This window comes from Moschus berezovskii, chromosome 13 (genome assembly GCF_049115385.1).
Source record: "Moschus berezovskii isolate FMDL1 chromosome 13, NW_MosBer_1.0, whole genome shotgun sequence".
NCBI lineage: Eukaryota > Metazoa > Chordata > Mammalia > Artiodactyla > Moschidae > Moschus > Moschus berezovskii.
The window spans coordinates 20,948,125-21,020,213 of record NC_142472.1 but is presented as its reverse complement, the minus strand read 5'-3'; positions in this window follow the sequence as shown (position 1 = coordinate 21,020,213).

The following is a 72,089-nucleotide window of genomic DNA, read 5'->3' as shown; positions in this document are numbered from 1 at the left end:
TCCAATTAAAAATAAATAAAATCACCTGTCACTTGCATACCTAATTCATATGCTTAATAAACTGTCCAAATAATAGAAATATTTATCCTCTTCTTAGGTGTTCTGTCAGTGCAAAGACATCCAAGCTGATAAAACCTGACTATAGCAAAGCTGGCCATAGTTTCAGCAAATATAATCTTTCATCTTTTTCTTACCAGTTCATTGAATCATAGTGTCAAAATTCGGTTTGTTTCAAGGATGGTCATTTAGCCATGTTCCTCAAGATACAGAAGGAAAAAAATCTCTTCTCTGTCCTTTTTCTTTATTTTTATGATCTTATTATGTTTTCTTGCTGAATAAGCCCCTTTCTTTTTTATGAGTCTCTCTGGGATGGTGAGAGATGGCTATTCAGAACCTTATTTACACCCTGGTCCCCTCATGTTTCTGTGCTTCTGTAGCCCAGCTCTCCACCTGCCATTTATCATGGGCAGTGACTAAGACTTTGTAAGGGCAAAATAAATATTTGCTGAATAAATCCTCAGAGCTGCTACCAAAAATGGAAAGTACTGGAGACAAAGAAGCAATCTCTGATGTAAAGTAGCTGCAGCTGGAAATACAGAAATTGCATGAAATTCCCGGTCTTCTCCTCATAATTCCCCCAAATGGGAAAAGTTTCTTTTTTGTTTCTCTCTGTACTGAAGCAGAAAAACCATATACTTTTGGCTTTGTCTGATTTCAAAGACATTTTTTCTGACCAATGTTTTTCTTATTTTCCTTCACTTTAGAGAAACCCAGGCACTTCATGCCTTTGGTAAAGATTCATTCTTTTCATTCAACATCTCTGTTAGAATTTGCCAAAGCTTTTGTGCAAATACACCTGATAACCTTTGGCTCACTCCTATCCAGAAAGCCTTCAGTGAAACAAAGTCAGGCAGATTGACCTACAGACCGACCTAACAGAGGGAATCCTGGGAAATGCACCACAGAAACAAGTGGGCTAAGAAGGTAAAAGTTAGAATGAAGCTCTAAGGAGGTGATGCCTCTGCATTCCTCTTGTTGTTAGGAGTGTATTGTAAGACAGAGGCTTTCTGCCATTTCTGACTTAACTCTGAGTATGGTTCATAGACAGTGAGCCACCATTCTTTTAACCTTCAGATTTCCGGTTTATTTCAGAAAATACAAGATCAATTTTCCAAGTAATTCAATCAGCTCATTGGGTTAATGCCCTTCATGGCTTCAAATATCTTCTTGTGCCTAATTCTATTACCCAAGGCTTTGATCTTCAAAACTAAAGTCTGTGTTCCTCTCAGGGCTCTTCTGGGGGTAAACAGATTGACTGAGTCAATGATGAATGAATCTTTATCTTCGGACACCCTAAGTTCTTCACATGACTGAACTAACGGAAATTAGAATAGACAAAGGAATTAGGAAAGACACATTTCAAATACCATGGCCTTTCAGTTGATATTTATTAAAAAACATTAACATTAGTTGTTGTTCAGTTGCTCAGTCGTGTCTAACCCTTTGCGACTCCATGCATGGACTGCAGCATGCCAAACTTTCCTGTCCTTCACTATCTCCCGGAGTTTTCTCAAAATCAGGTCCATTGAGTTGGTGATGCCATCCATCCATCTCCTCCTCTGTCACCTCCTTCTCCTCCTGCCTTCAATCTTTCCCAGCATCAGGGTCTTTTCCAATGAATCGGTTCTTCGCGTTAGGTGGCCAAAGTATTGGAGTTTCAGCTTTAGCATCAGTCCTTCCAATGAATATTTAGGGTTGATATACTTTAGGATTGACTGGTTTGATCTCCTTATAGTCTGAAGAAATCTCAGGAGTCTTCTCCAGCACCACAGTTCAAAAGCATCAATTCTTCGGTGCTCAGCCTTAGTAGATTTTCAAATATATACCAATCAACATTCAGAAAATGAAGATCAACATTCAGAAAACGTCACTTCATGGGAAATAGATGGGGAAACAGTGGAAACAGTGTCAGACTTTACTTTTTGGGGCTCCAAAATCACTGTGGAGGCTGATTGCAGCCATGAAATTAAAAGACGCTTACTCCTTGGAAGGAAAGTTATGACCAGCCTAGATAGCATATTAAAAAGCAGAGACATTACTTTGCCAACCAAGGTCCGTCTAGTCAAGGCTATGGTTTTTCCAGTAGTCATGTATGGATGTGAGAGTTGGATTGTGAAGAAAGCTGATCACCAAAGAATTGATGCTTTTGAACTGTGGTGTTGGAAAAGACTCTTGAGAGTCCCTTGGACCGCAAGGAGGTCCAACCAGTCCATCCTAAAGGAGATCAGTCCTGGATGTTCATTGGAAGGACTGATGCTAAAGCTGAAGCTCCAATACTTTGGCCACCTGATGAGAAGAGTTGACTCATTGGAAAAGACTCTGATGCTGGGAGGGATTGGGGGCAGGAGGAGAAGGGGACGACAGAGAATGAGATGGCTGGATGGCATCACCGACTCGATGGACATGAGTTTGAGTGAACTCCGGGAGTTGGCAACGGACAGGGAGGTCTGGCGTGCTGTGATTCATGGGGTCGCAAAGAGTCGGACACGACTGAGTGACTGAACTGAACTGAACTGAATTTAACCAATCTGAAAAATGTGCTTTTTTGAAATTATTCATAGAAAACTATGCTTATGTTTTCCAGTGTTATCAATTACCTGAAATTTTCTGATGAGCACTTTTAAGACATTTTGAGAGTTTTAAGATCTTTCAGACACTTTGCCTGAAGTTTGTAATTGTATGCTCAATGAAAGCAAGCACAGTGGAAGTGGAAGTTCTCCTGGCTTGGTAATGTAATTTTGGGCAGTGATATAAAAAGCAGTGCAAAAACAGAGCTTTCTAGATGCTGTGCACAGACAGGGTCCCTGGGAGCCCGGGGAAGCCATGCTGGAATTTGCTGCAGTTCCATCTGCTCGTGCCCATCTCTGATAAGATATGGAATCCTTGAGTAATTAAATCAGAGCTATAATCTCCCCACTAGAGAGCCTGTCCTTGGCATTAACAGCGGTGTTGCCTCGTTAAATGCATTACCTGAGCTTCCTTCCCCCTGACAACCACTCAGGTTCCTCCAAGGCCTTTTGCCAGATAATGTGAGTGAGCAAACATGAAGAAGACAGGCTTGCACAATACTTAGTAACATACATATGACAATTATCATGGCTATTTTTTACTCTGGCCGAATGACAGTGGGAATAAAGCGGCATGGAGAAATCTACGGCTTAAGTGTGCTTAGTTTTGGGGTGAAGGTAGGGATAAGGGCTGGTGCAGTTTAAAAATAAATGATGCTGTTGCCATGGTTTCCTTCTTTATAAATTCTTTTCAACATGAATTGCTGTTGTTGTGTTTAATTTTAGATTCATGCAGATTTTCAACAAATAAGAATCCCTATACATCTGAGAAATGGTTTTTCAAAAGCTGCAGGAAGAGATGTTTAAACTGGCACTCTGGTTTAAACACTTCTGAGCAGAATAAACTGCAGGGTTCTGGCTATAGACAACTACCAAAGGAAAGCAAATAAAGAGAATGAGAACTTAGAGAACACATAAGACTACATTTAACCTTATGATTAAAAAGTAATTCATGTTACTGCAAGCTTCAAGGGAAAATGTTGAGTCTTAAAGATGGCCTCTTAATAGTGGGGGCCACAGGGAGACAGATGTCCCTCCTAGGAAGTAAGTCTCTAGACAACCAATCAGTAAATGTCAGTTTAGCTAAATATGCATTTATTTATATCAAAGGGCTTAAGTGTATTTTCAAAATCTGTTATATTACCTAAAATACAGTTGAATTCTTGAATAGGTTGTCAGAATTATTTATTCCTGCTCAAAAAATACCTCTGCTTTATTCTTCATTCTTTTTTTTAATTTAGTAATGGCTATTTCAAACTTGGATATTCTATGACAAACCCAGACAGCATATTATAAAGAAGAGACATCACCTTACTGACAAAGGTCAGTGTAGTCAAAGCTATGGTTTTTCCAGTAGGCACGTACGGATGTGAGAGTTGGACCACAAAGAAGGCTGAGCACCAAACAATTGATGCTTTTGAACTGTGGCACTGGAGAGGACTCTTGAGGAAAGCAAGGAGATCAAACCAGTCAATCCTAAAGGAAATCAACACTGAATATTCATTGAAAGGACTGATGCTGAAGCTCCAATACTTTGGCCACATGACATCACAAGCCAACTCATTGGAAAAGACCCTCATGCTGGGAAAGGTTGAGGGAAAGAGGAGAAGGGGACTATTAAGGATGAGATGCTTTGATGGTCCGGAGAAGGCAATGGCAAGCCACTCCAGTACTCTTGCCTAGAAAATCCCATGGACGGAGGAGCCTGGTAGGCTGCAGTCCATGCGGTCGCTACGAGTCAGACATGACTGAGCGACTTCACTTTCACTTTTCACTTTCACACATTGGAGAAGGAAATGGCAACCCACTCCAGTGTTCTTGCCTGGAGAACCCCAGGGACGGGGGAGCCTGGTGGGCTGCCGTCTGTGGGGTCACACAGAGTCGGACACGACTGAGGTGACTTAGCAGCAGCAGCAGCAGCTTTGATGGTATCACTGACTCAATGGACATGAGTTTGAGCTAACTCCATGAGATAGTGAAGGACAGGGAAGACTGGTGTGCTGCAGTCCCTGGGGTGGCAAAGAGTCAGATGACCTATTGACTGAATGATTCCAAACTTGGAAAAGCATAAACAGAAAGGAAGAGCTGACTTTACCAAAGAAGTTCTTCTTCCTCACGCATTTATCACAGGATTTTTACAATAGTAAAATCCTCTACCACCATTAAAATAAGCCTTAATTTTAAAAAGAAGGAAAGGATAAAATTACTTCGGCAGAAATGTATTATAATATACTTATTATGTAAGCAGTAGACACTGAAATGTTGGTAAATGCCTGTTTCAAGAGTAAATTTAATGGTTTATTTAAAATTTTGTTTTTGCTATTCATTTTCTTTTTCTAAGGATTTTGAGGTTAATCTCAATAATCCAACAAATGAAAAATCCAGAAGTTAGAATACATTAAGATAGTAAGGGTAGGAATTCATTACATCTGAAAGGAAATGAGTGAACCACATTTGTCTTTATAAACTTATTTTCTAATTTGGTTACTCTGATTTATTACAGTAATTAATCAACTGTTTTGTTAATTGTACATTTCCTGTTTAGTCATTCAATTTCTGTTTTCATTTTTTCTTTTAAAGAAACTGAAAACTCAGAAAATAAAAAGTAATTCTTGAAATATTTTAGTCCAGTTAAAGTTGAAACAGAAGTTTGTGGTATTTCTCTTTTTTAAAATTGAAATATAGTTGATTTACAATATTATACTTGTTTCAGGTGTACTCCATAATGTGTTTGTGGATTATATTCCATTATAAGTTATTACAAGATAATGGCCATAATTCCCTGTGCTATACGGTATAGCCTTGTTGCTTACTATTTTATCCGTAGTAGTTTGTATCTGTTAACCTCATATCCCTAATTTGTCCCTCCCTCTTTCCCCTCTCCCCTTTGGTAACTGCAAGTTTGTTTTCCGTATCTGTGAATCTGTTTCTGTTTTGCATATACATTCATTTCTATGATTTTTTTTGATTCCACATATAAGTGATATCATACAGCATTTGTCTTTCTCTGTCATTTCACTAAGCATAATATTCTCAGGGTCCATCTACATGGCAGGATTTCACTCTTTTTATGGCGGAGGAATATTTCATAATGCTGCTTTGATCATTGGGGTGCATGTATCTTTTCAAATTAGTATTTGTGGTATTCCTCTTCATGTATCCTATATTAAAATTTACACATAAAAATTTTAGAAAGTTTTGGAGGGGGTGTGGGTGTGTGTGTGTGTATTTGGAAAAGAGACAGGGGATTTGATGATTAAGATATTTCAACCAATAGCACAGACATAGCCCAAGTTAATGAAATGATTTTATCAGTCTCCACTTTCTGTAAGTGAGAGCATTGCCTCATGTTTTATAATATTTCTACAGTATACAATCAGACAAAATCTATTGTGAAAAGTCATACGTGTTTTGAAATTTTCATACATAGATCAGAGCTGCTCCTCAGAGCAGACTTTATCAAATATCTACTTTTTCTAAAGGGGTTGGGATTGCTGAGGACCTGCTTCTTTGATTTTTCTCTGAGTTTTAGAGTGCCCAGTGTCACAAACTATAAGAAATAAATCACTGTCACATAAGTCACCCAGTGTGTAGTATTTTGTTACAGCAACCTGAATAGACTAAGACTAAGAAAATTGAAATCTATTCAAAAAAGAAATGAAACAAGCTCTCTAGAACAGAAAATTATGATCAAGTGAAACCAAGGATACACTAGATAAGCATAATAAAAGGTTAGACACAACTGAAGAAAAGAAAATGATCTGAAAAATGGATCCAAGGACAAAATATCCAGTTTGACGTATAGAGAGGAAACAAAGCTAGAAAAGAGACTAAGTGAATATTGGACAAGATGTCAAAATCTAACATGCTTCCCAGGTAGCTTAGTGGTAAAGAATCTTCCTGCCAATGCAGGAGACTCAGGAGAAGCGGGTTCGATCCCTGGGTCAGGAAGATCCCCTGGGGCAGGAAATGGCAACCCACTCCAGTATTTCTTGCCTGGAAAATCTCATGGACAGAGGAGCCTGGAAGGCGACAGTCCATGGGGTCACAAACAGTCAGACACAATTGTGTGACTGAGCGGGCACGCATGTGAAGTCTAATATATGTAGATTATAGTCCCAAAGTGGAAGATAAGAGCAGAAGAGAGAGAATTAATATTTGAAGATATAATAGCCTAGAATTCTATTAAATAAATTAAAAAACATCGTCACAAATTTAAAAAGCAACATGAACTTCGAGCATGAGAAAAACAAAGAAAAACACACCTAGGCAAATTACAAAAACGTGTCGAAAAGAAGTGACTTACCTGGTGGCTCGGTGGTAAAGAAGCCACCTGCCAATGCAAGAGACACAAGTTCAGTCCCTGATCTGGGAAGATTCCACATGCCACAGAGCAACTAAGCCTAGGAGCCACAACTGCTGAGCCTGCGCTCTAGAGCCCAGGAGCTGCAAATACTGAGCCCACGTGCCACTACTGAAGCCCACACGCCCTAGAGCCTGTGGTCTGCAACAAGAGAAGCCACCATGAAGAGAAGGCCACGCACCTCACCCCTACTCCCCACAACTAGAGTAAAGCCCACATCCACAACACAGCCAAAAATAATAAATAAAAAAAATTTTTTAAGGGAAAAGAGATAACTTTCAAAGCATCTTGAGAAAAATCACAAGCTTTTACTTTCAAGGAGCAAAATAATCCCTATAACAAATAATAAAGATAAGTGAAGCCAGAAAACATCTTCTAATTTTAAAAAAAACCCAAAAAACTGCCAACTTAGAAATCTATGACAAGTAAAAATATTCTTCTAAAATGAAGACAAATGAAGACATTTTTATACAAACTAAAATTATAACAATTGTTGCCAACAGATTCGCATATAAGAATATTATATATATTTTTTCAAGCAAAAGGAAACTTGTAATAGATGGAAGCACAGAAATGCAGGAAAGACAAACAATGAAATCTTTAAAAGGTGTGTAAGTTTAAATAAATAAATATTAACTGAAAGCAATCATAATATTTTCACACTGTGTGGTAAAAAGTATTTATATAATTAAAATGCATGACAGCAATTCGAAAGGCAAGAGGTGGCAATAAATGCTATTAAAATAAAGTGTTCAAGATCCTCATATGGCCTTCCCAGTTGGTGTAGTAGTAACCCACTTGCCAATGCAGGAGACATAAGAGATTCAGGTCTGATCCCTGGGTCAGGAAGATCACCTGGAGAAGGAAATGGCAACCCACTCCAGTATTCTTGCTTGGGAAATCGCATGGACAGAGAAGCCTGGTGGGCTACAGTTCGTAGGGTCACAAACAGTCGGACATGACTGAAGCAACTTAGCAAGATTTTCATAGAGTCCAAGATTCCATTATATTAAATTCATAGGTCAAGGAATCATATCATGATTTCTAATAGATTTGATTAATGTGTAAGTAAAAACCTAAAGGAAAAAAAAATGGAACAAGAAGAGCAAATGAAAACAGAATGAGATAATAGACTTCACGTCAAATGTATCACTGATTACATCACAGTATTTAATGGTCTAGTAGATCTAAGGCACTTCAATGGCTTTGAAAAACTCTTTGACAGTTTCTTACAAAACTAAATATACATCTATCCTATGACCCCAAAATTTCAACCTGCTTTATTTCTCCCAAGAAAAATGGAAACGTATGCACATACGCATGCTTTTAATAACTTTATACATAATATGCAAGAACTGGAAACAATTCTATGTCAACAGAAAAACAATCATACAGTGTTATACTACTCAGCCATAAGAAATAATATGTGACCAGAAAAAGTCAGTTTTCATTCCAATTCCAAAGAAAGGCAAAGACAATGCCAAAGAATGTTCAAACTACCACACAATTGCACTCATATCACACGCTAGCAAAGTAACTCTCAAAATTCTCCAAGCTAGGCTTCAACAGTATGTGAACACAGAACTTCCAGATGGTCAAGCTGGATTTAGAAAAGGCAGAGCAATCAGAAATCAAATTGCCAACATCCCTTGGATCATAGAAAAAGAAAGAGAATTCCAGAAAAACATCTACTTCTGCTTCATTGACTATACCAAAGGCTTTGACTGTGTGGATCACAACAAACTGTGGAAAATTATTCAAGAGATGGGAATACCAGACCAAGTTACCTGCCTCTTGAGACATCCGTATGCAGGTCAAGAGGTAACAGTCAGAACCCGACAATGAAACAACGTACTTGTTTCAAACTGGGGAAGAAAGTATGTCAAAGTTGTATATTGTCACCCTGCTTATTTAACTTCTATGCAGAGTACATCATGCAAAATGTCGGGCTGGATGAAGCACAAGCTGGAATCAAGATAGCCGGGAGAAATACCAATAACCTCAGACATGCAGATGAACCACCCTTATGGCAGAAAGTGAAGAGGAACTAAAGAGCCTCTTGATGAAAGTGAAAGAGGAGAGTGAAAAAGTTGGCTTAAAACTCAACATTTAAAAAACAACAAAGATCCATGCATAAAAATAGGTGGACTATATACTCTTAAAAAAAAAAAAGCTACCAGACTGGAGTTTTTTAAAATCCAAGATAAATGTTACTTAAAATACACATTAACAAAACACATAAAAAGACAAAGATTGAAAGCAAAAGCATGAAAGGCATTTTATGCAAATATCAATTTGAAGAAAGCTAGCATGTGTAAATTAAAATCAAAGTAAATTTTAAGGAAAAAATCCTGCTAGACATAAAAAGTGAGAGTCCCTCATGTTCCTCCACAAAGAAAATAAAACAACTCTAAATTCGTATGCATCTAATAATATGTACCCACAAAATGTTTACTGTAAAAAATTGCCAGAGTATAAAGAAAAATAGAAAGGTCATTGTGAGATTTTAAACACCTACCTCAGTAATGGAAAGAGAAATCAGACAAAAGAAAATCATTAAAGTTCTAAAAGATTTGAACAATTATTCTAATCCTTTTGACCTGATTGACTTAATATATAACAAAACACCAAGAACAGATGAATGTACATTCTCTTTCAAATAATCATTGAGCAGTTATCAAAACTGTCTATATGCATTTCTAGAAAGAAAGCTGCAACAAATTTCAAAGGAACTTAATCAGACAGAGTATCTTCTCCACTATAAGAAAAGCCAGAAATCACTAACAGTCAAATCACTGTAAACCTACCTTATGTTTGAAAATTAAGTAATTTGGAAAGGAAGGAAAGAAGGAGAAGAAAGAAAGGAGAGAAGGAGGGAAGAAGGAAGAAACTAGAATTCTTACATCCTAATGAGAAGAGTCCAAATGGGTATTATCACTTTTGAGAACAGGTAGTAACAAGTGAAGGGCTTCCAAGGTAGCACTAGTAGTAAAGAACCTGCCTGACAATGCAGGTTAGATGGAAGATATTGACTATGCCAAAGACTTTGACTGTGTGGATCACAAGAAAATGTGGAAAATTCTTAAAGAGATGGCAATACCAGACCACCTGACCTGCCTCTTGAGAAACCTGTATGCAGGTCAGGAAGCAACAGTCAGAACTGTACATGGAACAACCGACTGGTTCCAAATAGGAAAAGGAGTACGTCAAGGCTGTATACTGTCACCTTGCTTATTTAACTTATATGCAGAGTACATCATGAGGAACGCTGGGCTGGAAGAAGCACAAGCTGGAATCAAGATTGCTGGGAGAAATATCAATAATCTCAGATATGCAGATGACACCACCCTTATGGCAGAAAGTGAAGAGGAACTAAAAAGCCTCTTGATGAAAGTGAAAGAGGAGAGTGAAAAGGTTGGCTTGAAGCTCAATATTCAGAAAATAAAGATCATGGCATCTGGTCCCATCACTTCATGGGAAATAGATGGAAAAACAGTGGAAACAGTGTCAGACTTTATTTTTTGGGGCTCCGAAATCACTGCGGATGCTGATTGCAGCCATGAAATTAAAAGACGCCTACTACTTGGAAGGAAAGTTATGGCCAACCTAGGTAGCATATTAAAAAGCAGAGACATTACTTTGCCAACAAAGGTCCATCTAGTCAAGGCTATGGTTTTTCCCGTGGTCATGTATGGATGTGAGAGTTGGACTGTGAAGAAAGCTGATCGTCGAAGAACTGATGCTTTTGAACTGTGGTGTTGGAGAAGACTCTTGAGAGTCCCTTGGACTGCAAGGAGATCCAACCAGTCCATTGAAAGGGAGATCGATCCTGGGTGTTCATTGGAAGGACTGATGCTAAAGCTGAAACTCCAATACTTTGGCCACCTCATGCATCGAGTTGACTCACTGGAAAAGACTCTGATGCTGGGAAAGGTTGGGGGAGGGAGGAGAAGGGGACAACCGAGAATGAGATGGTTGGATGGCATCACCGACTCTGTGGACATGAGTTTGAGTGAACTCCGGGAGTTGGTGATGGACAGGGAGACCTGGCGTGCTGTGATTCATGGGGTCGCGGAGAGTCGGACACAACTGAGCGACTGAACTGAACTGAACTGATGCAGGTTTGATCCCTGGGTCAGGAAGATCCCCTGGAGGAGGGCATGACAACCCACGCTAGTATTCTTGCCTGGAGAATCCTATGAACAGAGGAGCCTGGCAGGCTGCAGTCCATAAAGGTCACAGAGAGTTGGTCACAGAGAGTTGGACACAACTGAAATGATTTAGCACATCCACATAGTAACAAACAAAACTGAAAAAATGCATGTCCACTAAAGAAGCAATTCCACTACCAAGAAGGTACTCAAGAGAAATGCATACATAAAAACACAAGCACAAAAATGTTTATAGAAACACTATTTCAGATAGTCCCAAATTGGTTTACATTCCCTTCAAATGATCATCAAACCATTACATAGGCTATATTCCTAATATTCATTTGATATATATCATCATGTAAAAATGAATGAACTATAGACATATGCAACAATTTGTATAATTATCAATTTTGAGTAAATAACACAAAAGTGTACATACTCTGTATAAAGTTCATCTATATAAATTATGTTAATGGGTGTCAGGATAGTAGATAACTTTGGGGAAAAAAGAACTGATAAATACTGTAAGAAGGCAGAAAGGGGACTTGGGGGTCCTAGCAATGCTGTTTTCCGACATGGCAATTGGGTAGCAGAGAACTGGCATGTCCATTTTGTGAAAATTCATTAGGATTTATGGAACTTCCTATATGTAAATATTATTTACAGTAAAAAGTTAAATTAAACTGTGAGGGAATTTCTTGTTAATATCTTCAGTAATGGCAAATGTTTACTTTGCTGAGGATGTGAGTACACTTGAAAAAGTCAAAGGTAATTTTGAAGCTGATGAATAAAGTAGTTTATTAAACCAAGGAAAGTTGTTCTAACCAAAATGTAAGTACAGCTGTAATCTAATGAGATTGATTTTGTTATGAAGCACAGAAAATGGTCACAATAATATCATCCAAAAGAGGATTTCTAAGAATTTTAATCAAGGCAATAAACTGGGAGGAATTACTGTACCGTTTGTATGAAATCATGCTATTTGATCACGAAGGCATGCTTTTAACTGTATTTCTGTATAAAGCTTCTTATTTTGACCACTCCAAAAGTCTGGTGAAGTAAGGGTTATAATCACTTTGGGAAGACAGGCGTTAATATTCCATGAGTTTAAATTTTTTTGAAAGAGATGAGGAGGAATTTTAGGAAGGTGGTCAAAAGGAAAAGACTTCCAGATAAGTACTAGGGAGGTAATAGACAGCATGAGAACTGTAGTTAACACTGCTAGATATTGTAAATATGGGCTTTCCAGATGACTCAGTGGTAAAGAATCTGACTGTCAATGCAGGAGACACGGAAGTTGCCAGTTTGATCCCTGGGTTGGGAAGATCCCCTGGAGGAGGAAATGGCAACTGACTCCAGTATTCTTGCCTAGGAAAGAAGCTGACAGGCTTCATGGGACTGCAGAGTTGGACATGACTTAGCAGCTGAACACGCATGCATCTAAAATATATAAGATGATGGATGTTAACCAAACCTACTGTGGTAATCATTTTACAAAATACGTAAATCGAATCATCATACTGTAAACCTTAAAAGTACACAGTGATGCATGTTCAGCTGTTTCTCAATAAAACTGGGAAAAAATATTAGTACTGAAGAGAAAGAGACAGACATACAGACAGAGAGAGAGACACAGGTAAGCTCCCCAGTCAGTGAATCACCCAACATTACACACTTTGGGAAAGTGCTTCAGGCTGAATTTGTCCAGCATCTTCTGATTCCTGACCACTTTCTAGTGCCACGAATTCTTGAGAGTAATAATGATATCTGTATCTCTTTTTATCTTTGAGCTATTTCCTTATCCACACTACTGTTTTGATCAATACATTATGCTAAGCTTCTGATCTTATTAAGCTACATGCATGCATGTTACCACTTCAGTTGTGTCAGATTCTATAGGACCTTATGCACTGTAGCGCCCCACCCCACCTCAAGAATCCTCTCTCTTTCCATAGGATTCTCCAAGCAATAACACTGGAGTGGGTTGCCATGACCTCCTCCAGGGGATTTTCCCACCCCAGGTATCAAACCCAAGTCTCCTGCTTTGCAGGTGGATTCTTTAACCACTGAGCCTCCTGGGAAGCCCAGCTTATAAAGCTCACATACCATTTATAGCATTTGTAAGGCAGTAATTTTAATGTAAGATCTAGCAGTTTTGTATCTAGGTTTGTATCATCCAGGAATGATAAAGTCAGTCAGAAAAAATTTTAAATCAATATTTTTTCTTGTACCATTGCCACCAATACCCTAATTAATCAAGCTTTTCTTTTGGGGTGAATTGATTGATTCAGTTATTTTCTCATGCAGAACTGGGTCACTATTTAAATCCAAGTACAGAGTTTCTCTTTCAAGTTTACTAACACATTTATTCATGTTTGGATGATAGCTCAAGCTACTTCTGATGAATTACTCTGTCCTCAGAGAATTAACTTGAAGCATAGAAAGATAACTTCCTTCCCTATACAATGCATTTTACATAGTAGATGACCAAAAAAATATTTGCAGAATGAATGGATGGATGATTAATGAGACATAGCACTTTAAATAGAAGAGAAACTCAGAGAATCCCACTATTTCAGGATTGTACCTTGGACATGCTGTGTTTTCTCTGCTTTTTTAACAACTTATGCAGTTGTGCTAGGCAATGCTGGATATGCTCCTGATATCATACACTCACATATAGGTGGGTGATTCTCCTTTTTTTCTGTTGAGTTTTGTAGTTTTTTGGTGTTTTTATTTTTATTTTTCATTGCAGAGAATCTACAAGACCTATGGAAATAATAACTAATAGGCATAACCAGAGCCAAATTAAACTTTTGTTGATGTATTTTAGAAAATGATGTTATTCTGGATTTCTTGTGAAAGAAGGGGAAAGACAATGATTATTCTTTCTTTTTCCTTTTCTTTATTTTATTTTAGGTTCTTCTGAGCTTTATCTTTGTTGCTGCAAGTGGGCTTTCTCTGGTTGGAGCAGGGGTTACTCTTCAACGTGGTGCACAGGCTTCTCACTGCGGCGATTTCTCTTGTTGCAGAGTACAGGATTAGAGTGCACAGGCTTCAGTAGTTGAGGCACATGGGTTCAGTAATTGTGGCTCCAGGCTCTTGAGCATAAGTTCGGAGCTCTGTAGTTGTGACACATGGGTTTAGTAACTGTGTGGCATTTAGGATTTTCCTGGACCCGGGACCGAACCTATGTTGCCTGCATTCTTAATCATGGGAAAGTCAGCCAATGATAATTCTTTGTTCAACTTTCTTATCTTATATTTACAGTTGAGTTTTTTTAAAATGGTAGCATATATATTTATATGAAAAGAGCACATGACTAAAAAACTTTTACAAAATCAGAGACTTTTTATATTTCCAGCACTTTTTTCCTCCAATTTTAGCATATCAACTCAAATGGGAAAAAGATAGCTAACTCAAAAGATTAAAAACAGAGTATTTAGAGAACTATAGGAAAAGTTAAAATGGAGTTGTCCTAAAAATAAAACAAGCACTGAACATACAACTCAGTAATTTTACTTTTGGGCATTTATCTTAGAAAATAAAAACTTATGTTCATAGAAGCCATATTCCTAGAGCACAGAGTAAAGCAGAGAAAGGCAGAGATTTGACCTGGGGGCCAGGAAGCAGGGCACAAATAGAGAAACCCGCATGCCTCTGCTACATTCAAATGCTTCCTTCCAGGATAAAATTCCCCAGAGTGAAATTTTTTCTTTTAAAAGTAATATTTACGTTTCTGAAATTTCACTACATTTTTTTCAGTTGTCTATGCACCCTTCCCGGAGAAGGTAATGGCAAGCCACTCCAGTACTCTTGCCTAGAAAATCCCATGGATGGAGGAGCCTGGTAGGCTACAGTCCGTCGGGTTGCTAAGGGTCGGACACGACTGAGCGACTTCACTTTCACTTTTCACTTTCACACATTGGAGAAGGACATGGCAACCCACTCCAGTGTTCTTGCCTGGAGAATCCCAGGGATGGGGGAGCCTGGTGGGCTTCCGTCTATGGGGTCACACAGAGTCGGACACGACTGAAGTGACTTAGCAGCAGCAGCAGCATGCACCCTTCCACCTGGCTGGCCCTAGGATCCAAACCATTCTATTTGTTGTAAACACTTATTTAAAGTTTTTGTCTAGTAAAATACCTTGTACACCAGATAATTGCATTTCTTAAATTAAGAGTATTTATTAAGCTCTCACAATGAGCAACCTACTGTGATGAGTCTTGCCAGGGGTACAATTCAAAGTGGGAAAATCAAGAAGGGCGTTTTCCTGACCTCAAAGTTGTTCATAACCCTGTGCAGAAGACAGAAATATGTACCAAAAAAACCCCACCAATACATGGAACAAACTGAAAGGGAGAGAAAACTGAGTCTTTCATCAGGTATAAAATTGAAATATTGACATCATTAGGCATGGCACTTTATATTTCCATAGTGAGTCTTGCAAGTGTTTGTAGTGGGGTTGGGGGGGGTGAAGTGACAGCTACAGTGCTTCAGAATCTCATCCCAGAAAAGCTCAGTCCTGAGATGCCTTTGCATTTCTGAGGCAAATTAGGCTTTCTTCCAGTCTTCATCATTTTCCTAGGAAACTCAAGACGGTTTTTGTCGAAATCACCTTGTGCCTCTTCTTGTCTCATGTTGCAACTTTCTGGACTTCATCAATCTTTCAGCCTTAATACCCGGCCAAATCTTCTCCTGTTTTCCAGGCACATCACAACCTTTGAAGAGAAGTAAACTTACAATATGATCACAGTTTTTAACAAGAGAGAAGAGATTATGTAGATCATTATGAATTTTGAAATGTACCACAGAGGACCTCACTGTGACGTGAAGGTATGTTTTCATTTAAATTCCAATTTTTTGAATAGAAGGAAAGACCCAGCTGGGGTTGTCCCAAGTGAAATAAATATCCTATAACCAACTTTGCAGTATTTTCATATGAGGAAATGTAAAAGGATCTGCATCTCCTCTAAAATATTTATTTAGAATTTTTCTTTAAAACGGTGTTTTCTTGCATTTGACTGTCACCAGCAAACATAAAGAGTGATGAGTCTCCCCAAAGGCTAGAAGTAAACAAGGTCTCTCATTGAGTAGCAAATGGTTTTATATGCTCACTTTTCTTATACAATGACTTCTAATTTGTCCCACAGTTACTTTCAATGTAAAAGGAAAAATCTGACTTAAAATCAACACAATTAGCTCAGTTTTACAAAAATCATTTGGCTCAAATAATTTATGCAGTATGAAGATGTCAAAAACACTTCAGATTTTTCTTATCTTCTAAAACAGATTTGCTTTGAAATCCAGTCTAACGAGTACATACATTTTGAGTCTATTAGTCTTTAACAAAAGTGAATATTTTTATCACAGTGTCTCTGCAGGATAATACCACTACTCTGCATTTTAAAAAAGCATCTTTATCTTGAAAAAGTTGGCATATCTTTCATCTCGTATCCTCTTTCAGGGGCAGTAGAATCCATCTTGCAGATGAAGAATTGAGGTGGAGACAAATGATTTGCTGTCTGAAGTGACATTTGCACAAGAGGCTGGCCCTGCATGAACTTAAGACCCTCACATCCAGCGCCGCGTGCTCATAGAAACCAACACTATGGGAGGAACAGGGGTATAAAAGCTCCTATCTCCCTCTACAATCTCAATAGCAGTGGTCACTGCCTTTCTGAAGATGACTGGAGTGGGCACACTTTAAAATTAGAAACTCAGGAAATCACGACACAGGGTTTGGGTTTGTTTTCTGGAGAAGGAGGAAGTCAGGAGAACTCTCAGCAAAATGCTAAACTGATCACTCCTGAAGTCAAACTTTTTATCCCAAAATGACAGCTTTCTAAAGGAAATAAATAACCCCTCCCATCCTGGTGGTTCAGGTGGTAAAGAATCTGCCTGCGATGCAGGAGACCGGGGTTCAATCCTTGGGTCAGGAAGATCTCCTGGAGAAGGGAATGGCTACCTACTCTAGTTTTCTCTCCTGGAGAATTACATGGACAGAGGAGCCTGGTGGGCTATAGTCCATGGGATCCCAAGGAGTCAGAATTGACTGAACAACAATAACATGGACTCATTTAACGTCCTGCATATTGCCAGGGAACTCCTTGGAAAAAGAGGTGGGACCTGAGAAGTTGCCCCAGAGGCTGGATTCTCTGGAGCAAAGGGTGGGAAGGAGAGAAAGGGCTGAGAGAGACAGAAAAGCAGATGGTAGGTGATGAGCAGTCAGGGTTGGGTAAGAAGCATGCAGTTTAAAGAAAATGGGGAACTTACAAGATTTTCCCACCCAGTGCTGCTCCCTGACGATGAAGTCATGTGTGCACGTTTAGTCGCTCAGTTGTGTCCGACTCTTTGAGACCCCATGAACTGAAGGCCATGAGGTTCCTCTGTCCACAGGATTTTCTGGGCAAGAATACTGGAGTGGGTTGCCATTTCCTCCTCCAGGGGATCGTCCTGATCCAGGGATCAAACCCGCGTCTCTTGTATCTCCTTCATTGCAGATGGATTCTTTACCCCTTGAGCCATCAGGGAGGCAATTCAAATCAAAAGAAAGAGGGCTCAGAGAGGGGAGGGCTTAGGCCAAATCTGTGGTTACTAACTCACAAATGACGAAGAACTGAAGATTCAAGTCCACTGTCAAACAGAATTTCTTTAAACACTTCAGCCCAAATGTTTAATCAGTTCTTTGGTCAATGTCCATTGTATTCAATTGTTCCCTTTTTGTGACCAGTCCCAGAGAAGCAACCTCAGTCTGCTATCCTTTGCGAAACTGCTGATTCTGGGTGGCCTCAGAAACAAAGCAGCAGCACAGGCATTTTGAGGAAGGAAAGTAAAAACAGAACATCAAGTCGGGTGTTTGGGGAACTGGACGACTTTGGAGACGACTTGGTTGCCAGCTCCCAGCTCCTTTATCTCTTCCATCTCAAATTAGGAAGAAAAACCTGTTTTCCCTGACTGCATTCCTTTTCAAAAATTTTCCTTTCTCATACCCAGATGGTGCCCTTTGAACTTAAAAGCTAAAGACCTTTGTTCCCCACTGTAAATCGTCCGCATGGCCATGCTGCTTTTCCATTTAGCTGCCAAGCTGGGGAGAATTGGCAGTTATATCGGACAATTAGCACTTTGAAATATTATCCCAGCACATATGTAACAGGTTAGCACAGCGCCTGGACACGAATGGGAGCGCCTTCTTTCCCTCTGGGCACTACCCTAGGCCAGTCTAGTTGCATTTCTACCCCTGAGACAGAGAAAAGCCGGTGTTCAGTGTCCTAAGAGGGGATAGATAGAGAAAAAAAGAAAACTATGAGAGAATGTTGCTGGACTCTCATCTTAAAATTCAGTTTTAGACTGATAAGTCATTAAGCAAAGCCTGGAAACAAAATTACACGGAGTAAAAGACAACAGGAAATGAAAACATTAATATTGAAATCCCTAAAAGCAATCACCTTTATCTCTAGCTGTAAAACAGTCCACATTCTAAAAAGTCAAGTCCAAAGTATTACAGACACTAAACAAAGACCTATCAGTGGACTGTCACTATTAATAATTACGGATGGTTTTAAGTTTTTCCCTAGCACTTTATTTAGTACAATCAAAATGTTATCACCTAGAAAAAATAAGCAATAGCAGGGGCTGTTATTTATATAATCTGTGAAAATAAGCAATAACCCACTCCTCCAGTCCCTGAATAAAACCCAACATATGGTGGGTATTAAAAAGCAAATGTAGTCTATCGCAACTTTGTAAATTTCTGTTTGTTTTGTCACAGAAACTCTCACTTAAAGGGAATATTTCTGCTTCAATCTTCCTTTAAGAGATGAATTCTCTAAAATACTACCACCACTTTCAAGATCCTTAAATCCAGAGAAAAGTGGCTCTTAAAAAGTATTCAGATTACCATGGTAATAACACAGTAATTTAGCCAGCTAAGAATTGAGTGGGTTGGGCTTCCCTGGTGACCAAATGGTTAATCCTCCTGCTAATGCAAGAGACCCAGGTTCAGTCCTTGGTCTGGGAAGATCCCACGTGAGGAGCAACTAAGTCTGTGAGTGCAGCTACTAAGCCAGTGCTCTAGAGCCCACATGCCACACGTACTGAAGCCTGCATGCTTAGAGTCCATGCTCTGCAACAAGAGAAGCCACCTCAAGAAGCAGCTTGTGTACAGCAATGAAGAGGAGCCCCCGCTTGCTGCAACCAGAAAAAGTCCACATGCAGCAACTAAGACCCAGCACAGTCAAAAATAAATAAATACATCTTTAAAAAAAACACAAGACCCCAATCGAGTTTTTCTGGCTATTCCTCATAATGATTTCCTGACCAGAAGAGAATAAAACTTCTAGCTTCACCCTGAGCTAATAAGTCAAGAGAAATTTGAGCCAATGCTTAAAGAGGACAGATTGTTATACAGAAAAAAAAAAAAAATTGCATTGTATTTGGTTGAGCTTTCAGAGTGTGATGAAAAGACTAGATCAGACAGGAATCAGAAGATGTCGGTGCTAGCCTAAGATCTGCAAACTTGAACAATACCTCCCTGGTTCTCATTTTCTTCTTTGCAAAATAGGACAAGAGAATCCATTTGGCCAATCTTTATGTGAGAAAGGATTTCACAACTATAATCAGATACACGTTATCCTCCACAGTTAGATACTATTCATTTAACAAACTTCTTTTGAGGGTTTCACCTTCCAAAAGGATTTTATTCCATTTGAATGTTTATTATCATTGGGGGTAGCCAAAATCTCTGGTGTTTCTGAAAAGGATAGAAGGGTTAAATCTCAGGTATCACAAAGCTCTCTTTATTCCTCTGACCTCTAAGCCCTTAGTTCTGGAAGTCCCGCCTCTCCTCTCCATGCAGACTGCTTGATCTCACTTGGGGTAGGGAAAGAGATGCTTCTAAATTTAGTCTAAGTGGATTTAACATATGGCATCATACCTTCCCGGGTCAAGAGGTCTTTGTGTTTCTGGAAAACTGGAAGACAGATTTGCTGGGTGGGAGAAACTGGAGAAGGAAGATCATTCAACTATTTGGAGAAAAACAGTGACTTGAGGATATGGGATTGCTTTAAACTAAATTTCTAAAAGAAAGCTATGCCCCAATGCTAAAAAGGCATCTTGATTTAGGCCTTGGAGATATTTCCCTGATGGCATCTAAGACATATTAAATTATTTGGCATTTGGTCCATGTGCAAAATGGACTTGGCTCTAAGGGAGTTACTCAGGCTTGGCTTTGGTAAATTACCTTTATTGGATTTGAGGATAAAAAATAGAAACACAAGGAGAGTTAGAAGAGAGGTTTTCTTTTCAAAAGGTAAAGGGCAAAAGTCAACAGAAAAAGGAGTAAGAAAAAACAACAGTAAAATTAAGACTTTTAAATTGGAAACAATTTTTAATAAAACTGTGATTCAAATCTTATACGTTTCTTATTAAAAAAAAGCCCTGCCTTTACCTTCAGGTGTGTACGGGTGGCTTCATGTCAGCAAATTACTGCAATGTGTATTTTTGTGAACTTGAAATACTCATGAGTGGAAAACAAGTATGAAATGCCATATTTCCTTATGGCTTAAGTAAGGTACCACGATTCATGCTTTTATGTCTGTCTGGAAAATCCACAAGTACTAACATTCTTATAAATGTTTTTTGTTTTTTTTCCCCTCATTGCATTAAAGGCATACAAGGAGTCCAAGAAAAGAACAACTTTAGAGACAGAGATGAAATGGTGTAAAATCCAAAATGAAGGTGTATATTTGGTTCTGTGCAATAAAACTGTAATAGAAAGTGCCATTGTAAACTATGTGAACACTGCCATCTAATGCATCGCTAAAAAGCAGCAAGGGCTTTGGAAAGTTATGCTGGGAAGCAAGAGAAACAGAAAATGACCACCTAACTAGGAACGCTGTTATCAGGATTTCACTTTAAATTGAAATTGGTATTTAAATAACTCATTGTTCTTGTGCCTTATTTTTCAGCACCCCAGGAGTATTTAGTTTCTAAATGTGTGCCATCTCTCTTTTCTCATTTTCAAAGGATAGATTTTTTATTTTACAAGTGCTGTGTAGCAAAAAGTATTTGCATTAAGAACTTTTTCTACCTGAGGATTACTTTGTATCTTGGACAAAATAGGTCATCGAAATCTATCAATAGAAAAAAATCCAAAAACCTAGAACAGATCCAACAACCTGTCTTTATTCAATGTGGGAGGTGATTAAAATGTCGGATGCTGTGTTAGAAGCTATCAATCCTGTATCAACTATGGCCATTTTCGTTGCTCCAAGACAACTTAGAAAAACGTTTTTTTGAAAAACTGTTCACCATGGATGAGGTAAACGAAGCATACCATGCACAAACACACACATAACACACATAACACATACAACACACACAACACACACACACACACACACACACATATATAACAAAACTATCATAACTTTCCCTAGTCTTGTAAAGGAATATTTGGGGAAAAAATACTGAAAGATGTATCAATGACTTCTAATATTAGAAATTTGTAAAAAGGCTTTACTAAAACTTCAAATGAGTCTGCTACAATCATTTATATAAACTCTATAAGCAAGTAAGTTGAAATAATCCTGTATTCTTAGGTTTCTTTGCCAGGAAATAGTCGATGGTTATCTTGCTGCAACAATTCCCACCTTGAAGAAACTGAAAATCGCATTTACCAAGAAAGGATGAGTAGCAGGCCAGAGGAGAGAGGGTACAGTAAACTTGATAAGTTTGGGGAAAGCATGCTGCTGTAAACTTCAGCTGACATGGGTCCTTCATGGTAGTGAAAGATATGTGAGAGTCAAGGCAGTTGTTTATACTGACAGAGGTAAAATGTTTAGAAAATGATTGCATTTAAGCTTCATTCATTCAGTTTGTTGAGCTGAGACCAAAGACAGATGGAGAGATCAATGAGATAATGTTGCTGTGTTTTAAAAATTACACGCCAGTGAGAGAAAAATGAATTTTGCCACCAAGGTCTGGTATCCAGGTTCACACTCAGGGTGTGTCCCCATAGCAGCCAAGAATTTTCCAGACAGACCTGGGCTCACTGGATCTCTCCTACAAAGGAAAATGATGGAACAGACGAGGAGAGAGAAGATATCTTCATAAATACATAATATGTGTATATATTAAAAGTATGTATCTTATGTAAACATATGTGACATAATATATTCATACATACATAATATGGGACACAAATACATAGTATATTTGAAAAGAGTTTGATAACTAGTAGAGTAGATACCCAACAATTATATTATTGAATGTGTAGATAATTATTTGGATAAATAAATACATGGATCTATGAATTACTGTCATAAGAGAGGTGATGGGATTTCTTGAAAAGACAAATTGTTTCTGTTATTTTGGTAAGTTGGGATGTGGAGAAAAGATACAGGAGTTTAACACTATAAATAAATATAAATATATAGTTGGGATTTGTGCAGCACACTGCAAGGCTGATAATATAAACCTAGGTAGTGACAATACTAAGTAAGGCACTGAAGGCAGAAGAAATAATAAAGGTTTGGAGACAAGAATTTATTCTGCATGAATTTATTTCTGTTTGCCTGAATGACAGAAAACATAAAATTGAGGGGAAAACTTCTGCCTCACACCATATGCAAAAATTAGCTCAAAATAGATCAATGATGTAAACATGACTTAAACATGAGAAGAAAGCATAGAGGTAAATCTTTATGACAATGGATTCTTAGATATGACAACAAAAACAAAAAGAAATTATAAATAATTTTGGACTTCAGCGGAAATTAAGTTTATGTGAATCAAATGATATTATCAAGAAAGTGAAAGGGCAACCAACAAAATGGAAGAAAAGTACTTGTAATTCATACATCTGACAAGGGTCTGATAATCAGAATATACAAAGAACCCTTGGAACTCAAAAGCAAAATGAAAAACAACAAAATTAAGGGCGAAGGACTTAGTTCTTCCCAGGCAGTGCTAATAATAAAGACTCTACCTACCAATGCAGGAGGCATAAGAGATGCAGTTTCAGTCCCTGATCTGGGAAGACACCCTGGAGAAGAAATGGCACTCCACTCCAATATTCTTGCTGGAAGAATCCCATGGACAGAGAAGCCTGATGGGCTACAGTCCAGGGGGATCACAAAGAGTCAGACATGACTGAGAACACACACACAGCACACGAAGGACTTAAATAGACATATCTCCAAAGCATATGAAGAAGAGCACATTATTAGCCATTAAAGCAATGTAAATTGAAGCTGTAAAGAGGTACTTCACACTCATTAAAATGGCCATAATATAAAAAAAAAATACAAGTCTTGGCAAGTATGTAGAGAAACTGGAATCCTCAATTGTTGCTGGTGGCAATGATAAATGGTTTAGCCACTGTGGCAAATAGTTTGGCAGTTTCTTAAAACATTACACATAAAATTTCCTTATAACCCAGAAATTCCACTCCTGGGTATATATCCAAAAGATATAAAAGCAGGTACTCAAACAACTATATGTATCAGCAAATTCACAGCAGCATTATTCACAGCATCCAAAAACAATCCTAAGGTCCATCCATGGGTGAATAGATAAGCAAATGTGGCATATCCATACCATGGAATATTATCTGGCCATGAAAAAGAATGGAGTTCATACTTGCTATAGGAGTGATGAAACACAAAAACATTATGCTGAGTGAAAGAAGCTGCTAGACATAAAAGGTCACATATTGTGTAATCCCAAATATATGAAGTATCCAGAAGAGCAAATACAAAAAACTCCCATAGCCAAAGCAATCTTGAGGAAGAAGAATGGAACTGGGGGAATCAACCTGCCGGACTTCAGGCTCTACTACAAAGCCACAGTCATCAAGACAGTATGGTACTGGCATAAAGACAGAAATATAGATCAATGGAACAAAATAGAAAGCCCAGAGATAAATCCATGCACCTTTAGACACCTTATCTTTGACAAGGGAGGCAAGAATATTCAACAGAGAAAAGACAATCTCTTTAACAAGTGGTGATGGGAAAACTGGTCAACCACTCATAAAAGAATGAAACTAGAACACTCCCTAACACCATACACAAAAATAAACTCAAAATGGATTAAAGATCTAAATGTAAGACCAGAAACTATAAAACTCCTAGAGGAGAACATAGGAAAAACACTCTCCGACATAAATCACAGCAGGATCCTCCATGACCCACCTCCCAGAATATTGGAAATAAAAGCGAAAATAAACAAATTGGACCTAATTAAAATTAAAAGCTTCTGCACAGCAAAGGAAACTATAAGCAAGGTGAAAAGACAGCCTTCAGAATGGGAGAAAATAATAGCAAATGAAACAACTGATAAAAGATTAATCTCAAAAACATATAAGCAACTCCTGCAGCTCAATTCCAGAAAAATAAACGACCCAATCAAAAAAATGGGCTAAAGAACTAAACAGACATTGTTCCAGAGAAGACATACAGATGGCTAACAAACACATGAAAAGATGCTCAACATCACTCATAATCAGAGAAATGCAAATTAAAACCACAATGAGGTACCATTTCACACCAGTCAGAACGGCTGCTATCCAAAAGTCTACAAGCAATAAATGCTGGAGAGGGTGTGGAGAAAAGGGAACCCTCTTACACTGTTGGTGGGAATGCAAACTAGTACATTCACTATGGAGAACAGTGTGGAGATTCCTTAAAAAACTGGAAATAGAACTGCCATACGACCCAGCAATCCCACTCCCGGGCATACACACCGAGGAAACCAGAATTGAAAGAGACACATGTACCCCAATGTTCACTGCAGCACTGTTTATAATAGCCAGGACATGGAAGCAACCTAGATGTCCATCTGCAAACGAATGGATAAGAAAGCAGTGGTACATATACACAATGGAGTACTACTCAGCGATTAAAAAGAATACATTTGAATTAGTTCTAATGAGGTGGACGAAATTGGAACCTATTATACAAAGTGAAGTAAGCCAGAAACAAAAACACCAATACAGTATATTAACACACATATATGGAATATAGCAAAAGGATAACAATAACCCTGTATACAAGACAACAGCAGAGACTTGGATGTGTGGAGCAGTCTTTCGGACTCTGTGGGAAAGGGTGAGGGTGGGATAATTTGGGAGAATGGATTGAAACATGTATATTATCATTTGTGAAATGAATCTGATGTGGTTGGGGGCTCCCCACCTCAACACCCTGTGGATTTAAGAGGCCGTTCCTTCTGGAAGTGTGTAAATTAGCCTGGGATAGAACCTGCATGCTGAATTTACTAATTAAGAAATGAGAAACCATAACTATAAAGGTGGTATAGAAATACAAGAAACTATTCTTAAGTAATCTTTTAAAACTTTGAACAGAGTTACAGATTTTGCCATTTGTTATAAACTGGTATATGTAATTTAACCAGAACCATGAGAAAGTTGGTATTGTGTGAATTCTGAGGCACTTTCGACATGTTATAGGAGTGATGTGGACTTTCTTGAGTTTTACACATTCATAAGAAAAAAAAAATCCATTTTCCGACAAAAAGCAGATTGATGATTTCCAAAGGCTGGGGGGAGGGGAGAAAATGAGGAGCTACTGCTCAATGAGTTTGGAGTTTCCTTTCGGAGTGAAAAAATGTTTTGGATGTATGGAAAGAGATGGTGGTTGTACAACATTGTGAATGTACCAAATGCCACTGAATTATTCACTATAAAATAGCTAATTTTATTTTTCCCAAATTTCGCCAAATTATTTTTTAAAAATCATTCAGGAAAAATGAGAGCAGGATATAACATAGAAATGTAAGCTAAACAATTGTTATTACAATCAAATGCATGCACAGGGAAGAATCACTCTTTGTTAAGTTCTTGGTTAGAAGGGCAACGTGATCCTCACCACGCTGAGGGACAAATGAAGTAGCTGCAGTGTGAGATAGACATTGGACAGAGTGATAGGGAGCAAAACGACCTGTTCACAATTTTGAAACTAGTCCTGTTGTAGGAAGAACCATACCAGGTCTTAGGCAGGTCCCTGAGATGGTCACCCAGTGTGGGTTCTTGGCTTTGCACAGGAAAGAATTCTAGAATGAGCCATAGTAAAGTGAAAGAAGGTTTATTCAAGGAGATATATATTCCACAGACAAAGTGTGGACCATCTCAGAAGCCTGCTGCTGCTGATGTATGACTCTTTTGCAACCCCACAGACTGTAGCCTGCCAGGTTCCTCTGTCCAAGGGATGCTCCAGGCAAGAATACTGGAGTGGGTTGCCATTCCCTTCTCCAGGGCATCTTCCTGGCCCAGGAATTGAATCCACATTTTCTGCTTGACAGGCAGATTGTTTACCACTGAGTCACCAGGGAAGGCCCTCTCAGAAGGTTAGAGGGCCCAAAAATATGGGGTAGTTGGCTTTTATGGGTTGGGTAATTTCGTTGGCTAATGAATGGAAGGATTACAGTAGTCCAGCTGTTTTGGGCAAGGGCAGGGATTTCCAGGAGTTGGGATACAACCCACTTTTTGACCATTTATGGTCGGCCCAGGAACTGCCATGGCACCTGTGGGTATGTCATTTACATGCTAACGTATTACAATGAGTATATAATGAGGTTTAAGGCCTACTGGAAGCTGAATCTTCTTGGTTCTAAACAGTTTATGCCATATTCTCAATGACTATGTCAGTCTTTTCAAGGTTGGGCCCTGCCTGCTTCGTCTCAGTTCTATAGGAGTCTATGAAAAGTCCAAACTATGCTGGTGGCTGCAACAGGCATGGAAATGCCAGATTAGATGTAAGATATTAAGAAATTAAGATGATATACTCAGGCCATTTCATCTAATGCATCTACTGTGGGGATAAAATTTGCAGAGAATTGTTCCAATTGTCTTCCCCATAATTGAATGATATTGACTAAACTGACCGAAAAATACAAGGGCAGTGGCTCAGATAACAGAGCAGTGCAGACATTACTGCATTCATTCAAATGCACAAGGCATATGAAAAAGCAGTCATGAGTATAATTATAAAGGAATGCGTGCATTCTCTGTTGCTTCAGTCAAGTCAAATTCTTTTCAACCCTATGGACTGTAGCCTGCCAGACTCCTCTGTCCATGGGGATTCTCCAGGTAAGAATACTGGAGTAGGTTGCCATTTCCTCCTCCAGGGGATCTTCCCAACCCAGGGATCGAACCCACATCTCTTATGTCTCCTGCACTGGCAGGCAGATTCTTCACCACTAGTGCCACCAGGGAAGCCCCAAACAGGAGTGCATCTGTCACTTTCAGTCATTCACACTCTGTGGGTTCTCTCGTGGAGATGACCACAGGTTCTCACTCAGCAAATATTTATTGAGTCTATTCAATGTGCCAGGAACAATGCCAGACAGTGAGCTCACAAAGGTGAACAAGTTGAGTTTACAGTCAAGTGATAAAGAAATAAACAGGAAATAATAATGGAGTTAAAAGGTGAGGATGACGATAAGTTCAGTCAACACCAGGCATGGGGAAACGTCACCTGTAACAGGTGGGACGATGGGCAGTGGGGTGATGATGCGGTGAAGATGGGGTTGGACTTCAGGAAGGCTTCCTTGGAGGAAGTCACAGATGAGACCAATAAAGACCTACTCAACTTAGGAGGGCAGGTTATGTCTGGAGGAACCACAAAGGCATCTGTTTAACCTGAGAATTAGTGAGAGGAGTGTTTCTATAACAATGAGCTTACTACCAGTGGGGAAGGAAATGATGCATTTTACATAAAAATTGATGGGCAGGTTTTATCTTGCAGGTGACAGAAGTTATCATCATGTCAACCAGGGTGCTAGTCCTCTACCTTCAGGCTCTATAACTGCCCTTGGACTCTCAACACGGGTACTAGACAGGGTCCTCCCTATAGTGGAATATTACTCAACCATATAAAGAACAGAATCTTGCCATTTGCAACAACCTAGATGGACCTGAAGGGCATTATGCTAAGTGAAATAGCCAGATGGGGAAAGGCATACTGAATGGCCTCACTTACATGTGTAAACTAAAAATGTTGAACTCCTAGGAGGTCAAAGGGTACCAACTTGCAGTCATAAGATGAATAAGCTCTGAGCATCTCAATGTACAGCTGGTGACTATAGCTAATACTACTGTGTTATATGCCATCAGCCTTCTATTATGTTTGGGTTCCTTATCTGCAGATTCAATCAACTGCAGAACAAAAATATTTTGGGAAAAAAAAATCCAGAAAGTTCCAAAAAGCAAAACTTGAATTGCTGTGAGCAGGCAAATATTTACATACCATTTACATTGTATTTAAAACTATTTACATAGCATTTGCATTGTAACAGGTATCATAAATAATCAAGAGCTGATTTAAAGTATACAGGAGGATGTGCATAGGCTATATGCAAATACTAAGCTAGTTTATATAAGGGACTTGAACACCCTCAGATTTTAGTATCCAAGGGCAGTCCTGGAACCACTGTACCTTAGATACCAAGGACCAACTGGGCTTGGAATTTGCTAAGAGAATAAAACAACTGTTCTTATAGCACACCCAAAACAATGGTAACTATGTGAGGTGATGGATGTGTTAATTAACTTGATTGTGGTAATCATTTGACAATAGCTTAGATGGTAAAGAACCTGTCTACAATGTAGGAGACCTGCCCAGCTCCTCTGTTCATGGAATTTCCCAGGCAAGAATACTGGAGTGGAATGCCATTTTTTTCTCCAGAGGATCTTCCCGACTCAGGGACTGAACTCAAATCCTTTAAGTTGGTGATAATTACCATCTCTTACTTATGTTCTGCCTGTGGATTATGGTTGGCTTTTTTGTCATCATTTTTGATATGTATGGTTCTTCAGAGAGAGTACAGGGAGATTCAGATTTAAATAGCCACCATTATTCTCCTGGAACCTACATGTTCTTAAAAATATGATAAAATTCTAACTGAATAAGGAATGCTTCATTTTGAATTGCTTTATAAGCTTCCAATATTCAAATATAAAACATTCAACTAAGTATTTATTTCAAAATAACTGTAAGCTACCTGTTGACTCCCTGTGATGGTAGCAATATACTGTTACTATAGCACAGACTTTCATGATTATTGATCAGCTGCTGCATAATGTAATGGGTTGTTGTTGCTGTTGTTGTTCGGTCACTAAGTTGAGTCTGAGTCTTTGCGACCCCATGAACTGCAGCACACCAGTCTTCCCTGTCCTTCACTGTCTCTCTGAATTTGCTCAAACTCATGTCCATCGAGTCAGTGATGCCATCCAACCATTTCATCCTCTGTCAACCCCTTCTCCTCTTGCCCTCAATCTTTCTGCATCAGGATCTTTTCCAATGAGTCAATTCTTAGCATAAGGTGGCCAAAATATTGGAGCATCAGCTTCAGCATCATCTAATGGGTTCAGTTCAGTTCAGTTGCTCAGTCATGTCCAACTCTTTGCAACCCCATGAATCGCAGCACGCCAGGCGTCCCTGTCTATCACCAACTCCCAGAGTTTACCAAAATCCATGTCCATCGAGTCAGTGATGCCATCCAGCCATCTCATTCTCTGTCATCCCCTTCTCCTCCTGCCCCCAATCCCTCCCAGCATCAGGGTCTTTTCCATTGAGTCAACTCTTCACATGAAGTAGCCAAAGTATTGGAGTTTCAGCTTCAGCATCAGTCCCTCCAATGAATACCCAGGACTGATCTCCTTTAGGATGGACTGGTTGGCTCTCCTTGCAGTCCAAGGGACTCTCAAGAGTCTTCTCCAGCACCACAGTTCAAAAGCATCGATTCTTCGGTGCTCAATTTCTTCAACTCTCACATCCATACATGACCACTGGAAAAACCATAGCCTTGACTAGACAGACCTTTGTTGACAAAGTAATGTCTCTGCTTTTTAATATGCTGTCTAGGTTGGTCATAACTTTCCTTCCAAGGAGTAAGTGTCTTTTAATTTTATGGCTGCAATCACCATCTGCAGTGATTTTGGAGCCCAGAAAAATACAGTCAGCCACTGTTTCCACTGTTTCCCCATCTATTTCCCATGAAGTAATGGGACCAGATGCCATGATCTTAAGTTTTCTGAATGTTGAGCTTTAAGCCAACTTTTTCACTCCTGTTTCACTTTCATCAAGAGGCTTTTTAATTCCTCTTCACTTTCTGCCATAAGGGTGGTGTCATCTGCATATCTGAGGTGATTGATATTTCTCCTGGCAATCTTGATTCCAGCTTGTGCTTCTTCCAGCCCAGAATTTCTGATGATGTACTCTGCATATAAGACACGACTGAAGCGATTTAGCAGCAGCAGCAGCAATCAGGGTGACAATATACAGCCTTGACGTACTCCTTTTCCTATTTGGAACCAGTCTGTTTTATTCTTATCTAATTTAATGGGTCAGATAAGAATAAAGCAATCTTTCTTATTTCTAAGGTAGAAATTTTATTTCTGATACCTCCTAAATGGAAGAATTTATCCCAATCACAATACAAGTTGGAAAAAGTATTTTAAATGCCTCAAAAATTATTTCTTACCAACTTTATTGTTTTCAACACCTTTACCTTCTCTATCATACCTTCTTCATTTTCCTTCTACCCTAAATCTCTATTCTAATTATCTAAGAGACCTTTGCCTCTTCCTAACCATCAAATTTCTCTAGCCCAGATACTAGAAATCCCAGCTGGGGAATTCTTCATTTCTATGGAGTTTAATCACATTTTTTAATTTGGAGAGTTATTTCTCAGTCATAAAGAGATTAACAAGACCTGCTGAATTAAGAAATTAAAAATAGAACTACCCTACAATCCAACAATTTCACTTTGGGGTACATCTGAAGAAATAAACATTCTAATTTGAAAACATACATGCCCCCCATGTTCACTGTAGTAGTATTTACAGTAGCCAAGATATAGAAATAACCTGTGTCCTTCTATGAATGAATGATAAAGATGTGGAGAATATATACAAGGGAATATTATTCAGCCATGAAAAAATGAATCCTCACCATCTACAACAACATGGATGGATCTTGAGGGAATTTCAAGTGAAATAAGTCAGAGAAATACAAATACTGTATGATTTCATTTATATATGGAATCTAAAAACAACAATGAAAAATAAATGAAAACAAAAGCATAGATACAGAGAACAGAATGGTGGTTGCCAAAAGGGAGGAGGTTTGAGAAATGGGCAAGACAGATGAAGGGGATCAAGTGGTGCAAGCTTATAAAATAAAGGTCATAAGTATGTCATATGTGGCATGATGCCATCATGCCTATTGTCAATAGGCACTAATTTTGTACAGAAGACTTACGAGCTGCTGAGAGCAAATCCTAAAGCTTAACTCAGTATAGTGACAGATGGTAACTAGATTTATTATGTTGATTATTAAACAGTATTATTTTATATCAATCAAATAATGTCAGTATTATTTCATAATATTTAGTATAGAAACATCAAATCATTATGTTATGTACCTGAAACCAATACGTCAATTACACCTCGATAAAGAAAATTTTTAAGAATATGTGAGTACAATCATATAAATCACATATTTGAAATTATAAACGTGAATATAAACTAGCAGATGACAAACTCTCCTCCCTTTATTTATAAGGAGATAATTTCCACTACACAAACATTCCTACTAGGAAATTCACGTTCTACAAATGCTTAGTTATATTTTTGTTAGGTATTCAAATATTCTTTTATATTTTCTGCTTTTGACTATTATTCTTGGAGAATAGTATTAAACTAACCTGAACCTGCTCATCTCATTTTAGATGGTGCTAAACAGAGTTAATGCCACTTGGCTACATACTTAGGAGCTATACTTACTGAGGAGTGTAGACGTACCACACTGCAGCATTGCAAAAAACAAGGAAAACAGGAGAAGCTCCAATTCTTTCTGCTTTTAACCATCAATCCAATCTCTTTGCTCCTGCTGTTCTAAGGTCTCTTTTTCTACTTTCCTTTTTGGTCAATTTCTTTCTCCAAAATGTTGGCTATGTATTAACGACTACAACTGGTGTACTTCCAGGTCACCCTTATCCTCCTTCAGGGATCTCTTTCCTCTGGTCTATTTGGGGAAAGAAGAGCTGGCTCATGTCTATTCCTAAGTCACTTTCCCTCTGTGCTATTTCCATATCCCCCTTGAGACTTCTACTCTCTTGGATAGCAATCATCCCCACCCATTCTCACCCCAGAAGGTCATTAAATCAAGGAGACATGTAGCATTCTTTAATGGAGATTTGGAACAAACTCCTTAAAATTAAATATTAGGCATTCCACATTTAGAAAGCCCCCAACTATCTCCATCACTAGAAAAGATTCACCCTTCTAAGGTGGTGACCTTCTAGCATACTGCAAGTCCTGTTCTGTCCCTCTCACTTTTAGGAAGATCCCACCATTCAATTTCTCTTCATTTATTTGCAGCAAATTTACCAATCTTCTATTTTGCTATCTCCTTCCGAATCATTTAAGCATTAGCTCCCAAGGTCAGGCCTTTGAAATTTTTCTTAAATGAAGTCTCCAGAGAAAAATTATGTCACTTCCCTAGGGGCAAAGCAGCTATGTTACTTGTAGTTTTTAACTAGCCTGCTTTCCCCTCCTTGCTACTTGATTTTTCTCAAAAACAGCTCATATGGTCCTTTATGTCAGGGTCATAATAACTAAAGGTAGTCCATGAATACCCTCGAGGCTTAGAAGAGCTGTTACAAGAGAAAGAATTCATAATCCTGTAACTTGCAGTCACAGAAGATACAACAGTGATGAAAGAATTAAAATATTCATTTTCTGTTTCAATACAAATCCGCTCAGAGATTTAAAAAAAAAAAAAAACACTTCTCTTTTTCTGTTTCCAAGTTGAAGCAGTGCAGAAACTTTAGGCTGATGGTGACTAAGTCATTAACTGAACAGTACACTAAATAACTGAAATAAGCAAATGCCTTGTAAAAGTACAAGGCGATCATGGTTATGATTAGGGGACGCCAAGGGGCAGAACACCCAGAGAGAGAGCTGTCGGAAGTATTAAAGACTCCATATGCAGCCCACCTGGCTGAGAAAGAAATCTGGAGAAGCAGTGAAATGAATAAATCAGGAAAGTAGATCAAAGAAAGCTGGAGAGTGAGATAAATGTAAGTGAATTAGAAGAAAGGGAGAAAACTTTTCTATAATATGACCAAGATTTTGAGGAAGCTAAAATGTAAGATAACAATTAAGGGAAATAAAGATCAAGAGTCTGTATATTTCATGTATATGATTCAGTTCAGTTCACTTCAGTCACTCAGTTGTGTCCTAATCTTTGCGACCCCATGAATCGCAGCACACCAGGCCTCCCTGTCCATCACCAACTCCCGGAGTTCACCCAAACTCATATGCATTGAGTCAGTGATGCCATCCAGCCATCTCATCCACTGTCATCCCCTTCTCCTCCTGCCCCCAACTCCTCCCAGCATCAGGGTCTTTTCCAATGAGTCAACTCGTCGCATGAGGTGGCCAAAGTATTGAAGTTTCAGCTTTAGCATCAGTCCTTCCAATGAACACTCAGGACTGATCTCCTTTAGAATGGATTAGTCTGTTTACAAATTGTTCTAACGTGTAGCAGTCAGTATCAGAAAGGGTCCTTAGTGGCAAACAACAGAAATCAATTCAAGTTTAAGCAAAACAATAAATTGGTAAAAGATATATGTCTAGTGTCTCAAAGTCTTGATTTGAGGGAGGTTGGGGGGCAGCTGGAGAATGAGCCTCAGAAGTGGACAGCACCCAAAGGAGAGATAGTGGCCCGATTAGGACGCTCTATTATTAATAGCCCTCCCAGTGGGCACTCAAGCTTCAGCTCCTCTAATGCTTCCATCATTGCTGTGGGAAATTCCTCAATGGCCGCTTTTCCCCTTAAGATTCAAAAGTTCCTGAACTTATTTGTGAAGCAGAAATAGAGACACAGAAGTAGAGGACAAACCTATGGACACCAAGGTGGGAAGCGGTGGGATGGATCAGGAGATTGGGATTGACACATATATACACTGCTATGTATAAAATAGATAACTAATGAGAGTCGACGTATAGCACAGGGAACTCTACTCAACACTCTGCGATGACCTAGATGGGAAGGAAACCCAAGGAAGAGGGGATGGAGGTATACACGGATTGACTTTACTGCACAACAGAGATTAGCGCAACATTGTAAAGCAACTATACTCATGTAAAATAAATAAATATAAAATAAAAAGTGTAACGGAGAGAAAAAGAAAGTAAGCTGGGGGTGGTGGGGGTGTTGGGGGAACAGCATCGTTGAGCAGCTTTAAGGACATGATAAAGATTAAGGTCATCAGAAAAAAGAAAGAAAGAAAGTTCAAAGCCCCAGGCATTAACCTCTCCTTGCTGACTGGGCCTGTGTCATATGATCACTTCTAGGATATGGGAGAGAGAAATTGCTGCATCTCTCACCACACAGACTGTGGGGATTTCCTCAAAAAGAGAAGTTTCTTCTTACCCTCCCACCAAATAAGACACATCGAATGTCCTCTATAAATACTGAATGTCTGACAGTGCTGGCAATTTAACTTAGTTGGATTAATAAATGGAAATAGAATTCAGTTTTCCTGACTGACTTTCCCCTCACAAAAGAAGGAAGGAAGAGGAGGATGGGGTCCCCGAACTGGGGGTGGGGGGCAATCACGTGTGGGGGTGAAGAGCAAAGGTTTTGAAGTCCAGGATTTAAATCTCAGTTATAACATTTACTATCTTTGAACTTGGGTAAATCTGTTACAGCGTCAGATGGGTGATACTTAAAATAGAAATGAAAAGACTATTATCCATCTCTTAGAATTATTCTGAGGATGAAATTAAAAAATGCATCCCACTTGCTTACTGTTTGCCTGGAACAGGAACAAGTGCTCATAAACCGTCAGCCACTCTAACCACTTAAACTGTGTAGCTCCACCCTGCTCTCACAGGGCGGCTGACACATGCATCGACTCAGAACAGATTCCCCATCTTTTGATTTCTCTTCCTCCCAGAGCTAAGGAGAATCCTAATGTAAGCCTTCTGCCCGCAGTGATCTTGACTGCTTTTCTGAGTTTTTCTTACTTAACTCCCTTGATTCTGAACCTCAGTCTCCTGAGACTGCTACCTTAAGAATTAAAGGTATTCTACCTTTGTCTGCATTCTTGAGTTTCGTGTTTGGTTAAAAATCCTAACTATGCCAATGGCCCTTTCTGGTACTACTATCCTGCTCTTCTCTTGCTAGTCACCTGTCCATCAATCTCTAGCTCCTTTGTGACTGGATCCCACTACCATGAACATGATCTTGAAAGTCAATGGTCTTGACTCTCAATCATGTTCTATCATTCATAAGTGGTGTGACCTTAGACAAATTACTTAAACTCTCTGGGTCTTATCTGCATTATTTGTATAAAGAGGACGTTAATGAACCTGGCACACAAAAAATACCATTGATTAATATCTCAATGAGTGTTCTTCATTATGAATAGGGAAAGCTTTTGGTGGGATATGTCCATGCATGCTCAGTCAGTCATGTCCAACTCTTTGTGACCCTATGGACTGAAGCCCACCAGGCTCCTCTGTCCATGGGATTTTCCAGGCAAGAACACTGGAGTGAGTTGCCATTTCCTCCTCTATGGAATCTTTCTAACCTAGGAATTGAACCCACGACTCCTGTGTCTCCTGCACTGCAGGCAGATTCTTTACCGCTGAGCCACCAGGGAAGCCTCTGGTGGGATACTATAACAAAAAAGGCTCTACAACTGATTTTCTCATGAGAGGTTACAGTTAGAAATTCATAGAAGATGTGCTAGCCAGAGTATCTGTAAGAAACTAAGATTAAGATCACTCCACTAGGGAATTTTATAAAATGATCCTAAAACTGATGGAGAGAGAGAGACTTTTTCCATTCACTTCAGCCCTGTGGATCATAATGGAAGATGCAACCACAGGTGCCAAAAACCAGACAGCATTCTAGTATTGGGTCCCATCATAGAATTGGAGACCAGTCCTGCCAAGTTTCTGGGACTCATTCTACGCAAGGAACAGGTGCCAACCTTGTGTGCACCATGGAGTCATTTGTAGAGTTTTTCAAAAGCACCAGTCTTCAGGTCCCACCCTAAAAGTCTAACGTTTAACTGGATGGAACAGAGGAAGAAATAAAATTCAAAATATAAAAATTTTGTTTTAGAAATAAAGGCAGAGAGGGAAGGAGAGAGGAAGGAATTGCTGACCTGGGAAGTTATAGTTTGAGATCATTTAGATCGTGTGCTTCCTGGAAGTGCCCTGAAATCTGTGAGGAAAAGATAAAAGCTCTTGATAAATTCCTGTATCTGATGTTGTTAATGAGCTTGAAACACAGACTTTCACCATCAAGAAACTCTTACCAAACTCTCAACTAAATCCCCCTTCCTGCTGTTAGCTAAGTCCCATTACTCCAGTGCTTAGCTCAGAGGAAATAAGACCTGCTCATGACGTTTACCCTTTTCCATCCTTGAAGTGTCATCTCATTTTACATAAGTGAATTCTTTTTGTGCTTAATGAAATTGATTTGCCATTTCTACTGAACTGCAGTGTGAATCAGCTCTCAAGCAACTCAGGGCAGTACCTTCTTGCTTCCTAAGCCAGATTTTGCTGTAAGGGCCAGCTGTCTGGGCCTGAAGGGCACCAAGGCAGTGGTATGGCAGGACCCAGCATCTGGCATCCACTCAGACCAACCATTAAACTGGCCTGTGTCTACAAGCCCTTGATGGCAGCCTGACTTTATTAAACTTTTCTGCCAATCCTGGGAAATGACAAACAAGTCTTTGGCAATCTTCCGTCTGACTCAAGTGTGCATTTACGCCAAGGTATAAAATACAATAGCCACTGTTCCTGAGCATCTAGAGTATGCCAAAGATGTTGCAAGAATTAAAGGAGAAAACTTATAGACAGAGCACACTGCCAGGAACAGAGTCATCTCAATAAATGGTGACTGGTATTGGCAGTATTACCAATCCTGAAAGTGGCCTTAAAAGGGTGACATGATTATTCTCATTTTACAAGGATGAAATCAATGTTTAGAAAGGTTCCATCACTTGCCCAAGGTTGCACAGGTCGTCAGTGGAAGGGCAGGCATTAAATGCAGGGGAACCTTTTAACAATAGAACCTTGCCCAAGATGGAGTGCACAGTACATTTGTGACCATTTATGGTAGCTTCCCATGGTTGGGAAGAAGGTTTCATAGAGACTGCAATAAAATACTTCTAAGTCTTTTGCACAGCATCACAAATCACCTAAACAATAATCCTCCAGTAGACTACTGCTTCTTTGGTATGTATGTGTGTAAATCACACATGGGTATGCACACATAAACAATGTGATTTATTGGCTTAATGGTAATAGGAGAAAGAGATAGGTGATGAATTGGATTAAATAGTGGCCATGGCACAAATTAGTTACATTTAGATATTAATCAATATTATTCAATTCTCTACTTATTATCAAGGGCATATTATGTGCTTGAAAGTGTGCACTAAATTCCATGGAGGATATAAATGAAAAAAATGGCACTGTCCCGGCACTCAGAACTTGTCATGTGGTTAAAACCCTCTGCAAAATAGGGAATCCAACAATATAAGAAACTGTTCATTAAAGTGTTCAACTAAACATAAAATTAAGTACTAAAATGTATAATAGCTACCTTCCAGATGAATTAGGGAAAGAAAAGAGTTGGACCTTTACAAAGGAAGGCTTCGTGAAGGAAGAGGTGAGAGATGAACACTGAGGATTTAAAGCCAAATAGAAAAGGGTGTGAGTGTCCTTTCTTTTCATCCCAGGCCTGTTAGGAATCAGCCTGAGCAAAGCAGTGAGGTCAGGAATTCATTTAATTATTCATTCATCTACCATGTAAACCTAATATATGTCAGACTTCTATAAAAAGAGAAATCAGCAAGATGCATATGACGGACAATGAAGCAGTTACATGAGAGAACAGAGACTTTGATGGGGGGGGGGGGGTCTCGAGGAAAAGGACACAGAGATTGGGTGGGATGAAATTCTGCACACCCAGAGAGATAGAGATGGGATGACCCATGAGAAACTGCTCTGAACTACTGAGGAGGAGAAAAAAAGATACAATGAAAGTGGTGTAAGAGAAAAACCTATAGAGGAGCAAGGCTCTGGTTACTTGGTGCCAGGCTAAGACACAAACACCTGAACACACTACCCGTGTTCATATGTATATACACAAAGAGAGCCTGAGAATCCTTTTGCCTACTTGATTTGGCCATGCTAAATATTCAAGAAAAATATTGTTGGCAATGGATACTCTTGAAGGCAAAAACAAGTCAGTAAAAGGCAGAGACATTACTTTGCCAACAAAGGTCCGTCTAGTCAAGGCTATGGTTTTTCCCGTGGTCATGTATGGATGTGAAAGTTGGAGCGTGAAGAAAGCTGATCACTGAAGAATTGATGCTTTTGAACTGTGGTGTTGGAGAAGACTCTTGAGAGTCCCTTGGACTGTGGGGAGATCCAACCAGTCCATTCTAAAGGAGATCAATCCTGGGTGTTCATTGGAAGGACTAATGTTGAAGCTGAAACTCCAATACTTTGGCCACCTCATGAGAAGAGTTGACTCACTGGAAAAGACTCTGATGCTGGGAGAGATTGGGGGCAGGAGGAGAAGGGGACAACAGAGGATGAGACAGCTGGATGGCATCACCAACTCAATGGACATGAGTTTGAGTGAACTCCGGGAATTGGTGATGGACAGGGAGGCCTGGCGTGCTGTGATTCATGGGGTCACAAAGAGTCGGACATGACTGAGCGACTGAACTGAACTGAACTGAATCCTCAATTCTGGTTTTCAGTTAGAAATCGAATAGTCATGGTCTAGCTCCTTTAGGAAATGTTCTCTGACACCACCATCCTTAACACAGGTTTGTGCTTCCATTACTGGCAAACAGAAACTATGAGGAAATTTTCTTCTGTACCCAGAAATCTATGTATTTATTTAAAGGGATTTTCCTCTGAAAAGATATAAGGCAATGAGGTGTGAATGCAAAATCTTTTCAATAAAATTAAACAAATTCAAACAGTTTCATGTGCTTCACAGCTACTAAAAAGGCACAAAGATCAAATCTTATTTTCCTATTGTCAGAACTAGGATCTAATTCTTATAAAAATTCCATTACACCCAAGTTAATTAGTATAAATCTGCCTTAAATGGCAATTGGCTTCATTAAATGACAGAAAAACATTTAGAATGACTCTCTTAGCGGGGAAGGATGTGAAAATTGCCAAAGAATGGCTTTCATTTTAGAATCCCAGGAAGAATTTCACACAGCAGCAAACATAATTCCACTAAAACCATATGAAACCATTATATACCTAAATGGCTACAAAGCTTTGCTTGTAAAAATAACAGTAAACGCAGGACTTCTAATGAATAAAAATGAAGTTTAAATCTTATATCAAATATTGGCTTGGCAGCTAACAGCTTTGGTCTAAATCTCCGTTGATGTCCTTCTCTTGGTTTGCTTTTCCCATTACGAGTTTAGTAAATATGAGTGCAACCATCCCAAACACCAGTCAGTCAAGCAAAAGGAGATGTATCCATATTACTCTCAACCTAGCATGTCTATGGGTACTCAGGAGCTTCCACAGAGACAAAAGTGCCCTGAGACTTCACAATATGAATGATGCCACGGAGACCACTCTGCCCTTTCCTACTGTTGTACAGACATCAGCAGACAAGGGAATCAGCCAAGAACAGAAGCAGAAACGGCAGATAGACGAACCTGCTGTAGCCAGTCTCCAACAATTTCACTAGTTTGGTTCAACGGTTTCTGGAGAAATAGAAGCTATTGCTGCAAATGACTCCTGACAATTTTTAGAGTCACTCAAGCTTCCTATACTCTTGCCTCTTCAATTGCTAAAAAAGAAGGGACCAGCAAAGTCAGCGATGGATTGGAAAGAAAGGAGCTGACTTTTGCTTTTTGTTACATTAACAGGAATCATGGGAAGCAAGGATTTTAGATGATCAGACATTAGAGTGATTAGAGCAATGCCGTACCTGCATGCTTTTTTTTAGTATAAATACACTGACTGGCCCTGCATCTTGAAATACACAGCTATTAATATCTCTCTCATTTCAAAGACAGAAAGGAACTTAAGAATATTATTGGAATACATATATATATATAATTGTTGTTCACTTGCTAAATCATGTCTGACTCTTTGTGATCCCATGGATGGCAGCACATCAGGCTCCTCTATCCTTAACTATCTCTCAGAGATTACTCAAATTCATGTACATTGACTCAGTGATGCTATCTAACCAGTTCATCCTTTGCCACCCCTGTCTCCTTTGGCTTTCAATCTTTCCCAGAATCAGGGTCTTTTCCAATCAGTCAGCTCTTTGCATCAGGTGGTCAAACTATTGGAGCTTCAGTATCAGTCCTTCCAATGAATATTCAGGGCTGATTTCCTTTAGGATTGACTAGTTTGATCTCCTTGCTGTCCAAGGGGCTTTCAAGAATCTTCTGCAGCACAATTAGAAAGCATCAGTTCTTCGGGACTCAGCCTTCTTTATGGTCCAACTCTCATATCTGTACATGACTACTGGAAAAAACATAGCTTTGACTATATGGACCTTTATATACACATGCGTATACATATATGGGGCTTCCCCAGTTGCTCAGCAGTAAAGAATCCGGCTACAATGCAGAAGCCTCAGGAAACACGGGTTATATCCCTGTGTCAGGAAGATCCCCAGGAGGAGGGCATGGCAACCCACTCCAGCATTCTTGCCTGGAGAATCCCATGGACAGAGGAGCCTGGCAGGCTACAGTTCATAGGTTTGCAAAGAGTTACACGTGATTGAAGTGACTTAGCACATATATATGTATATATGTAAAGAATTTCCTTTGCTCTGTCTGGCTTAAGATACTATTCAGCTTAAGCATTTTTAATCACTAATAAGCAAATACTTATAAAATGCTCATTTAAGTCAATATTAGTTTTATTCAAAAAAGATAACATTTTACTATGATTTACCTCTTGAATTTAATAGTATCTAACTGTACAAAAAAGATCTTCATAACCAAAATAATCACGATGGTGTGATCACTGACCTAGAGCCAGACATCTTGGAATGTGAAGTCAAGTGGGCCTTAGAAAGCATCACTACAAACAAAGCTAGTGGAGGTGATGGAATTCCAGTTGAGCTATTTCAAATCCTGAAAGATGATGCTGTGAAAGTGCTGCACTCTATATGCCAGCAAATTTGGAAAACTCAGCAGTGGCCATAGGAGTGGAAAAGGTCAATTTTCATTCCAATCCCAAAGAAAGGCAATGCCAAAGAATGCTCAAACTACCACACAATTGCTCTCATCTCACACGATAGTAAAGTCATGCTCAAAATTCTCCAAGCCAGGTTTCATCAATACATGAACCATGAACTTCCAGATGTTCAAGCTGGTTTTAGAAAAGGCAGAGGATCCAGAGATCAAATTGCCAACATCCGCTGGATCGTGGAAAAAGCAAGAGAGTTCCAGAAAAACATCTATTTCTGCTTTATTGATTATGACAAAGCCTTTGACTGTGTGGATGACAATAAACTGTGGAAAATTCTGAAAGAGATGGGAATTCCAGACCACCTGACCTGCCTCTTGAGAAACCTATATGCAGGTCAGGAAGCAACAGTTAGAACTGGATATGGAACAACAGACTGGTTCCAAATAGGAAAAGGAGTGTGTCAAGGCTGTATATTGTCACTCTGATTATTTAACTTTTACACAGAGTACATCATGAGGAACGCTGGGCTGAAAGAAGCACAAGCTGGAATCAAGATTGCTGGGAGAAATATCAATCACCTCAGATATGCAGATGACACCACCCTTATGGCAGAAAGTGAAGAGAAACTAAAAAGCCTCTTGATGAAAGTGAAAGAGGAGAGTGAAAATGTTGGCTTGAAGCTCAACATTCAGAAAACAAAGATCATGGCATCTGGTCCCATCACTTCATGGGAAATAGATGTGGAAACAGTGTCAGACTTTATTTTTTGGGGGCTCCAAAATCACTGCAGATACTGATTGCAGCCATGAAATTAAAAGACACTTACTCCTTGGAAGGAAAGTTATGACCAACCTAGACAGCATATTAAAAAGCAGAGACATTACTTTGCCCACAAAGGTCCATCTAGTCAAGGCTATGGTTTTTCCCGTGGTCATGTATGGATGTGAGAGTTGGACTGTGAAGAAAGCTGATCGCCGAAGAATCGATGCTTTTGAACTGTGGTGCTGGAGAAGACTCTTGAGAGTCCCTTGGACTGCAAGGAGATCCAACCAGTCCATTCTAAAGAAGATCAGTCCTGGGTGTTACTTGGAAGGACTGATGCTAAAGCTGAAACTCCAATACTTTGGCCACCTCATGCGAAGAGTTGACTCGCTGGAAAAGGCTCTGATGCTTGGAGGGACTGGGGGCAGGAGGAGAAGGGGACGACAGAGAATGAGATGGCTGGATGGCATCACCGACTCGATGGACATGAGTTTGAGTGAACTCTGGGAGTTGGTGATGGACAGGGAGGCCTGGTGTGCTGTTATTCATGGGGTCGCAAAGAGTCGGACATGACTGAGTGACTGAACTGAACTGAACTGAAGGAGTTTTAAAATATTAACCTAGTCTAAAAAAACAAAAAAACCCACAAAGGCAGAGAGCATATACCAACCTGTCCATGTGCAATGGGAGATGCCCACATTGACCTAGGATGCCTAATCTGATTTATCTTTTTGTTTTTTTAATGGAGGAAAATTGACTTACAATGTTGCAATGGGTTCTGCCATACAACAACACAAATCAGCCATGATTGTACATGTATCACTTTCCTCTTGAGCCTCCCTCCCACTCCCCAGCTCACCCCTCTAGTTCATCACAGGGCCCCAAGCTGGGCTCCCGGTGTTATATAGAAGCTTCTCATTGGCTATCTATTTTACACATAGTGGTGTATATATGTCTATTAGATTATCGATAAAGGAAAAGGTACACATCAACTGTTCACATTAAGTCACTGTACCTGGTCATACACGGTCCATTTAGTAAGTTTTCTATGCCACTGGTCCTCAATAGAAGCGGTTTCAGTGTTCCAGACGGAGGCATGTTCAGAGCCAAAGGTAAGAATCTCAGTTCCCCACACCCAGAAAGGCAGGTGGACAAGAAGTAAATAATATTAGAGGCCATATAATACTCAGCCTTAAGCTGGGCTTCATAAGGAATAAATTTTTTAATATCCCTTAAGATTTGGGGGCTCTTATAGAAAAAAAACAAAATCGATATACACAAAATACAAATCAAATGCTACAGCAAGATCACCAACTGACTTTCTCAGGTCATGTTGCATTTACAAAATATAATTTGTGTCGTGAGGCAGGATATTTACTCCTTAAAAGCATCATATTCAGCAAAGTCATATATGAAAAATAATCAAAGATTATGCAAAAGAATGAGATTATGGACAGACCACTCACAATCAATTCAGTCCATAACAAGAACATATGCTAACAAAAACAACAATGATCTTAAGAAAATTACTAGTTTCATTTAAAAGACATTGACATTCCCAATAAATAAAGAAACACTAACTGAACACATCGGTGGAAGAAGATGTAAAGAAGAGCTGAGGCTGTTGAGTTGTGGAAAAAAGATCAAAATGGCCAAATGTTGGGGAGAGTTGCAAAATCGGGACTTCTAAGACAAAGCCCATGGCCACACTGACTCAGCAGAGGAAGAGTGTAGTGTAATGAATGCCATGCGTGGACTCTTTTCCTCTATAGCACAAATACATAGTATCACTTGAGGGCATAAAACAGTAATCCGCTGGGGCAAGTCACACATGGACTGACCTATGTGATTGATGCATTACAATGATATCCTTCTATTACCCACCACGAATAGGCTAGTTGTCCACACAGAAATGGGTTTCCAAAAGGCGGTGGTAGTGGTAAAGAATTCACCTGTCAATGCAGCAGACCTAAGAGATAAGGGTTCAATCGCTGGGTGGGGAAGATCCCCTGGACAAGGAAATGGCAATCCACTCCAGGACTGTGGCCTGGAGAATCCCATGGACAGAGGAGCCTGGCGGGCTACAGTCAGCATGCATGCATGCCACACAAAAGCAAAAGTTTTAGCAGAGCAAATCAAATGTCGTGTCAATTTTCTTCTCTTACCCAAGCCCCCATTGAACTCCTATCAGTTTCTCCCATTGTTACAAAAGTGGTACTATTACCTGAATACCCCAAGCTTGAATTACATTTTTTTTTTCACTCCATCTTATTTTTGAATAGCAGGTGGCAAGAGTATTTTATTTACCATCAAAAAATACCACACCAGCTTTCAGGTCCTCTTTCCTGTCAAGGTGTGGTTGAAGAAAGAATCAACAAGCCAGCTGGAGAGAAAAATACAGGAGAGGGGCAGCTCTTGATTTCTCTCACCAATGTGAACCCGAGAATTAGACCTGGAAGTCATGACCAGAGCGGGAAACGAGTGAGTGAAGAGCCACTAGGTTCTCAGCCAGGTATTAATACGGATCGTGTTATACTACCCAAGGGCTAAGTGGGAAATGCTAGACTCCTGTGTCAGAACAATTCAAGGCAAAGAGCCAGGGAAACAAAAAAGCAGAACTGGAAAGGAGGATGCAGTCTGGCCAAGACTCATCCTTCATTTACATGAATCAAGATTCATTTACAGGGACTCCCCTGGTGGTCCAGTGGTTAAGGCTCTGTGGTTCCACTGCAGGGGGTGCAGGTTCAGTCCCTGGTCGGGGAATGAAGATCCTGAACACCATGCATACAACCAAAACTAATAAAAATTAAAAGGAAAAGGTGCATTTATACCCCTTGTGTGTGAAGTGGGATTTATTTTAGGAAGTTCAGATGAGATTAACCACAACAGCCTCATTTCTCCCTAAACGGTGGGTGCAGACTGACCATCAGGATCTAATCTTTCTCTCTCACCCAGTATACAGACAGTTGTCTTGGGCATGTCCCCTCCCAATTAGAACTGAATATTCTAAGTTTACTTACTGTTAGGTGTGGTCACATGACTACACTTTCAGCAAAGGAATATAAACAGAAGTGATGAATGCCTTCTCAGCCTCATAATAAAATAAGGCTATACCTTAAAACCCTGAGCATATCTCTTCCATGAGCTCTCTCTCTTGCTTTCTTGCTGTTAACTCAGACATTGCAGCAACCTAGTTTCTTGATTGCCATGTAGGATGCCGGCACACGAAATTGGCAGAAAACTGGGTACCAAATAACTTTGAGGAGTATAGTTGCCCTATTGACCTGCAAATATTACCCAAGAAAGAAATCATTTCCCATATTCTTTAAGCCTCCATCCCTTGCAGTCTAGCTTATCTTAAATAATATACCTCCTAAGACATTCTACAGTCTATCTAGTCATATTTTTTTCAGTTAGTTAATTATTAAACCAATTTATTAATCAAAAGACAATTTTGAATATTCAGTCTTGCCATTCCTGAGCAGAATAAAGTGAACCTCTTATGGATCTGTTAATAAATGTACCTGAGCAGTGTTCTCCCAGTGACATGGGCTATTTGTTGATGTTGTTCCCTCCATCTGATGACATTCTTGAACATTCTTTAGCTGTTTCAAATTGTCACAATTATAATTTTTGAGCTGAGGAAGTCAATAAAGCAAATTCTTATTTTATTTTTAAGAATACATAAGATAGAATACACAGAAATTTTTTAAAAAACTAAGGAGGCTCTTGTTTTTTGAAATATTGAAGTGTTAGTTGCTCAGTCATGTCTGACTCTTTATGATCCCATGGACTGTAGTCCACCAGGCACCTCTGTCCGTGGAATTCTCCAGGCAAGAATATTGGAGTGGATTGCCATTCCCTATTCCACGGGATCTTCCCAACCCAGGGGTCAAATCCGGGTCTCCTGCACTGCAGGCAAATTCTTTACTGTCTAAGCCACATAAACTACAATAACTTTTATATTTTAAATATATATATATGTACTGGAATATATATAATATTAAGTATAATTATAGAAAAAAGGTAGCATCTCAAATGAAGAAAAAAGACAGTTTATTAACAAAAATTGTGTTGGGTCTAACTCTCCATTTGAAAAACACAGCAAAAATGAATCCCTACCTCATGTCTAGAGCAAAATTATTTTCACACCAATTAGTAATAGAAGCTTAAATGAAAAATAAATATACAAATTTCACAGTGAATATTTATCTTACTTATCCAACAAATGGAAAATAATTTTTGATAATGACAAGCAGAAGCTTCAGAAGGAAAAATTAGTACTAGATTTGATTCTGCAAATAATTAAAATTTTTAATTCAAGGAAACTGACAAAATATGAAAGTGTATACAAAGGAAATCAATGTCTTTAAAACACATAAAACTAAGAGTTACTAGGCAAAACATTTCAATAGAAAATGAATAAAAGATTTTAATCAAGTCTTGGGATAGTAAATTAAAACTGACTTAGAACATGTAAAAATATTCAGTTTCACTAACAATTCAAAACTTCAAATCAAAACAAAAATGAGAGGCTATATTTCAACTATTAGATTGGTAGGGAAGCTCATTCCACTAGCAAGAGAACACACAGATTGGAAAGTAGGTGTGAATTAAGGTTTATGAAATCTCGCCTCCCACTTGGACCACCTATACCTCACCAGGAACATGGCTTTCAGACTGACAGGATCTCTAACCCCCTCTGTGTTCTCATTCTCAGGGGGTTCAACAGTTGTGTCTTTATTTACACCAATAGCTCCTGATCACTTTTTCTGTTCATGTTAAGATTCCAGAAGATCCTTTCTGGTGCTCATACCCTTAAATATGATCATGTCCATAAAAAATGCTTTCATTAAATAATTACTTCCTTTTGCTAAAATTTAAATGACAACCCCCCAAAAGAAGGTTTCTCAGCTAATTAGGGAAAAGAAAGCTGGATAAGTGGGGACGCAGGAAGGATAAAGTTCAGGTCCACATGAGAGCATAACTGTTAATGGGATCACCCTGATAGAATATCCTTCCCTCTGCTTTATCCTCTCTCTGGATCATCTGCCTACAAGACAGACAGTGTTTTCCAGAATATTTCCCCATGTGAGACTACATATGTCCCATTTCTCACTGATTGATAAGCAAATCAATCAAACTGACCCTGTAATGAATGAGGCTCTGGATGTACCCTTTACACCCTTGGGGAAAAGTGTCATTCTAAACAGGTGGGTCCAATGGCTGTATTGCCAGCACTGTGGCCTGAGGTTCAGCCTTAGCAGCAGATGTGAATCATCTAAGAATGATATCAGAGCAGATTTTAAAACATATCAAAACAGCCAGATGTCATGCCAACCTGGCTCTGGGGCTGGGCCATACTTTTCTTGTTGTTTTTGTTCTTTAGTGTCTTAAAGTACCAGAGATGAATTTAATGCTAATATTCAACACGGACTGAGTAAACAGTCCCTACAACAGTGGTTCTCAAAGTGTGGTCCCCAGATCAGCGTCAGATCCCCTGCGAACTTGTCAGAAATGCATATTCTCAGGCTTCTGAGAATCCTGTAGGCCCCCAAACCTACAGAATCTGAAACCCCAAGGGCAGGGTGGAAGACTTTGTTAGCAATACCTCCAGGTGATTCTGACATGCAGGCTCAAATTTGAAAACCACTGCATCAGGACAGTCATTCTGACATTTTGTGAGTCCCTACTCGGTCCGAGCACTCAGTATATAAAGATGAAATAATGGTTTAAAAAAGTAATTTTGGTGTGATAAGTACCATTAGAAAAAGGAAACAACGCAATATAAAAGCCCAGAGGAAGAAACTATTAAAACTCAAGGTAGAAAGGCTTTTTGAGCAGCCCGTTCATCAGTCTCTTAGACCAGGTGACCAATATTTGACGTTGACAGGTCAGGTCTGAGGGGTCATCACAGACCACAGACTGGTGACCAAATATTCTATTTACTTTCCCTCTTCTGAGGAGAGATCTGCTACCCAAGCTACACAGAGTGAGCCTGAGATTGAGAGGAAGAAATGGCAAACTGAATTGCCTTATAGAGACTTCCCTGGTGGCTAAGAGGATAAAGAATCCGCCTGCAATGCAGGAGACCGGGGTTCAATCCCTGGTTTGAGAAGATATCCTGGAGAAGGGAATGGTTACCCACTCGTGTTGCTGCCTGAAGAATTTCCTGACTTATCTGCTGGACGCCACGGCTACTCCAGCCTCATCCTCAGGAGTCAACCGGTCAAGGTTTGCTGAATTTAAAGGTTCTGACCCAGCATGTTCAGCCCTGAGCAAGTGACTAGGGCCCAAGTGAGGCTGGATTCCGACAGAAACGCGCGCGTGCACACACACACACACACACTCACACACACACACACTCTGGTACACACACACACACACACACACTGGTACACACACACACACACACTCTGGTACACACACACACACACTCTGGTACACACACACACACACACACACACACACTCTGGTACACACACACACACACACACACACTCTGGTGTGCTCCGTTACTTCCGGTCCAGGGCCCGCAACAGCCAAGCCCAGCTCCTCCCGCGCAGCCCAGCAGGAAGGAAAGGAGCCAACCAGCAGCAAGAAGAAGTCAAGGGGCTGATCTGCCGCTGCTTTGCAGGAAGAAGCTTCCGGGACGGACGACGCCGCCACTTTCCGGGCTGTTTGCCCGGGGCCTCCGGGCCGGGGCGCGCCTCGGTCTCCGCCGCTGCCCGGCGCGCCCTCCGCGAGGGTGCGGGGCCCGCCGCGGGCGCCCGGGGAACGCGGGGCCGGCCTCCGCCCCGGGTCGGACAGCCAGTGGGCCTGCCCGGGTAACGGCGAGCCCCTTGCTGGCGGCCCCGCTCTGGCTCTCCTTGGCGGCCTGGATGCGCTGCGCGGGGAAGCGGGGTCCGGGCACAGGGCAGCGGGCACCTCTCGGCCTCCGGGGCTCACCTCCCTTTCTTGCGCCACCTCCGTCCCCGTCCCCCTTCTTCCACGTCTTCCCCTTCGCTAGCTCCTCCTTTCCTGCACCTTTCCTCCCAGACACGGGTTTTAATGGTGAGAGCCAGCCGCTGCCCTGCTGGACTCCTGGGCTTGCACTTTCCTGGAAGCGCCTTCCAAGTAGGGTTGAAAAAGAAATAGCAAAGGATAGAGCGGCTGGAGAGAATCAACAGAATGATTTTGGACATCTCCCACCCACCGCTACAGCACAGCTGAAAACACAGTCCAAGAGAATCACTGCGGCTGAGCACAATTATCAAGCAGACTAAATAGATGCCCAGGACTCGGCTTTCTGGCAGGGAGGGGTGGGTCCCGTAAGACTTGGAACACTGGTGTTCAGTTCTGACTGAAAGTAGTAATCACCTAGGAGACAAGGAGAGGTGATGGAGAGGTGCTGGCCTGAGAGAGAGAGTGTGTGTGTGTGTGTATGTGTGTGTACACGCACACGCACAAAGTACCAGGGTTGGCGCTGGAATATATATACATATATACATCTCAACCATTTAAAAATACAAAAGCTATTCTTATGCTCAGAGACGGATCTGCACATATTTGGGATTTTTCGTTTTGTTTTTGACTTTTTTAGTTCCTGGGGTGATACTAAGAGGCTGGCATAATTCAGAACCACTGCCCTAAAGCAGTTTACAAAGTGTGACTTCAAGACAAGCCAGCAACACTGTCACATGGGAGTATGTTGGAAAAGCAGCTTCCCGGGTCCCTTCCCGGGCCCCTGGATCCGGAACTATGGGGTGAAGCCCAGCAGTGTGTGTGTCAACAAGCCTTCCCGGTTACTTGGGTGCCTGCTGAGATTCAAGAACTGCTGGGGATTGGCTGGCCTGTGCTGCTCAGAAAGCAAGCAGAGAGCCATTTGAGTATTTTTAAAGGGCTGTAAACAAACAAGACTGTGCACACAACCTAGGTGGCCCACAAGGCCAAAAATATGTACCCGTGCAGCCTCTTACAGATAAAGATCTAGTTCTAGAGAAGAAGGTCTTATGGTGGAGACTTTGTTAGCCCTCCATACATTGGAGATAGGAGAACACTGAGAAATCCTGTGAAGTAGTGAGTTCCTGGGAAGTGCAGGGCAAGACAGGATAGGAAGATATAAAAAACAGAGAGAGGGAAATATGTTTGACTCTCATTCATGTGAAAGACCAGCCTTGCTTTAAAGGATGTGCTATTATCTCTTGAGATCAAAGTACATTTTCTCTTTTTTTTTTTGTAGATGCACATTATTATTAGCATCAAACAAACATATGCAAGGTAAGTCTGTGTGTGGCACATGGGAGCCACAGCAGTCTTCTAAGTGGACTGTGACATCAGCTAGGTCCATACTCAGCTCTCAACTGGCACTTCTGCCTCTGCACATGGCGGTTTATATGGTGGTCTGTTCTCCTTAAGCTCCTTGAAGACAGAAAATAGAGGCTGCGTTTGTCTTTGTATTTATCACATTTAAGGACCTACTGTGACAGGCAGCCAGTAGGTCCTTCAATGTGTATTACTTGATATTTTTTTTAATGCTTACATGTGGTTCCCCAAGATATAATGGCAGCTCTCCACATAACTGCTAGGTTAGGTATTTGAAGAAACTGCCTGGACAGTCCCATGGACAGGAGAGCCTGGAGGGCTATAGTCCATGGGGTTGCAAAGAGTCAGACACGACTGAAGCGACTTAGCACCTAGCATATACCAACTGTCAAATAAGAGACAATAAAGTAAAGGCTTTGGGACCTCTGAGATAGTGAACATTTTATATATACGTATATAAAGTATTTTTAAAATAAAGTTATCTCCTGCTTTTTGAATTTTGTGAAAGTTCTGCACCAGTTTTTCATGGCTGAAAGAAATCAGAAAAGGATTTTCATTTTTACAGAAAAAAAATGAAAATTCTGTTCAGCATCTGCTGAACTGCTACCCCCAGGGACAAGAGTGGCCCTGCCAAGCTCCTCCCCCAGAACCTACACTCAGCACCTCAACACCCAGCCACCATAGCTTTGAACTCTTTGAGCATCTGTGTTTTATCTCGATTTATTTTGTGCATCCGTTAATAAGATGTATCCTAAGATATGTGCTTCTTTGATTTAAGCCACTTCGGCTTCCAAAAGTTTTCATAGGAACACTCTCCTTCTTGGTATCAGGGGAAATTTGTAATGTCTGTCTTTGATTAAACGGTGTTTCCCTGCATACAACAGGGCCTACCTTTAACCACTCAAAATCAATATTTCATTGGATAAGCTTAATGTTGGTTAATGTTGCTAGTGTTATTTCTTCACCTGAGTCACCTCCCTATTCACCATTCTTCATAAGTTTAGCAAAATAAGCATATATGTTTAGATTTCAATTCTAAAGGCCAGAATCACAGCATCCATTTCTACTGAATGATGTTGTTTCTGGGTGCTGGCTGACAGCCATTACTAATACTACTTGGCTGCGGTGAAGCTAAGAGGAATCCTACTAAAAGGGAAAAAAAGTCCTAATAACAGATATGTTCACAAGTTGCTCTCCATTTAGTATGCAATCTGTTTTAAAATATGTGATTCTTTTAATCCAGAATTAATATAAAATATAAATTTATTTGCATTTCAGCACAGTCTTATGTATTTTAACAAGAAACTAAGTTTTCTGTTGTCCGTGTGTGTAAGTTCCCCCCCCACCCCCGATCAAATGTCATATTGTACTTTTGGTAAGGAATTATTTTGAGATTTGGTAGCCGTTTTCTGATAAAGCATAAAGAAGCCACTGATTCAAAAGTATATGTCTGTTTCCTCAAACTTTATCCCACTAGAATTAATGGTCCTATTTCAAAGTTTCTTCCTGCTATCCAGACACTTTATTTGCCATTGAATTAAGAACAGGTGTAGCCAACACCTACGTAATCTACTACAGAGAAACCCTGATATTTTTAAGATCTAGACATTTAGTACTGTCAACCAGAGCACCTAGGTAAACCCAGCTGGAGGCAGACACCAAATGAAGTTTCATTTATGCATGTAACTGTAAAGACACAACTTCAGCTTGTGTCTTTAGCAGAATTAATTTTTAAAAAATCTATCAAATGACAATATCATTTCATGAAAATGATCTGAATGTATGATGGTTGAAGCTGCCTGAGAGGGTGAGGAGTGGGACCACGGTAAAGCAAGAGAGACTTCTCAGGCATGAACTTTTAGGCGGCATTCCCTCTCAGGACCCTGCAAGGGCTTTCTGTGCAGGCATCGTCCTTAACTCACTGTATTACTGGCTTTGCTTGACATCTTGTGTAGTAAGTATTTTAATGAGTAAGTACTGGCTCACTTTTATGGCAGAAAGTGAAAAGGAACTAAAGAGCCTTTTGATGAAAGTGAAAGAAGAGAGTGAAAAAGTTGGCTTAAAGCTCAACATTCAGAAAACAAAGATCATGGCATCCAGTCCCATCACTTCATGGCAAACAGATGGGGATACAGTGTCTGACTTTACGTTTTTGGGCTCCAAAATCACTGCAGATGGTGACTGCAGCCATGAAATTAAAAGATGCTTACTCCTTGGAAGGAAAGTTATGACCAACCTAGACAGCATATTAAAAAGAAGAGACGTTACTTTGTCAACAAAGATCCGTCTAATCAAGGCTATGGTTTTTCCTGTGGTCATGTATGGATGTGAGAGTTGGACTATGAAGAGAGCTGAGCACCGAAGAATTGATGCTTTTGAACTGTGGTGTTGGAGAAGACTCTTGAGAGTCCCTTGGACTGCAAGGAGATCCAACCAGTCCATCCTAAAGGAGATCAATCCTGGGTGTTCATTGGTAGGACTGACGTTCAAGCTGAAACTCCAATATTTTGGCCACCTGATGCAAAGAGCTGACTAGTTTGAAAAGACCCTGATGCTGGGAAAGATTGAAAGCAGGAGGAGAAGGGGATAACAGAGGATGAATGAGATGGCTGGATGGCATCACCGACTCAACGGACATGGGTTTGGGTAAACTCCAGGAGTTGGTGATGGTCAGGGAGGCCTGGCGTGCTGTGATTCACGGGGTTGCAAAGAGTCGGACACGGATGAGTGACTGAACTGAACTGATTGACTCACTTTAGGGCTTCCCCTATTGGCTCAAACGGTAAAGCATCTGCCTGCAATGTGGGAAACCTGGGTTCTATACCTGGGTAGGGAAGATACCCTGGAGAGGGAAATGGCAACCCACTCCAGTATTCTTGCCTGGAGAATCCCATGAACACAGGAGCCTGGAGGAGCTACAGTCCATGGGGTCGCAAACAGTCAGACACAACTGAGTGACTAACACTTTCACTTTCTTTTATTGGCTCATTTTATAGATAAATTGTGTAGCTGTTTTTAGCCCAAGTGCTATCCAAATCGCATTTTCCAATATGCATATATATTCACACATGAATTGTTTGCAGGTATGGAGGATCTAAAGAGGCAAGGGTGCCAAGAATTGTTACAGAGAAACAGAACTGTCTGATAGAATTAATGAAACAAGCTTTTGAGCTGTTGAGTAGAAAGCAGACACTGTCATCTGTGATACCATTTGGACAGGATGTATGTCTCCCTGGGCATTGCAAACAAATCACCATGTACAGAGCTCCCTGCCTGGCATCGCTAAAGAATTACCTGGCCTTCACACGGAAGACTTCAGAACTCCCTTTGGAGTGTTCCAAGTTGAAGAGATATCCACACTACAGAAAATTGGTTGCTATGAAAGAATAACTCGGTCTGAGCTAAAATGCTTTGCAGACCATGAAGGAAAGTGGCAGAGCTGTAAACACTAACGGACCTTGTAAACAGTGGTTTCAGACATTATATCCCACCACTGTGGCAATGAGTCTTTTTTTTTTCTTTCGTGTCAGTTGCAAGCCCTACAAAAGTCACTGGGACCTTCATTGAATGTAAATGATAAATTTTATGGAATATAAGAGGGAAGGGGATGTCAGGGAGATTTAAAATGATACTTGCATTCAGATTACTTCAAGTTAAAAAAAATATCTTTTAAATGAGGTTTAGCTCCCTATTAGAAAGGTTATTTTAGGAAATGTTTAAATGACAAACCTGATTTCCATGAATTTGTTGTTCAGTCACTCAGTTGTGTCCAGCTCTTTGCAACCTCATGGACTGCAGCATGCCAGACTTCCCTATTCTTCCCTATCTCCCAAAGCTTGCTCAAATTCACGTCCACTGAGTTGGTGATGCCATCCATGCCATAAATAGATATTAACATTGGAATCCAGGGTTGTTCCGTTTGATAATATATATGAATGGGAGGAATAAATGAAGATAAGATAAAATTTAAACATTGAAATAAATGTTATATCTTAGAAAATTAAAAGATATAAAACATTAAGTCACGTCTAAAGTTCCTGAAATCCCAGTCTTGGAATGATGAAAACTATCCTATATTTAATTTTGACTGAATGCCATAGAAGGCATAATGAAGGCAAGATCCATATACATGGATATAAACGTTCATATAAATACATAAATACAAATATATACCTAAATGTTTGTATATGTGTGCATATGTGTGTTGGGGGGTACAGACACACTTACATGTAACACCCAGACTACAGTCAGTCCTATGAAGGCAGTACTCTAAAGACAGCTACTTATTTTGTTTTCCTGCCTTTGGACCCAGCACCTTTACTGAAATCATCAGGTAGAATGGAGGTAGAAGGACTTTCAGTCCTTCTGTGTCTGCAATAATACAAGAGTATCTATAAAATTGCCTACAAGAGTTCCATAACTTAGAGCTTTAGGAAACAATAAGACTTCATGGAGAATGATTGAACCAGCATAGTAAAACCTTATATTCAGTTATACTAATCAATAAACAGATGCACTGACACGGAATTATCTTAGGCAAGTTACTTAACATCTCTCAATTTCAGTTTACTCCTGAGGATCACAATAGGAAAGAATACCTTACTGTTTTATGGTGGATGACATAAAATAATACGAATAAAGTACTTGGCATGTACCTAGCTTTTTAAAATACTAGCTATTTTTTTCATCATCCATATCATAGAAAAGAAACTTTCTCCTCATTGAGAACTGGGGAAAATTAGCTGGATAGGACATGAAGCATCTGATTTACAGTTCTCTTTTAATCTCTGGGTTTTGCTTCCCATGTTTGGAGTCCTTTACAGTGTTCTTCTCCTGGCGGGTAGGATGCCTCCCAGCACTGGGGCTGCAAAGTCTCAGATGTTATCTGCAGTATCTCAGCAGGTCCCATTCAATATCCCAGTCTTTATCTCCCACGGTAAATGATCTTCCAACTCTCCTCCAAAGTGCCCCTCTGAATGCCTGCCAAGGATTACTCATGTCCCCTAAAATGGCTTCTCTCTCCGTGCCTCCTGTCGCCACCCCATCCTCTCTGACGGCTGCATGCCTGACCGCTCCGTGTGCTCCCAGATCTGTGTCCCGCGCTTGGTTCTGCTGCGGGCATGGGGGGAACCTGATGCCATGACATTTCTGGTAGGAAGAGTCACCTCTGAGTTTGGTCACTGCTGAAAAGAATCCCCCATTGTGTGATACCCAAACCATGATGCCGTCTGTTTGGCTCCATTGAACGTCGATCTGCTTGGCGAGAGCAGCCAAGAGAGCTCACTTTTTATAAATGTCATTCCTGATTGGTGTCTACTGCAAAATGCTTAAGACAGAAAACATCAGACATAAAAGATATATAAAATATAAAAATACTCCGGGGGCAGGCGTTAGAATTACCATGACATCTCATCACCAGCTCTATCACCAGCAAACACTTATATAGTGCTTCCTGTATGCAAGATACTGTTCGAGGCACTTTATGTATATGAATTTACTTCCTCCCTGACAATAAGACTGTGAGAAAGAAACTAGTATAAAACTAGTATTACCATTTTACAGGTGGGCAGTTTGAGGCACAGGGGGTTAAATCAGTTGCGCATGCACACAGAAGAAAATAGCAACCCACTCCAGAATTCTTCCCTGGGAAATCCCATGGACAGAGAAGCCTGGCAGGCTACAGTCCATGGGGTTGCAAGAGTCAGACATGACTTAACAACTACACCATCACCACCACCAGGGATTCCAGTCAGAGGTGGCACTCTATCCCCTTTAAAGGTGTGTCTGGAATAAGATTACATGTGATCATTATACATAATGCCTAATATTGGTCATTCTCTAACCTTGAAATTTCAGTCATTTATATATATGCAGTTTTATCCACAGGAAGAGAAAAACTATTTAAAAATTACCAAAGGAACATTTTGGCCACTTAGCATCAGAAATAACCAACTGGAAATAGAGTCACTTGTCTTGTAGCAGCTTCCTTAAAATAAAAGTAAATAGAAGAGGTAAAAGATTACAAAACCAGACTTGCGGTACGTTTTATGCTTTCCCTTTGCAGAAGCAGAAAGTGCAGGATAAATAACTATTTCATGAAACGCTTTTAGGAGAATTATGAGTACCTTTAAAAATAGCTGTAACACAAGTCAGCTCTGCATGTCTTGATTAATACTGCCATCTAATGCCCAGTGGAGAAATCCAAATTTAGTTTAGACTCCGAATATGTCCTAGTGCTGTCCTCCAAAATCACTAACAGAAATGGCAGCACAAATTGTATTATCGACTAGGACCCTTTAACTGCAGCCATCATTTTGAGATAAATTTTAGAAAGCTCAGGTTCTAACACTGCAGTCCAGTTTCAGGCCCTTTGATGTAGATACGGTGACTCACTATAGAGCTGATTTCATTATAACCTACAAGGTACAAGGCGAAACATCGCTCAGTGGTGACAGAAGGACTTGTTGATATAATCGATATTTAATCTGGTTTCTATTTAAATCTCTTCAAAGTTTTCACATTTTTCCTCTATTTCTTCTTGAAAAGTGTATTGATAAAACCTTTCTCCCCTTGGATAAAACATTTCTTTAGAAATATACCATAAGTAAATTTGAAATATTCCCTATATTACTGAATTTTTATCATCTAAGGCTTAGCTAATGATATTCTCCTAATGAGACTTTCATAAATTATGACCTCATTCTTATCTACTTGGTAGAGAAACTCTTAGATAACTATGGCTATAATAGGCACGTATATATCACACCTAGAAGAATGAAATTCATGGGTTAAAGCTCACTTGAACTTCCAACTTCCTGAAAGTAAGAATGCTTCGGTTAGTGTACTAAACCACAAGCAGACCATCAGTTGGCTACTCAGTTTCACAAGGGCCTCACACTGAGTGGGCCTGAAACAGGGCTCACTCAAAGCCCAAGTGGCTTGTGGGAAGATGACTTGAGCAGTGTGCTGGGGAGAATCTGAGGATCAGAACAGGGGACGCCTAAGTGGTCAGTGAACTCATCAAGATTCATCCATTTAGCATCCTCCTCTCCCCTTTGGGGGCTTCCCTTGTGGCTCAGCTGGTAAAGAATCTTCCTGCAATTCAGGGAGACCTGGGTTCGATCCCTGGGTTGGGAAGATACCCTGGAGAAGGGAAAGGCTACCCACTCCAGTATTCTTGCCTGAAGAATTCCATGGACAATTAGAAATCTCTTTGATTTCCTGTTCTTTCCATTCCCATTATAAACAATGTGGTCCAAAAACCATTAGGTAGGGCACAAAATAGAAGATGTACAAGTAGATGTTCAAGAAGAGCTATCATACCTTGGAGGAGGAAACGGCCACCCACTCCAGTATTCTTGCCTGGAGAATCCCCATGGACAGAGGAGCCTGGTGGTTTACAGACCATGGCATCACAAAGAGTCAAACATAATTGGGCAACTAAGCACACAGGTGGCACTAGTGGTAAAGATCCTGCCTGCCTGCCAACGCTTGAGACAAAAGAGATGCAGGTTTGATCCCTGCGTCTGAAAGATCCCCTGGAGCAGGGCAACCCACTCCAGCATTCTTGCCTGCACATCCTATGGACAGAGGAGCCTTGTTGGCTACAGTCCATGGGGTCACAAGAATCCAGAGAGACTTAGCACGCATGCACACCTCCCCTTTTGCCTTCAGTTCTGATGCCCATGCTGTCCTGCTGAGGCTGACAAGAAAAGTATGATGAACCTAGTGTCTGCTATACGAGTGAAGTACGTCAGAAAGAGAAAAATAAATATATTAATGCATATATATGTGGAAACTAGAAAAATGGTACTGATGATGAACCTACTTGCAGAGCATGAACAGAGACGCAGACATAAAGAACGGACTTTGGACACAGTGGAGGAAAGAGGCTGGGGCGAATTGAGAGAGTAGCATTGAAATAAACACATTACCATATGTAATTTAGATAGCTAATGGGAAGTTGCTGTATAACACAGGGAGCTCAACCCAGTGCTCTGGAATGACACTGAAGAGTGGGAGGGAGGGAGGTTCAAGAGGGAAGGAACATTTGTATACTTATGACTGAGTCATGTTGTTGTATGGCAGAAACCAACACAAAATTGTAAAGCAATTTTCCTCCAATTAAAAATTTAAAATAAAATCAGTCTTCAAAAAAATGAAAAATACGATCACAGTTTCCAAAGGGAAAAAACATCCAGGGCTAGATCTAGACTAATTCCATCCTTTGACATTTACACAAGTATCTAGGGAAAGGAGAAAAAGATGGTATCTAGGCAACTTCAAACCAGTTTTTTAAAGAGTTGATTTACTGTTAAAAATGATTCTGAAAGATGATAAAACATTGTCAAATCTGTAACTAAATAGCTATTTTTAGAATAGCAAGTAGTTTGAATCCATTCAACCTCTGTGGTTCAAATCAGTTTGTGGCTGGCACAGCCAAGATCACTTGCTGGGGTACTTGGAACTGAGCACAAAGGAAAGGAAATAGCTTGACCTGACGTTAATTAATATAATGTTGTTAGGAGCAATTTAGCCTGGTAGATCCAAGACCAAAATTCTTTGAGATTTAACCTTTCTGGTATGAAGTACTTCTAAGCAATTTTCAGCAGCTCCACGTGGGAATTCTTAAAATGCAGAACTAACATTATTAGAATAATGGCCATGAACTAAGAATGGGAAAAGGCAGACATTTATATTGACAGAGATAAATAATAGGCAAAGTAAATTATTAGCTATATACCTGTTATACATGAACTAACGATCTCACTTATATCTATACACAAAGCATAATGTAAAAGGAAAAACAACTACACTGGAATCCACTCAAATGAGAATAGTAGTTACTAGGGGAAAGTGATTTTGATTATATCATTAAATTTAAAGCATTCACTTTAGACACTGAACACAGCCCTCCAGTGGACTTTTTATCATAGGCTTAATGTGAAGAGTGCAAAAAAACTTGCAAACTGATGTGTTTATCATTTCCAGATCACTTCACTTTGTGTTTGGGATACGGAAAATACACACACAGGAAAAAAAAAATCAGCATTGCATTCCTCAAAACAACTTCAAAAAATGGGGAAATATAAGAAAGAATAAAGTGGGGGAAACCACTTGTACTGATTTTCTGCCTATTCAGTTCAGTTCAGTTGCTCATTCGTGTCCGACTCTTTGCGACCCCATGAACCGCAGCACACCAGGCCTCCCTGTCCATCCCAACTCCCGGAGTCCACCCAAACACATGTCCATTGAGTCGGTGATGCCATCCAACCATCTCATCCTCTGTTGTCCCCTTCTCCTCCTGCCATCAATCTTTCCCAGCATCAGGGTCTTTTCAAATGAGTCAGCTCTTCACATCAGGTGGTCAAAGTATTGGAGTCTCAGCTTCAACATCAGTCCTTCCAATGAACACCCACGACTGATCTCCTTTAGGATGGACTGGTTGGATCTCCTCACAGTCCAAGGGACTCTCAAGAGTCTTCTCCAACACAACAGTTCAAAAGCATCAATTCTTCAGCGCTTAGCTTTCTTTATAGTCCAACTCTCACATCCATACATGACCACGGGAAAAACCATAGCCTTGACTAGATGGATCCTGGGTGTTCATTGGAAGGACTCATTCTAAAGCTGAAACTCCAATACTTTGGCCACCTCATGCGACGAGTTGACTCACTGGAAAAGACTCTGATGCTGGGAAAGGTTGGGGGTTGGGAGAATGAGATGGCTGGATGGCATCACCGACTCTGTGGATATGAGTTTGAGTGAACTCTGGGAGTTGGTGATGGACAGGGAGGCCTGGCGTGCTGTGATTCATGGGGTCGCAGAGAGTCGGACACGACTGAGCGACTGAACTGAAATGAACTGAACTGACTAGATGGACCTTTGTTGACAAAGTAGTGTCTCTGCTTTTTAATATGCTGTCTAGGTTGGTCATAATTTTCCTTCCAAGGAGTAAGCATCTTTTAATTTCATGGCTGCAATCACCATCTGCAGTGATTTTGGAGCCCAGAAAAATAAAGTCAGCCACTGTTTCCACTGTTTCCCTATCTATTTCCCATGAAGTGATGGGACCAGATGCCATGATCTTCGTTTTCTGAATGTTGAGCTTTAAGCCAACTTCTTCACTCTCCTCTACCACTTTCATCAAGAGACTCTTTAGTTCTTCTTCACTTTCTGCCATAAGGGTGGTGTCATCTGCATATCTGAGGTTATTGATATTTCTCCCAGAAATCTTGATTCCAGTTTGTGCTTCCTCCAGCCCAGTATTTCTCATGATGTACTCTGCATATAAGTTAAATGAGCAGGGTGACAATTCAGGTTAGTGAATTTCATTGGCCATCAGGGATTATGTTTACCCAGCCTCTCTCTAAATTCCATGAAAGACAGAAACCAAAGTACAAGCCACCAAAAAACATCTGCTCCCTTGAATTGCAAGGATTGAGGTAGGATTTGAACCTTCATTTTTGCAAGGAGCCAAAATGAAGGTTTGAGTTGTATGTAAGTAATGATTTTCCATGTTTTGAGAAAACTACTGTTATTTTCTTACCTTGATTTTTCACCCTAAAAAATAGAAATCTCCATCCAGTAATTAAAGCTGGCTATTTTGTATACTAGCCCCTAACCCTTATGGTCCTTGATATCACATATCCCTATGGTTCTCAATGTTACATATCCCAGACCCTTATGGTTGATGCTACATATCCTTTTGAGAATCTGATGCTTTCCCCCAAGAAATCCACATTCTTTTACAGCACTCCAGTGGACTGTCCAAACAGCTCATGGAGATGGGTACTGTTATTACCATTACTCAGTGGTAGAACTGAGGCTTAGTGAATTTGTGTGACCTGATCAAAGTCACAGAGCTGGTAAGCAATGAGGTTGGGACAGGATTTTTGTGTAGTAGCTGAAGTAACAGATAGTGGATTTCACCTGCCCAGGTTCAAATCCTACCTCAATCACTCACTATTTGTGTGACTTTCTGTCCCAGTTTCATCATCAATAAAATGGAAATAATAATAGTACATCATGGATTTTTGAGGATTAAATTAAATAATGTATATACAGAACTTTGAACAGTGGCAGGCATGTAGTAAATGCTCAACAAACCTACCGTGTTATTATGATGTCTACAAATGTTGTGTTCCAGACCCTATATTAGCAGTTTCAATCACAAAATGTTTTTAAAGATAATGTTTTCCCCATCCTGAACCCCCCTCCCACCTCCCTCCCCATCCTACCCGGGGCAGATTCATATCAATGTATGGCAAAACCAATACAATAATGCAGAGTAATTAGCCTCCAATTATAATAAATAAATTGTTTTTAAAAGTTAAAAAAAATGTAAAGATAATGTTTAAGAAATATCCAGGAGGGACTTTGCTGGTGGTTCAGTGGTTAAAAACCTGCCTGCCAATGCAGGGGCCATGGGTTAGATCCCTGGTCTGGGAACTAAGAGCCCACATGCTGCAGGGCAAGTAAGCTGGTGTGGAACAACTACTGAATCTGCCCTCTAGAGCCTGTGAGCCACAACAGGCGAAGCCACTGCAAGGGGAGGCCGGTGTACCACATCTAGAGAGTAAACCCCATTCACGGCAACTAGAGAAAACCGGCGTGCAGCAACGAAGACCCAGCACAGCCAAAAATAACTAAATAAACACATAATTTAAAAAAACAAAACAAACCATATAAATTTTAAAAAGAGAAATAGCCAAGATATCACATACTTTTGTTTTCACATGTTTGCTCTACTGATGTACCTTAGTAAGACTAACAGTAAATAGTTGGTCTGACTATGAGAGTCTTCCATGTTTAATTTTTCATTATTAAGTTTTTAGCTTGTCTACCTATGCAGTCTTTATCTGATCAAAGAATGCTTTTATGCCATGGTGCTACATAGAATATGTAAGAAACAAAGCTTTCCATTTGTTAACTTCATATTAAGACTGATTTTAAATGGGAAAGTGAAAATTTCAATGATCAGTTAACATTTGATTGCATTTTTCTTTAGTATGTAATGGAATTCATACCAAATGTGTTAAAAGTCCTGAGGACTAACATTCAATAGCCAACAAAATTTACTTCTAACAGGCAACTACAGAGTAAAAACACCATGCATGCATGCTAAGTTGCTCAGTTGTGTCCGACTCTTTGTGACCCCATAAACTGTAGCCTGGCAGGCTCCTCTGTCCATGGGGATTCTCCAGGCAAGAATACTGGGGTGGGTTGCCATGCCCTTCTCCAGGGGATCTTCCCAACCCAGGGATCGAACCCAGGTGTCCTGCATTGCAGGCAGATTCTTTACCATCTGAGTCATCAGGGAAGCCCCAAAACACCATAACAGAGCTCAAATAGTAGTAGAATATCAATCAGGAAACCTAGATTCTGGTTTGGTTTTTTTCTTCTAACAAGTTGTGTGATATTTGGCATACATATATCACCTGTCTGGATTTCCTCATCTGCAAAATATAATCTAATACTTGGAGCTAACTTCTATACTGGATGCTATTGGAACTCCACTGTGGTAGACAGTGGTCTCATGCTTCCTCACATCCTTCCCTCCAGAGGTGGAGTCTATTTCCCTGCTCCTTGAATCCATATTGACCCTGGAACTTCCTCTGATGTGGAGAATTGAGCAGAGGCATCTTTGTGCAGGTCCCAAATTGGGGCTTCTACTTTGGCTCTGAGATTGCTTCCCCCACCGCACAACCCATTCTGCTGGATCAGGGATCAACAAATTTCATCTGCAAAGAGCCAAACATGCTAGTAGGGGAAAGGAAACTGAAAGTACAGTCTTTTGAAATAAAATCAATTTTCTGGTTATTTTATTCCACTTCATATCATTTTCTTAAAAGTAGTGGTGTGGTTTTGACACAGATTTTTGCATTGTTCCCCTAAAATCTGTTCTATTAGACTTTGCCCCAGCATCATGTTTCTAGATGAAGAGTGCTTCCGAATCCTGTCTCCCTAATTCCCCTCCTTTTCACTCACAGAGAGAAAAAAACACACTGATCCACCATCTCACAGAAAATTGAGACTATTAAAGAATTTATGCACATAAATTAATTGAGTCCACCTAATGAAGGGTAATTTATAAATGCAATATACCTGTCATAATTATTATGCAAACAGCATTCTGAGTATTTTGAGTAAAAATAAAAAAAGAAGACAGAAATATTGCCATCCATAGGTTTCCTGCAAACTGGGAACTGGGTAGCTGACAAAAGGGGAAATCTAAAGAACAAGTAATGACAGCAGCAGGGTGTCCCTTTCAAGAGAAGACATAAAGAATTGTCAGGGAGGAAACGTTAATAACTAGCAGAGTGAGGTCTGTGGAATGAATAGCTAAGAAATGTGAGAGAAACAGAAAGAGCTCAAATCTAAAGTCTAGAAAGAGAAATATAAGAACAAGGAAATACATTTATTAGAACAGATGACAATGATTCTTCCATGCTATCTTCTGGAGATTGAAACACTCAGAAAAAGAATGTAGTGAAAAATAAAATCAAGGACGCCATGAAAAACATGTATTGGAATGTATAGATTCTTAGATACTGCATAGTTTTTAAAAAATAAAAATTTAAGGTTAATATTTAATTTTAAAATGCTATCATTTCAAATGTTTGATTTCTTTACTTCTTCATTACTAGTCAAACAAAACCATTCTGTTACCTTTGCTTTCTAAAAGGAACGAAGAAAGCAGAAAGAACATCCTAAAATATAGATTTCCTTTTGAAACCTTGAGTACTTCATCCAATTTTCTATATTTCAGTTTCCTCATCCCTAAATAAGAAAATCAGGCGATGTTATACATTCTGTAATTCTTAGGCTAAAATTGAGTTTTTATTACATGAATGCTAACTGGAGGAAACATGCTAAATGGCATTTTAAAGTCAGATTGCTGTTTGTAACCTTAGAATACAACTTAGGAAAGCAATACTGTCTGCGTTGCCTGAAATCATAAACTAAAAGGACTCAGAAAAAACTAATTTGGTACAGCTGGAAAGAAATCTAAGGATGCATGTTAATCTAATGACTGTTTAGGGTAGGAAATTATAGCTTAAATAATTTATATGAATTTGAATGTTCATTAAGGTTTTATAGCATTTCAAAGTGAGTTATTTTAAGATCAGAAACTAAAAATGTTGGCATTTTCCTTCACAGAAACCATAGCTAAGTAAATGGCAAAGCATGATTAATGTACACATTACTTCATGTTAGTGTTTATGCAAAGCAGGAATTACAGAAAATAATAAAGCATTTTGAGAAACATGTGTGTGAATATTTACAGGGAATGAACAAGCATACAAGGGTGAAACAAGAATCAACTAGACACCCTTTAAAATTATGAAAGCTTAGGGAAGTGTTTTCATGGATAGGCCTGACTTTGTCATAATCAAGAGGAAGGAGGTAAACAGGAGAATGAGGATAAAGATGGCAAAAGAGACAAGAAACAGTGGTCCAGCTGTAGAAGGTAAAAACAGTGAGAACCCTGTACTCACATTGAGGGGGATCATCCTGGAAATAAATGCAGGGAAACAACTGTTCTTTAGAGACAGGAGGGAAGGGGGAAGGGGAGTGCAAATGCAATTAGTTACCAGTTGTCAAGACATTCAGTTTTTCATAGGCTCCAAATATGGTCTTTCTTCTTTGGATTTAGGGCTCCTCAGGTGGTGCTAGTGGAAAAGAACCTGTCTACCAATGCAAGAGTTGAAGGAGACGTGGGTGCCATCCCTGGGTGGGGAAAGTCCCCTGGAGAAGGAAATGGCAATCCGCTCCAGTATGCTTGCCTGGGAAATCCCATGGACAGAGGAGCCTGATGGGCTACAGTCCACTGCAAAGAGTTGGGCACAACTGAGCAGACTTATTTATTTTTTAATATTTATTTATTTGGCTACTCAGGTCTTGTGTGGGCTTAGTGGCTCAGTCATGTCCAACTCTTTGAGACCCCATGGACTGTAACCCAGCAGGCTTCTCTGTCCATGGGGATTCTCCAGACAAGAATACTGGAGTAGGTTGCCATGCCCTCCTCCAGGTGATCTTTCCAACCCAGAGATGGAACCCAGGTTTCCCGCATTGCAGGTGGATTCTTTACCGTCTGAGCCACCAGGGAATCACCAGATCTTAGTTGTCTTCATTGCGGCATGTGGAATCTTTAGTTGTGGCATGTAGAATATAGTTCCCGGACTGGGAGCTCAGAGTCAGCCACTGGACCACCAGGAAAGTCCCTCTTCTCTGGTTCTAAACCACTCCTTCTCAGCCACCAGCATGCAAAGTACTTTTAGGCCTGTTATATTCAACCCTGTGCCCCAAGCCCTATTTCTATTTTGATAACTACTCTCTGGACACTGGTACTTTACAGATCTGATTGGATTTCATGATTGATTTCTGACTCAAATTCCCCGAATCATCATGGATGTTCACATCTGAAATTTTCTCTATTTTTCACTTCCTAAAACTACTCACTTTCATTCCCAAGGTTGGGACTATTTAGTCATTAAAAAATGTTTGATATATGGCCCAGGATGTGATCTATCCTGGAAAAGGTTCCGTGTGCGCTTGAGAGAAAGGTGAAATTCATTGTTTTGGGGTGAAATGTCCTATAAAGATCTATTAGGTCTAACTGGTCTATTGTATCATTTAAAGTTTGTGTTTCCTTGTTAATTTTCTGTTTAGTTGATCTATCCATAGGTATGAGTAATTTGTATGGAAATATAAAAAACCTCAAATAGCCAAAGTAATCTTGAAGAAGAATGGAACTGGGGGAATCAACCTGCCGGACTTCAGGCTCTACTACAAAGCCACAGTCATCAAGACAGTATGGTACTGGCATAAAGACAGAAATATAGATCAATAGAACAAAATAGAAAGCCCAGAGATAAATCCACACACCTATGGACACCTTATCTTTGACAAAGGAGGCAAGAATATAAAATGGAGAAAAGACAGTCTCTTTAACAAGTGGTGCTGGGAAACTGGTCAGCCCCTTGTAAAAGAATGAAACTAGAACACTCCCTAACACCATACACAAAAATAAACTCAAAATGGATTAAAGATCTAAATGTAAGACCAGAAACTATAAAACTCCTAGAGGAGAACATAGGCAAAACACTCTCCGACATAAATCACAGCAGGATCCTCCATGACCCACCTCCCAGAATATTGGAAATAAAAGCAAAAATAAACAAATGGGACCTAATTAAAATTAAAAGCTTCTGCACAGCAAAGGAAACTATAAGCAAGGTGAAAAGACAGCCTTCAGAATGGGAGAAAATACTAGCAAATGAAACAACTGACAAAGAATTAATCTCCAAAATATACAAGCAGCTCCTGCAGCTCAATTCCAGAAAAATAAACAACCCAATCAAAAAATGGGCCAAAGAACTAAACAGACATTTCTCCAAAGAAGACATACAGATGGCTAACAAACACATGAAAAAATGCTCAACATCCCTCATAATCAGAGAAATGCAAATCAAAACCACAATGAGATACCATTTCACGCCAGTCAGAATGGCTGCTATCCAAAAGTCTACATGCAATAAATGCTGGAGAGCGTGTGGAGAAAAGGGAATCCTCTTACACTGTTGGTGGGAATGCAAACTAGTACAGCCACTGTGGAGAACAGTGTGGAGATTCCTCAAAAAACTGGAAATAGAACTGCCATATGATCCAGCAATCGCACTCCTGGGCATACACACCAAGGAAACCAGAATTGAAAGAGACACATGTACTCCAGTGTTCATCGCAGCACTGTTTATAATAGCGAGGATATGGAAGCAATCTAGATGTCCATCTGCAGACGAATGGATAAGAAAGCTTGGTACATATACACAATGGAGTATTTTTCAGCCATTAAAAACAATGCATTTGAATCAGTTCTAATGAGGTAGATGAAATTGGAGCCTATTACACAGAGTGAAGTAATCCAGAAAGAAAAACATCAATACAATATACTAACGCACATATATGGAATTTAGAAAGATGGTAACCTTAACTCTGTATACGAGACAGCAAAAGAGACACAGGTGTATGTAACAGTCTTTGGGACTCTGTGGGAGAGGGTGAGGGTGGGATGATTTGGGAGAATGGCATTGAAACATGTATATTATCATATGTGAAACGAATCACCAGTCCAGGTTCGATGCATGATACAGGATGCTCGGGGCTGGTGTGCGGGGATGACCCAGAGGGAGGATATGGGGAGCAGGGAGGTGGGAGGGGGGTTCAAGAAGGGGAACCCGGGGCGGATTCATGTCAATGTATGGCAAAACCAACAAATATAATATTGTAAAGTAATTAGCCTCCAATAAAAAAAAAGTTTGAATGGCCTAATTAATTGACTATCTTGATTGTTGTGATAAAAGATTCACATGAAGTAGTGCTATTAGCTAAGTCTTCAAACATGAGTATTTGTATTTAGATTGCTTATTACTTAGGCATCAATACATTATGTTATATTTAATTAATTCTGAAAAATTATGAATTATTAGATGGATATATGTGTAATCATATTAGTAACACGTGTTTAAAATAAATTAGCACGTTATTAACATCAAAACTACTAAATATTTGAAAATTACTTTAGTGCATGGTTGAACATCTTACTCGAAGCTACTCAGTAGATTTCTACTAAATGAAAGGTAACATTCTCCATTTCCTCTGATTATTTTGTTGCCAAATATTAACCATTGTCACTTCAATAAAAAGATGAGGACTACTTTTCTAATTAATAAAATGAGTAAGTAATTTAGCAGTCCTTATTGAAACAGGTATAAAAGATTTGGGAGGGAATAAACAATAAAACATTATTTTAGTTACATGAAGAATTAGTTTCTTATTTGCCATCCTCTGGAACAATTTAATTGCAACTGACCTTATGAAATTGAAGTTTCTGTAGCATCCACTTTCTTTCTTAGGGCATCCAGGAATCATTTAAAATGGAATAATGTAGAGTGAATCCTAACTAATAAATCAGTTACACTATTATTCATGTTACTGTTTAAATATTAGTGGATATTTTCTGTGAGTGAGAAGAACATGGTTTAGTTAGATGATGTTATCTTTATAATTTTACTGACAGTTTAAGTAAGAAAATTAAAAACTGGCTGAAAAACAAAGGGTCATTTAATTTCCTTTGCATTGTTCAGTAATCTTTGTTTAATACTTTAATGAGAACATTCATGCCAAATTTATATAGACTTTTTCCACTTTGATCTCTTTACCTTAGTATATATACTCATTACTGATATTAAATATAAAAATAAACTGCAAATGACCTACCTATCAATTCTTTAAAAATAATTATAACTTAAAATGTTATATGCAGAAGAAATCTATTTGAATCCTTGATTTTTGTGGCAAAGAGTAACATCTTTACACTATTTGTACAAAGCAAAATGTTGATTCCTAAACACATACATGGACAGTACAATGTCATACATATGGGAATTACAACAAATGTAATAATATATATGTGTAACCCTTATTTTTATTCAAGAACAATAACTTTTCACTTATTTAATTACATTAAATTGAGTGCCTACAATATATTAGTCACTGTACTGGGAAAAATTATTTGACACCTAAGATAACTAAAGATCTGATATGACTAAGTCTGTTTACATAACTTCATTGTCTTTGAACTCCTTCTAATGAAGACAATTAACCTTCACATTTTGTATATGTATTATGGTATAGTAGACCAAGGATGAGTTTTGACACCAGACTGACTTGCTTTCAAATGATAGTTACATTACTTACTGGACATGTGATTTATGTAAGTTACTTAGAACTTTCCAAGCCTCATTTTCTCATCTGTGAATTATAAATGATAATACAGTTGGGCTTTTATAGGGTTGTGGTTGCATGATGATTAGACACACACACACAGTTTAGCATGACACTGAACACATCATAAATACTCCTCAAAAGGTAGCTTTTAATAAATCAAACCAGCGTCTCTTGTGCCTACCTGCACTGGGAGGTGGGTTCTCTACCACTGATGCTGCCTGGGAAGCATGATTAGATTGGACCCCCATTAGGTAATTCAAGACAATCTCCCCTAACTCAAGGTCTGTAACCTGAATCACATCTGCGACATCCCTTTTGCTGTGCAAGGTAACAGTTTCTGGAGGTTCGAGACTGGACATCTTTATGACCCATTACTTTGTTTACGACAGGCACACAAGGACCAACTGGGGGGTATCTTATTGTGGCACAAGTGGCAAGAGGTCAGATGTAACCGCTGCTCATCCTGGGCATCCTTGGCAACATGCAAAGTGATCATAAAGAAGCTTTCAATTCTTCTTCAACCTACATGAAAGCACGCTTACAATATAGTCTATTAAATTAGAAGGGAGCATAACACTCTTTGACTACCTATAAGAGAGCAGTGTACAAGTGGAATCAGAACTAAAAATCAGTCCATTTATGCTGAATTCCTCAAGGTCTCTGGAACTAACTTCCTATCAGAATCATTATAGCCCATGGATGCAAATATCTGGAGCTTTACTGTTTAATCACTTTATGCTGTCTGAGAATATCACACTGTATGTTCTTCTCATTCACTCTCAGGTATAAGTGACTAATAATATCTTAAAAACAAACAAACAGATGCAAGATGGCATGGACTTGTTCCAGCAGCTTTGTCTGGATAAAGTAAATGGATGATTCCAAGTGGATCTACCTAAGTCATAACACTATTTCACATTTTCTGGCTTATGAGCAAAGATATAATCAACAATTCAAGGAAGTCATTTGGCTGCTATGATTAATTCCCTTCGTCTTATAAAGGAAACAAATATTTGCCATTTTAGTAAAACTAAAGTAGAGTGGGAAGTCTATTTGACTTAAAGAATTGAATGCAACTTCATCAGAAGTTTATGAATAGTTTTGGTATATCTACAAAACTTCAGACACTAAATTAGGCACCAGAGCCTCAACAGATGAAATCAACATTCTCTCAAAGAGACTACACAGTAATGAAGGTTGAAACCCTAGAGACTACCGTTCTAGCCTCTCATGTAAGCCACAGAAAACTGAATTCCAAAGAGATTTAAATGCAACTGGTTCAGCCTTTACATCCACTAAAGTAGAATTCATTAGCAAGATTGGATTTTTGAGATTAGAGAGATCAGGGCATTCAGGAGAATACTGACTCCAATTACCCTGGTAATCCAATAGAGCAAGGGTTCGAAAGACACCGATCATATTAGTATTAGCGAAGCATTAATAAAGACAGCTAGGGCTCCCTCAAAAACTCTGGGTTTTCACTCCATCCAGCAGGTTAATTTGTGATTCTCATTGAACAGTTTGACCCTTCTAAGCTTCAGAGACTTCACCTGAAAAGAAAGGAGGCAACGTGGCACGGAGGGTATGAACCCAGAATTACATGGGTTAGAATTCTGTTTCTCCTAACCTCAAACTGGGCGATCTCAAGCACAGCACATCCTGCAATGTTAATACCCTTACACGGGAATAATAATGCCTGCTTCAAAGGCTTGGTACGAGAAGTAAATGTAGTATTTACAGCACTCAAAACAATGTCTGGATAACAGCAAACATTCAATTGATGGTAACTGGTATTATTATAAATTGCAGTTTGCAAATATATTGTGAAGATTAACAACAACGGCAAATCAGTTTCTTCATAAATGGCAATATTATGCATTTCTGAATGTTAATAATAATGCAACACTTCAGAAGTTTTTATAACCATGGACCCTGTCCTCTTGCCCCAACAGCTGTATGGCTAATTCTTCCCCAATTCACAATTTAGGAATTTGACTTTCAAAAGGTCCAAATGGTTCCAGATCATATATTAAAGTGGGAATGGAGAAAGAATTCAAACTCAGTGACCCTTGGCTCTCTAGTCATTGCTCTTCCTGTTAAATTATATCACCTTGGCAGTTTAACAGTGTACTGGAAACATTTTCAAGGGAGAATATTTATATACACAACTCTTGGCACCATAAATATTTGTCTGATTTTTATCCTGCTCCAGGCCAATCAACACCTTATGAAACTTGTGATTTAAAAGGCTTGGATTTTTATTCATGCAACGTTAATATAATGGAAAACAATTCAGTATCTCCAGCAGGAATGAGTTTACAGGCATCAGCAGGTGGCAGACTACATAAACTTTACCTGTCTTGATATTCTAAAGCAGCTAATAGAGTTTTAAACCATGTACATTTCATATCGTTTAAATAGTGGAACTAATGATAAACAAGGTTTATAAGAAATGTGAATTTGAAGCATTTTGTTTACATTCAGTTGGGTACATATAAACGTTGATAAATGCTAAAACATGCATTCCATTCATAGCAATGGAAGAACACTGTGTACAATTCCAAATAACCCTTTTAACCTTGTGAAAAATGAATAAGGAACTAGTGTGTATAGAGTACTAAAGCATAATAAGAGCAGAAAGAAGTGAGTTTACTCCAGTTCATCCTCAGTCTGCTGCTGCTGCTGCTGCTAAGTCACTTCAGTCGTGTCTGACTCTGTGTGACCCCATAGACGGAAGCCCACCACGCTCCCCCATCCCTGGGATTCTCCAGGCAAGAACACTGGAGTGGGTTGCCATTTCCTTCTCCAATGTGTGAAAGTGAAAAGTGAAAGTG